Source organism: Hypanus sabinus, chromosome 10 (genome assembly GCF_030144855.1).
Source record: "Hypanus sabinus isolate sHypSab1 chromosome 10, sHypSab1.hap1, whole genome shotgun sequence".
In the NCBI taxonomy this organism is placed as follows: Eukaryota; Metazoa; Chordata; class Chondrichthyes; order Myliobatiformes; family Dasyatidae; genus Hypanus; species Hypanus sabinus.
In genome coordinates this window covers 162,789,715-162,861,803 of record NC_082715.1, presented here as the reverse complement: position 1 = coordinate 162,861,803, position 72,089 = coordinate 162,789,715, and the positions used below count along the sequence as shown (strand labels likewise).

The 72,089-nt window shown below is 43.7% G+C and overlaps 1 protein-coding gene and 1 non-coding gene across 4 annotated transcripts; one reads left to right on the top strand and one right to left on the bottom strand.

Moving 5' to 3' along the window:
• The first annotated feature begins 23,756 nt into the window (after positions 1 to 23,756).
• LOC132401295 (gastrula zinc finger protein XlCGF26.1-like) lies at positions 23,757 to 46,996 on the top strand. Of its 3 annotated transcripts, XM_059983397.1 has the most exons (3): positions 23,774 to 23,864; positions 36,631 to 39,057; positions 46,412 to 46,996. In XM_059983397.1, the coding sequence occupies exons 2-3, from the start codon at positions 37,291 to 37,293 to the stop codon at positions 46,511 to 46,513; spliced, it is 1,869 nt and encodes a 622-aa protein (XP_059839380.1). In that variant the 5' UTR covers positions 23,774 to 23,864; positions 36,631 to 37,290; the 3' UTR covers positions 46,514 to 46,996. The 3 variants fall into 3 exon arrangements, with proteins under 3 accessions (XP_059839379.1, XP_059839380.1, XP_059839378.1); XM_059983396.1 differs by having other exon boundaries at positions 23,757 to 23,849; positions 36,631 to 46,520; XM_059983395.1 differs by having other exon boundaries at positions 36,631 to 46,520.
• A 15,792-nt stretch (positions 46,997 to 62,788) lies between these two features.
• trnak-uuu (transfer RNA lysine (anticodon UUU)) lies at positions 62,789 to 62,882 on the bottom strand. The gene is made up of 2 exons: positions 62,845 to 62,882; positions 62,789 to 62,824 (listed from the first exon to the last, which is right to left on the bottom strand). It is a non-coding gene; the product is annotated as a tRNA-Lys (tRNA).
• Between the last annotated feature and the right edge of the window lie 9,207 nt (positions 62,883 to 72,089).

The window sequence follows — 72,089 nt, the reverse complement described above, 5'->3', positions numbered from 1 at the left end:
GGACGTGGGTTTAGGGTGAAAGCGGAAAGGTTTAGGGGGAACATTAGAGAGGATTTCACTCAGAGAGTGGTGGGAGTGTGGAGCCAGCTGCCATCTGACGTGGTAAATGTGGGATCACTCTTATGTTTTAAGAATAAGTTGGATAGATACATGGATGGGAGAGGTCTGGATGGTATGGACTGGGTGCAGATCAATGAGACGAGTGGAATAAAGTTTCGGCGCAGACTACAAGGACCGACTGGCCTGTTTTCTGTGCTGTGGTGTTCTATGTTTCCAACAGAGTCGTGTAAAGGGATTGTTAATTCAGAGGGATTTGATGAAAGACTTGATCAACCATGTGTCAGAAAGAAATTGGAAGGTGATTGGTGGTAGAGGATTCACTCAGAACATTTGGAAATGTAACACTGGATAGTCGATTTGAGAAGGTTACCAAGTATGAGGAAGGCAACTTGCATTCACTTCTGGATCATGACAGTTATGACAAGCGTGGCTTATATTTTAAAGGGATCCGTTATTTCTCCTAAATTAAGAGGCCGCGGATCTTAGAAGCTAATCACTAAATATATTAAAAAATTAGAACTACAATGGTTTAATATCAGTGGCATATGTCGAGAAATATGTCATTATGCGGCAGCAGTATGTTGCAATACTTAACAATAGAAATGTCAATCACAGCAAGAAGTTAACATTAGTTTAAAAAAGTTAAATAAAATTAAGGCATAAAGAGAACAAAATGTAGTAAGGGATGGTTTCTGGGTTCTATGCGATTCATAAATTCAGTGGCTGAGGGAAAGAAGCTATTACTATATTACCATTGCAGATCCAGACACATCCCTGAGCAGACTGATAATTTCACTGCATACCCAATCCCATCACTGCCTCAACGCAGAAATAAAAAGTGTGACCAGTTCCATAATATTCCGCACTAGTGATGTCGCTGCTACCCCAACACCACCACTGACTATGGCAATGGCTGTCTTTAAACATGTCACTCGGCAGAACTATACGACTAAAGATGATGGCCAATTATCATTGATCGTAGTGTCGAGAGTTCGGAAGGGCAAGTGTGACAACATTCGTAATATATTGAATTGTTATCGGCCGCTGACATGCCTGCAAATACAAATCTTTGTTCAGCAAGGTACACACTACACCGTCAATGCCTCAGTATTGGAACCGTCATGTGATTTCTAGAACTATAAACGTGAACACCATATGCTGTTTTTCGCAAGAGGATCAGTAAACACTCAAGTTTTTTGTTGAGATGAATTCGCTCTGTTTTATTGTTGTCATTACATAAGACAGTGGTTACACTCCGACCGAGCAGAATGGAGGAAGCCAGTGTTCATCGCACCGGGTTTCACATCCTTAATGCTTAAAGGGAATTTGTTTCACTGACACTGAAGACATTTGTGATTTTTCCGTTCAAATATAAATCTTGACTCTGTTAAGTGGATTCGCAGATAAAGAGCCTAAAGTAAAATAATTAGGTTCCGCTTGTTTTCGGTGGCCTGTCTTAATAGTGCCGACAGGAGAATCTAAGAAGATATTTTCTTCGACACCTACTGTGCTTTTCTAATGTTTTGCGTGACGAAGATTTTTTAATAATAACTTTGTAATCAAACGCTTACCCGTTTTAAAATACTTTTCTGTCAAATTTATTGTCATGACCACTGTGAATAAACGTTCCTGTTTCGCTGGTTCCGCGTTTCTAAGCTTTAAGAGCAGCTTATTGCAAACCAAAATAGTGATTAATAACAGTTAAGAACCGATGTGATTCGGCCGTTTCCGTCCGACCATTGTAAGCTCACAGATATGCCATGCTATACTTCCATTTCTTTTTTTTTCTACGGAGAGAGACCGTTTTCCAAAGGTTTTGAAATAATATTTGAATGCACATACTGCTCAAGTAGGAGGAAACATTCCAATGAACCGAATAGAGTGGAAAAGGGAATAATATAATTAACCGGTTTCGGGCACTGGTGTCTAGTTGTTTTTGTGTGATCTTCAATTGAGGGTAAATTGTACACAGTTAGAGCATCCCCGATGCTTGCCAATAAATGCAAAATAATTTCATACAATATGTAATGCCCCTGGATTTAAGCCTATCCTACTACACCGACTCTTTACACCCAGCTGAACCGCATCAGCTATCACAGAGTGATATCTTCTGCATGACTGCGGCTGGACTCTTGCATGGGCTACGAGTACGGGTATGGGCAGTAAAGAGATGTATTTATTTATTTTTCCTTTGTTCCTTTCTGATTCAAAACCGAATTTCGCAAGGAAGCTAGGCACTGTACACAGACTGAAGATTATTACCATATCTACCATATCAGCATGACATGAGAAATACTGATCCGCCACTTGTAGAACCACAGAACGATGGTGTGCAAAGAATACCTCTCGACCACTCAGTAATCTGATTCCATCGTTCTCTCTCTCTCTCTCTCTCTCTCTCTCTCTCTCTCTCTCTCTCTCTCTCTCTCTCTCTCTCTCTCTCTCTCTCTCTCTCTCCCTCTCTCTCTCTCTTCCCTTCCTCCCCATGTCTGCCTTTCTTGTCTGTTTGCTATTCCTGTTTATCATGACACCACGTTTGTACAGAAGGCTGATAGTCCTTTTCTCTCTCATAAGCCGTCCTCATTCCAAGCTAATGGCGCTCTGTTTCAGATCCATTGTTTTTTGTTCCCCCATTTTATGGAAACCAAGGAGGAATCATATCTGATTTTTGAGTAACTTACCTCTTTCCTTACAGGGGATTTTTAATGAAAATACATAGAATATTTCTTATTATTTAAGAACGATTTTGTTCTATTTTAAACTACGCTAAATCCACGGAAATGTTGAGAGATTTGTTATTATGTCTGTAATTCCAAGGCATGTAACACCAACAGTGTTCGGCTGCACACTGCTTCCTCAGCTACTGGGTAAACCAAAGGTTAACTCTTCCACAACAACACACACAAAATGCTGGTCGAACACAGCAGGCCAGGCAGCATCTATAAGGAGAAGCGCTGTCGATGTTTCGGACCAAGACCCTTCGTCAGGACTAACCGAAAGGAAAGATACTAAGAGATTTGAAAGTAGAGGGGGGAGGGGGAAATGCGAAATGATAGGAGAAGACCGGAGGGGGTGGGATGAAGCTCGGAGCTGGAAAGGTGATTGGCGAAAGTGATGCAGAGCTGGAGAAGGGAAAGGATCATGGGACGAGAGGGCTCAGGAGAATGAAAGGAGGGGGAGCACCAGAGGGAGATGGAGAACAGGCAAACAACTAAATATGCCAGGGATGGGGTAAGAACGGGAGGAGGAACATTAACGGAAGTTAGAGAAGTCAATGTTCATGCCATCAGGTTGGAGGCTACCCTGCCGGTATATAAGGTGTTGTTCCTCCAACCTGAGTTTGGATTCATTTTGACAATAGAGGAGGCCATGGATAGACATATCAGAATGGGAATGGGACATGGAATTAAAATGTGTGGCCACTGGGAGATCCTGCTTTCTCTGGCGGACCGAGCGTTGGTGTTCCACGAAACGGTCTCCCATAGTTTCATGGAAAACAATTCGCATCAATTCCAGGTAGACGGCTGAATTCACCGGAGGATTTCTCTCTCTTATTAATAAGAGTCACTTTCACTCAATTCCCCCAATTACAGCGAGAGCAGCCTCTCCTACCAGGGACAGAGATCCGGAGCAGCACCGATGTGGAGAGTCAGGCCGTTCTCTCATGGATCAGAATCCGGGAAGAACAGATTGGAATATAGCAGGAAATTGGAAAAATATTTTCTGGATGGTTCCAAATATTGTTGCAGATAGTGTTTGGATAACATTAGATGCGCGAGTCGCCTATGCTTTATAAACCATTCAAGTGATTTTCTTCCCCGTCCTCGCTATCATTGCTTTTCCCGGTGAGTGTCTTTCCAAAGATAACTGTACCGTTTCCTTCTCACATGTGCCTCTCGTAATAATAATTAATGGTGTTCTCGCACATACAGCAGGTAATTATGCAAATTTTAGCCCTATGCACTTTGATAATTTACTGTTCCGAGGACCCGTGTTTACTAAAATATGTGTTGGCATTGCGCCGGCTCAATCCTTGTTCCACACAGAACTCCGAAGCACCACTTACATACAGAGGTCCCTCACACAGCCTCAGTTCGTTATCTTCATTCGCCAGCTTGTCTTCCTATTTCTGCTCCAACAGAACACCCTGCAATTTTAAAGTGCATTGTGCTCCACAGTTCCAACGTGGGGTCCTATTGCCCGCCTGCGTACTTCGGTGCAGTTACGGGACTATAGTCCTGAGCCTGTGCTCCCGAGCCCATCCGTTCAACCCCTACATTGACCACTAAATTGGTGCTGCTTCTTGCACCGACGCTGAGCTCGTCAATTTCATCTGAGACGCCGACAAATTCCCCCACCGCCTTCAGATGTGTGTGGTCCCATTCTGACACCTGCCGCCAGTGTATACCTCTCCTTCCAAACTTCCAAACTCCAACATATTGTCTACCAACATCGTTTGCAGTGCCACTGATCCTCCCAGCTATCTTGTTGTACCTCCTGCATCAGTGACTCGTGCGAAAGCGCAGTTACACTTTGTAATTTCTTTGGATGAGCAGTTCCTCTTTGGACATTGGGCGTGGGTTGCAGAGGGTAGGGGAGAGTCCGATATTTTACAACAAACTGAAATGCATCTTCCACCATGATCTGCGATGACATCAGCTTTATCTGGTCTATTTCCATCAAGTGCAATCCCACCGCAAGTAATAAAGGACATTGGGTCTCCTTGCCCTCAGGTAACGGACCACGAGCCTCCGCATGCAAAATAGTAACGCAGCCTCCGTCACTTTCAGAGCGACTGGACCACCAGGTACGTCTTCCCTTCCCACATCTCCCGCTTCGCAGATCGTGTTCTGCGCGACTTATTGTTTGCTCGTCGCTCCTCACCGGTCTCCCGTATGCCTCCAACCCTTGCTCAATACTACCTCTGCCCATCGCTACCTCTGCACCGGCAATTAGACCCGAAGCCGTCCTTTCAGGTGAGGAGACACTTTCTCCTGCAAATCATTCCGGGTCATCGTTTGAAACCGTGCTCCCAGTGCGGCCTCTTCCACCTTAGCAGGACCCGACGTGGATTGAAGGAAAGCTTCAAGGGCTCACTTGCTCAATCTGCCGCCGTACAAAGGATTTCTATGTGTCCATCTATTTCAGTCACACTTCACATCCCGGCACCAACATATCGGTCCATAGCTTCCAATTCTGCCACGGTAAGTCCAACACAGGTAGAAGGTCTAACACCTCATAATGCCTCTGGTAGTGCCTCTTGACGTGCACATCCATTTCTCTTCCCGACGAGAAACAATCCCGTTTGTTTTCACACCGCCTCCCCATTTCCTTTTAAGGTATCAGTTGCGCCTTTCGCGCATGCTTTGCCACCACGCCCTCATGACCTGTCTATCACCATCCTCTAGTTTCCCTCTGTCCATTATTCCATGTCTACTGTCCTATCAAATTCGTCTTCCTCAGATCATTAATCTTCCTCTTATCAACTCCCGGCTTGATTTATGATTCCCTTTCAACCCGCCTTCCCACGCACCAACCTTCCAATCAGCCGAACTCACGTTTCTCCCTCGAGCCTCTGCTGCGCCCCTTCACCATCCTTTTGCTTTTCCCCTGGCTTCTGCCCATATCACTTCCAACCCTAATGGAGTGTCTCGGCCCGAAATGTCGACATCCCATTTCCATCTAACCATGCTGCCGGATATGCTGAGTTCCTCCAACAATTTGTTCGTTTTGGTCATGATTTCCATCATCTGCATTTTTTGTCTGTCCCATACAACGGCCAATTAACTCACTTCCCTGAATTAGCCTGGACATTATGGACTGTGCCGCCTATCGGTGACAAGATGTCAAATATTGTAGATGCTCTTTGCAGCCAAAAATTACCACTATTTTGATTAATCTTGAGTAATTTAAGTTCCTGTCGTGATTTTGGGGATGACTCCAGCGGAAAATGATGGGAAGTTATTCAAATTTGTTCAACGCGTACAAACAAGCTGGCGGAACTCAGCAGGTCGGGCAGCATCCGTGGAAACGAGCAGTCAACGTTTCTGGCCGAGACCCTTCTTCAGGATTCTAATTTGTTCATAGCCGATCAAATTGGTGGAGGGGAAGTCCAAGAATAGATATGTCAGCGTGGGAAAGGGAAGGGGAATTAAATTGTCCTGGGGTCTGTTGCTTCAGGCGAGCACAAGGACAGATCTAAAGATGTAGATGATGTGGTTACTCAGCCAGCGTCCGCTCTCACCAGTGGGATGGAGATCTCACAATTGATGCACCAATGTATTCACTTAACGCCCAATGGTTTGCATGTGAAATATTGCCCCAGAGGCACGGCTGTTTCGGCTGTTTAGACCCCTGGAGAGTAACATGGGAATTGGCATTGTGGCAGAGGTTGTATTTTTACTGACTTTCTTGCTGAAACTTCTTTTTGCGTTCTGTGTTGCGGAACCTGAATGATGCCTACAGCATTTGCGTTTCCACGTTTTAACCGACACGAAGGTGCTTACAGTGAGTTGACTCCTCTGGGTCGTCTCTATTGCTGGTGCTGTAGGAGAGCCGATATGGTTCACCCTTGACCTCACAATGCGTCTCGGTATTGCATTGTGCACTTATTGTTCAACTTTAGCTGTTACAACTTATTCTGCATCGCTGTTGTTTTACTTCAACGCGCTGCTTAAGGATTTGTTCTCTTTGAATACTATACATGAAACGGTTTTTTTAATGAACATCCAATTCATTGTCACAATAATTAAATAAATCCGATTACAATCCGCCCGCGGGGAGACACGGATCATATTTGTATCAGGGTGACCACTACAGGGACTCGGCCTTCAACTGGCGGCCCTGAGTGAGTTATCTAGTCTACAGCGCGCCCCTTTCTCTTGTCGCTGGTAAGCTGTCTCGCCGATGTCCTTAGGGCTCTCCCTTTTCTTTCCCCTCAGTCAGGTGAGATTCGCGCGCGTTCTCGCGTTCTGACCGTCAGGCACATTGTTGAGGTCAGTCAGTTTGTTAATTTATCATTTTCTGTCAGTCATTAGATGTTCTGTTACTGCCGCAACCAGCCTCTGTTTAACCGTGTGCAATTACCATGATGAAGAACAATTAATGTCCGAAAGGCACAAACGATACAATGGTTGGCGGCATTGTAGTACCTTTATGTATCAGTGTTTCTGAGACTAGATTATGCAGTGAAGATAATTGAACTAAATTCAAATCAACGCTCCTATGGGATCTTTAAACTTACATCACTGGGTCATTATTCCTTGAGCGGTGATATTCAACAATTTCACAGTAAGCAGGAAAATGTGTGGCCGAATTGCTTTCAATTTGCTTGTCCAGTGAAGTCAGTGACGGGATAGTAGTGGCTGGAGTGGGCTATGGTGGACGGGTGATATCAGAGACCAAACCACAGAACACCGAAAAAAACTAGTGCATGAATATAAAGGGACATTCAGACATAACATAACGTTTACGGTTCTCAGCTTACTGCAGTTCAAACACATCTATCGCGGCAATTTACAGAGATGACAAAATACAGCTATCAACAAAGATCATTGTTTAAAATGCAGAATATGGCAGAAGTATGGGTACAAGGTCAGTCATCTGAGCAGTCTTGGTAAAATTCACCATGGGGTCAACTATTTTTGCAAGGGGGTGGCGTGTGGGCAGAAATGCTCCGGACACGAGAAAAATGAAATTCCCACTGCCGACTGAAGGGTGGCCGGCACCCTGTTCGGCAGATATATCAAGTTATTTGCGTTCTTACTTTACCAGCTGAGGGTGAACCCCCTTTGTGATAGAAGAAACGAAATAGGATTCCGCTGCTGGCATGTTGCCTTCATCTTCAGTCACCAATACGTGGAGATACCAGTGTGAGGCTTCGGATGCAAAGGAGCAATTACTGCCCTCAAGTGAACTAACGCATATCGCTGAAGTAAAAACCCCAGGTCGGACATGTGGAGATGAGATCGGGGCAAGGAACCAGGCCAGCGTAGACTACTTTCCCATGTTTTACATCCTTTGGCTGTTCATTGATGGGAGGAGGGGGTGCCTGGGAAATGACTGTGTTCACTCAGGTTTTCGGTTGTGTACATTTTCTTGGATTTTCGTTGATACAATAAATACAGAATCTACCTGGGCCTAACTGATCAATATTACTGGGGGTAATCCTTCACTCAGCATAAAATGGTGTCAACTTCTGCAAAACATCCTGAACAAAATCCCCTTCTTTAAAAATCACATCAAAGTCTTCAACCATTACAACTTGATAGCTCTGTCCACAATGATTCAACGTCATAAGTCGCTGTATCACCTCTTTCCAATGATTTGATTTCATTTTTAACCAACAGTGCAACACCGCCCCTTCTACATTCTTGCCTGGCCTTTTGCTGCAACGTGTATCATTCATATTAAACTCCTAGCTATAATCTTCTTTCAACTATAAGTCGGTTGTTCTCTCCGCAGCTTACACATGCATGCCAATATGTAGCTCTGCTAGGTCTTTTCTACAATATCCAGTAAACAACGCTCATTCAACTATAACACTTCCCGTCACTATTCACGCATCTTGTCTGCTTTTTTAACTTGCAACTATTCTTCTTGACTGCGATTTTACTCTATCATCAGCCTTTCTTTTCTAGAAACACATTGCCTCTGTTTCTCAAATAACTATCCCATCTTCAACACTATCCCGCACTTTCCCTGCCCATGCCGAATTAAGAGAACTTGGGCAGAAAAACTCGAGTAATGCTGCCCGCACGGACATTTGACACAACGGGTTCAGATGTAACTTTTCCCTGGTACAGATCGTACCTTCCCCAGAATCTTTTCCACAATCTCAAATACAATCTTGTTTTAATCGTTAACGTGAATGTGAAAAAGAGCAACAAATCGCCCCTGAGTTCGAGGGCCCCTACGATAATCAACACCCTTCAAAGATAGTCTGTCTGGTGTCATTGGTCGCATAACCAGGAGCTGTATTATGCACCAGCTGCTCATTTGACCACGCACCAGCAAATCCCGTGGCTGCAAGTGACGCAGATCGGTGGGGTGGAGAGGGAGTAATGGGCAAGCAGGTGGGTTAACCACAATCAGGTCTTTAATTTGGTCTATCTGCACAAAAATAATTCCGGACATTGGTCAGAAGAGAAGTGAATAAAGAACCTAAAGTAGGAAAGGAGGTGCTGCTTGTATTCGGTGGTGAAGATAGTGGAACACACGGGAGAATATAATAATATCGAGTCTACATCAGTTACCGCTCTATACAGCAGCTTCTTGTTCTGATCTCGCATACTGTTAATAACATAGAATAATTTGCTGAAATATCATGTATGCATATAAACACACGTTCAACATAGTTAACATTTAAAAGTATTAAGAATGTTTCTCTGGTTCTCAGCTCACTGAGCTGAAATGTTCTCACTGCAGGGCAAGCTGCATTACTATTTCAGGCCCATCGTTAACCATGATGATAATGTTATCTCTTGAGCCATAATACTAACTACAGTGATAACGTTGCAGCGTGTCCTGGTCATTCACTGGAATGCATTCCTAAGACATCCATATTTTAAATTCTTTCCCTCTGCATAGAATTCAACTGGAGATCTATCCAACTCCTTGAGTGTTCCCTGCAGTCAGCTGATCGCGATTAGTTTGATCAGGGGTACCAAAAAGGCAGCACTGTATTTTGTATATTACTGTCTCATATGACAGCGTAACTAGCAGGACAGGTGGACAATGATTCCAGGTGCTACTGTCCTGCTTCACCGCTAACCTCAAATGCAGGATCCCCGCCTAATACATATATCGACTTTTACCTTAAAATTACAACTGCAGTGTTGGTATTCTAATACCAATAGATTGCAATTTGTCAAAATGCATCTGGTATGGTTTCCATATAGATAAATCTGTGCACACCAGTTTGGGAATGATATGAAATGATCACCAAGAGACATAACTTGATTTATAGCTTGGACGACGGAGCGAAGTGATTGAACAACGCAGTAATGTAACTTATTGGCACAAACGTTGACTATTTTATCTTTAGTTTTTGCGTAGCCGTTTCAGTATCCACGTGTGTAGCACAAACATATACATAGCATAAATCATAATCAGCATCTTCTTCATTACACCTGGTGGTGGAAATAATCAAAATGGGAGCGCTTTCTTACCCTGCGAGCCGGGAAAGATTTAGACAATAGAGGCGTGCAAAGGGTATTGAAATATAGAGGGATCTGAGGGAAAAAAAACTCTTCCAAACATACGTCTAAAGGAATGTGAAAAGCACTGTGTAAAGTGGTTGGTGGTAGAGGGTAATACTGCACAGTAGATTGAGAAGGTTACCAGATACAAAACACATAGTTTGATCTTCTGGAACGTAACAACTACTACAGCTGCAGTTGATTTCCAAAATGGACCCTACGCAGCACGAAATAAAGCATCCACGAATCTTAGAAGCGAATCACTGACTTCACACAATCAGAACCAGAAAGAGGTTTAATATTGCAGGCGTATGCCGTGAAATGAGTCGTTATGGGTCAGCAGTACATTGCAATACAGAATAATAAAAATCTGTAAATCACAGTTAGAGATAACATATAACAGACCTCAATTAAAATGCTGCACAACCAGGACAACATGTCGTGAAGGAGAGTTTATGGCTTTAATATCCATTCAGATACCTGATGGCTGAGGGAAAGAAGCTATTCCTATATCATCATTGCAGATCCGGACGCATCACCGACCAGACTGACAGAGCCCCTACAGATCGAATCACACATCCCTAACCACAGTGATAATTTCACTGCATATCCTGTCCCATCTCTGTCCACGTGGATAACAAAGCTCCTTTCCCAGTTGCAGTATGTTCGAGGGTAGTAATGTCGCTGCTCCTCCAACGTCATCACTGACAATGTAAACTTTTGTCTTTAAACACGTCACTCGGCAGAACTACTCGACCAAAGATGATGTCCAACTATCATTGTCACGGGTTACGAAGGGCAAGTGCGACGACATTCCTAATGTACTGAATTGTTAATGCAGCAAAGATAACGGTTCACTGCGCAGTCAATACTTCAATATCTGTTTCATTGATGGAACTTCTAGCAAAGAAACATCAAGATCATGTGATTTTTCTTTCGCACAATGATATTAGTAAACACTCAAGGTGTTGGGGAACAACGCCTGTTGTCTGTTATTGCTATCATTACACTCTGAGCAGACCAGAGAAAGCTGGTGTTTTCACAATCCTGACCATTAATCCCCTATTTTCACCTAATTCTCTTTAATGACGGCCCACCTGGTTTCCATCAAGACCTGCAGCATAAAAACCTCGGCTTTACGACCACTAGTTGCCAGATCGTTGGTATTGCCTGTGTGGTAATTAACGTTTCCCGGCTGCTTCGGACTGTGTGTTTTTAGTTTTGCTCCAGTACCGAGAATTAGCTGTGAAACTCATTCTCTTCATGTCAAGATAAGTCTTCTAAAGTTTTACTTCAGCACCGAGGTTTGCCTGCGAAACTCCGTCTCTCTGCATTAAGACGAATTCTATCTGACGTTTCCTTTCTACGCTCCGTGACAAAACAATTCTGCCTGTCCACTGCCTTCCTGCTCTCACTCCTGTTTGGCGTTCACGTATGAATTCTAACTGAGTCTCCATGCCTGTTTCCTGCACTTGGGTCCGCCTCATTCGTTGCAACAGAACGATCTGGCCACCATGGACCCAGCTGACACAAATACCCTGCAACAGGTCCTCGCCAGCCAGGGCTCCCTACTTGGTCTCCAGGGCCAAATCCTCCGGGAGGTCGTGGAGAACCTCCGTTCCCTGTTTGCTGACGTAACGAACATTGGTGACAAGGTGGAACGTGCATCCACTAATTTTATCCCATCCAGTCCTGGAACCCTGTCTAACCAGCCAAACTGCCTGGAGTGGCAACCCCCTACGTGTCAGCAATTCCCCTGCCAAGAGAGCCTCATGTATCTGAACCGGAGAACTACGCTGGGGATTTGGGGAAGTGTCCGGTCTTTCTTCTTCAGTACTCCTTGGTATTCGAACAGCAATCGCCCACGTACTCTACAGATAAGAAAAAGATTGCTTACATCATCGGGTTGTTGCGGGGAAGTACCTTACCGTGGGCCACAGCTGTTTCAACCATAGTAAACCAACAGCACAATACATGCACTTCGGCCCACAAAATTGTGCGGAACACGTCCCTACTTTAACAAATTACTAGGCTTATCTATAAGGCTTGGGATAATCAAACGGATATCTGCTCTTCTTTCGCCACCCTTATCGCGGAAATAAGAAAGATCTTTGACCAACCCGTCCGTGGTAAAGACGACGCCAAGCGTCTGCTCACTCTTAGTCAGGGCTCACGCAGTGTTGCCGTATATTCCGTGGAGTTCTGGGCATTAGCGGCCGACACAGGGTGGACGATGAGGCACTACAAGGGGTATTTCGGAATGGTCTCAGTGACATTGTGACAGACGAGTTGGCGGCAAGAGATGACGCCGACAGCCTGGATTCCTTGATCTCCCTAGCCACCAGCTTGGACAAACGTCTCGAAGAACGCCAGAGTGAAAGTTTACCACCTGTGGCCACCCCGCGGTACTCATTACCGCCTCCCGCCAGAAAAAGCCTCTCTCTCCTCCTGTAGCTCCCAGCCCCGGCAGACGAACCCTTGCAGCTGGGAAGGAACCGCCTTTCCCCCACAGATCGTCTCCGGAGATTGGGAGCGGGTGAGTGTCTATATTGCAGCCAGTCCGGCCACTTCCGCGCTACCTGATCCCTTCGGCCAAAAAGGGAAGGTTCACCAGTAGAAAGGGGGCCCTGGTGAGCCAGACAACATTTCCTTCCGTCACCCGACCCCGGATGCAGCTGCAAGCTAGTTTACGTTACAAACCACAATCCCTGTCTCTGTCCGCACTAGTGGAATCTGACTCTGAGGAAAACCTTTTGGATGAAAACATAGCTTCCCGGGCCGGAATTCCTTTTCAACTACTGGGTACACCCCTGGAAGCCTGGGCTCTGGACGGTAGACTACTGGCCCGAGTCACTCACTGCACACCACACCTGTCTTTTTACTCTTCCGAAACCATCGTGAACTGGTACGATTCAGTTTAATTTCCTCCCCTCAAGCTCCGATAGCTCTTGGTTACCCTTGATTAAGCCGCGATAATCCCCACATTGACTGGTCCACCGGGAGGATAGTCAGCTGGAGTTCGTTCTGTCACTCCACTTGTCTACAATCGGCCTTTCCCCCAGTGAAAGTCACGGCGCCCTCGTGAGTCTCTGAAACCTCCGAGTTATCCATTGTTCCAGCAGAGTATTACGATCTGGGACAAATGTTTAGCAAACATCGGGCTCCTTCCATACCTCCACACTGCCCTTACGATTGCGCAATTGACCTTCTCCCCGGAGCCCCTCTATCAACCAGTCGGCTATATAAACTGTCCCGGCCAGAAAGGGAAGCAATGGAGGCTTACCTAAACTACTCTCTCGCAGTTGGCATTATCCGACCCTCATCTTCCTCTGTAGGGGAGGAATTTTTCTTTGTGTGATGAAAGACCGCTCACTGCGCCCTTGCATTGACTACCGTGGTCTAAACAGCATCACCAAGAAGAATAAGTATCCACTGCTCCTTATCAGTTCTGCTTTCGATCCCCTTCACGGAGCCACCATTTTCTCTAAGTTGGACCTGCGGAGTGCCTTCGACCTGTTCAGGAGGGAGAGGAGTGGAAAACAGCTTTTAACATCCCTCGTGGTCATTCCGAATAGCTAGTCAAGCCGTTTGGTCTCACCAAAGCCCTGGCCGCCTTTCAGGCACTGATAAACGATGTCCTTAGAGACTTTATTAACCCTTTCGTTTTCGTATATTTGAACGACATCTTAATCTTCTCCTGCAGTCTTCTGGAACACAACCACCATGTCCATCAGGTTCTGCAGTGGCTTTTGGAGAACATGTTATTTGTTAAGGCAGAGAGCTGCGACTTCTATGCCCTTTCTGTCAGTTCTGTCATTGAGAGCGGACAAGTGAGGGCTGATCACGAAAAGATTAGGGTGGTGGCGGAGTGGCCAAAGGACACGTCCCTCAAGTAACTCCAGCGATTTCTGGGGTTCACAAACTTCTACCATCGCTTCATCAGGGACTACAGCCGGGTGGCAGCGCCCCTCACTGGGCTCACCTCTCCTGCGACCCCTATTCACTGGATCCCCGAAGCGGACTCAGCCTTCTTGGGGCTGGAGGCGTTTCACCTCCACTTACATCCTGGTTCAACCTGATCCCTCTCGCCAACTCATTGTGGAAGTCGATGCGTCCTCTCCCAACGCTCCGGCCCAGACCAAAAGCTCCATCCCCGCGCCTTCTTCTCTCGCCGTCTATCCCCCGCCGAAAGGAACTACGATTATTGGCCGTAAAACTGCCTTTGGAGGAGTGGAGGCACTGGCTGGAGGGATCGGAACATCCATTCAATGTCTGGGCAGACCATAAGAACCTCACGTACATCCAAAATGCCAAACGCCTAAAATACCGCCAAACCCGTTGGGCATTATTTTTTGGCAGTTTCAGATTCATACTGACCTATCGTCCTGGTTCCAAGAAGGGAAAGCCCGATGCTCTCTCTCGTCAATACGTCTCCAAGGAGGGCCATCCCAACCCTGATACCATCCTTACACCATCCTGTGTTGTGGCTGCCCTCACCCGGGAGATCGAGGCCATAGTCAGGGAGGCCCAACGGACTCAGCCAGACCCAGGCAATAGACCGTCAAATCCGCTCTTTGTGCCCGAATCTGTTCAATCTCAGGTTCTCCAGTGGGGCACACTTCTCGTTTTGCCTGCCATTCCGGAATCGACTGGACTCTGAACCTTCTGAAGGAACATTACTGGTGGCCCTCCATGGACGCTGACATCCGTTCCTTTGTCTCTGCCTGATCTGTGTGTGCCCGATGAAAAAGCCTCCCACCGAGAACCCACAGGGTTGCTTCGCCCTCTACCTGTCTCTAACTGCCCTTGGTCCCACATTGCTCTGGATTTCGTCACTGGCCTACCGCCTTCACATGGGAGCATTGCCGTACTCACCGTGGTGGACCGCTTCTCCAAAGCCGTGCAGTTCGTAGCCCTTCCCAAACTCCCTACAGCCCGAGAAGCAGCCGACCTTCTCGTACATCACGTCTACCGCCTTCATGGAATTCGCTAAGACATTATTTCTGACCGGGGCCCCAAATTTATCTCTCATGTCTAGGATCCTTTTGTCAAGCCCTGTGAGCATCAGTAAGTTTGTCTTCCAGCTTCCATCCGCAGACTGACGTTCAAACATAACCAGGATTTGGAAGCAGCACTGCGCTGCGTAACCGCCAACAATCTGTCAACCTGGAGCACCCATCTTGCTTTGGTAGATTATACCCGCAACTCCCTGGTCACAACAGCCACTGAAATGTCGCCCTTCGAATGCTCCCTCGGTTACCAACCCCCTCTGTCTCCTGCACGTGAAGATGACGTTTCTGTGCCTTCAGTTCAGGCCCATCTGCGCCGGTGCCGCAAGATCTAGAAGGATGCACACGCTGACCTGCGCCGGTCAGCTGACCGCAACCGGAGGGTTGCCGATCACCATCGAATTCCTGCATCCAATTATTGCCCTGGGCTGAATGTTTGGCTCTAGTCAAAAGACATCCCCCTTAAGAATGAACCCAAGAAACTCGGACCTCGCTACCTTGGACCATTCGAAACTGAGAGTATATTCAAACTCAAACTGCCCTGATCCATGCACATTCCTCCCATACTCCACGTCCCCCAGTTGAAACCTGTGTCTGTCAGTCCTTTGTGCCCTCCTGTCGTACCCCCACTACCCGCCCGGATCATTGACGACTACCGAGCTTACACCGTCCGGCGAATACTGGATATCCGCCGCTGAGACAGGGGTCTCCAGTACCTGGTCGATTGGGAAGTATACGGCCGGGAGGAACGCCCCTAGATTCCCCGCTCCTTCATCGTGAACGCTTCCCTCATCCGAGATTTCCATCGGGGCAATCTGGACAAGCCTGGAGTCTCCACAACGCCACCTATCTTAGTATCATCTGCATACTTACTAATCCAATTTACCACCCTATCATCCAGATCATTAATGTATATGACAAACAACATTGGACCCAGTACAGATCCCTGAGGCACACCACTATTCACCGGCCTGCAACCTGACAAACAGTTATCCACCACTACTGTCAGGCACCTCGCATCCAGCCACTGTTGAATCCATTTTACTACTTCAATATTAATACCTAATGATTGAACTTTCCTAATTAACCTTCTGCGTGGGACCTTGTCAAAGACCTTACTGAAGTCCATATAGACAACATCCACTGCTTTACCCTCGTCAACTTTCCTAGTAACCTCTTCAAAAAATTCAATAAGATTTGTCGAACATGACCTTCCACGCACAAATCCATGTTGACTGTTCATAATCAGACCCCGTCTATCCAGATAATTATATATACCATCTCTAAGAATACTTTCCATGAAGTTACCCTCCACTGACGTCAAACTGTCAAGCCAATAATTGCTAGGTTTACTCTTAGAACCTTTTTTAAACAATGGAACCACATGAGCAATACCCCAATCCTCCGGCACCATCCCCCTTTCTAATGGCATTTGAAATATTTCTGTCAGAGGCCCTGCTATTTCTACATTAACCTCCCTCAAGGTCCTAGGTAATGTCCTGACAGGCCTCGGAGATTTAACCACTTTTATATTCCTTAAAAGCGCCAGTACTTCCTCCTATTTAATCATCATAGCTTCCATAACTTCCCTACTTGTTTCCCTTAACTTACACAATTCAATATCCTTCTCCTTAGTGTATACGGAAGAAAATAAATTGTTCAAATTCTCCCGCATCTCTTTCAGCTCCACCGATAGCTGTCCACTCTGATTCTCTAAGGAACCAATTTTATACCTCACTGATATTTTGCTATTAATATAACTGTAGAAACCCTTCGGATTTAAATTCCCCTTACTTGCTGAAGTAAGCTCGTATCTTCTTTTAGCTTTTCTAATTTCTTCAAGATTCTTCTTACATTCTTTATATTCCTCGAGCACCTCATTTACTCCATGCTGCCTAAATTTCTTGTGGACATCTCTCTTTTTCCTAACCAAGCTTCCAATATCCTTTGAAAACCATGGCTCTCTCGAACTTTTAACCGTTCCTTTCAACCTAACAGGAACATAGAGATTCTGTACGCTCAAAATTTCACCGCCATTTCTCCATTATATCCTTCCCATAAAACAAATTGCCCCAATCCAAACGTTTTACATCCTTTCGCATCGCCTCAAAGTTAGCCTTCCTCCAATCAAAAATCCTAACCCTGAGTCCAGTACGATCCTTCTCTATAATTATATTGAAACTAATGGCATTGTGATCACTGGACCCGAAGTGCACCCCAACACATACCTCCGTCACCTGAGCTATTTCAACCCCAACAGAAGATCCAACACTGCCCCTTCTCTAGTTGGTACCTCTATGTATTGCTGCAAAATACTAATCTGCACACTTTTTACAAACTCCAAACCATCCATCCATTTATAGTGTGGGCTTCCCAGTCTATGCGTGGAAAATTAAAATCTTCCACAACCCCAACTCTGTGCTTACTACAAATATTTGCAAATTTGCTCCTTCAAAACTCGCTTCCCATTGGGTGGTCTATAAATCACCCCTATAAGTGTTACTACACCTTTCCCATTCCTCAATTTCACCCAAATATCCTCCGTAGACGAACCCTCTAACCTATCCTGCCAAAAAACCGCTGTAATATTCTCTCTGACAAGCAACACCACACCTTTCCCTCTTGTCCTTCTGATTCTATCACACCGGAAGAAAAGTAATCCAGGAATATTTAGTTGCCAACCACACCCTCCTGAAACCATGTTTCACTAAAAGCTACAACATCATATTTCCAGGTATCAGTCCATGTTCTAAGCTCATCCACCTACTTACAATGCTCCTAGCATTAAAATAAATGCATTTAATAATTTTTCAACCTCTTCCTCTCTGTTTATCTCTAACAGTACAAAGAACTTTACTGTCTTCTTTTTTTTTCCTGCTCCCATACATCTTTTCCTACACTCTAGCTCCCCACACCCCTCATATTTAGGTTAAATCCACTGGAGACTCTCTGCAAACCTACCTGCAAGAATATTTGCCCCCCTGCAGTTCAGATGTAAACTGTCCCGCTGGAACAGGTCCCACCTTCCCTGGAAAACTGCCCAATTATCTATAAATTTGAAGCCCTCCGTCCTGCACCATGTCTTCAGCCACCTGTTGATCTGCGCTATCTTACTATTTCTGAACCCACCTGCACGGGGCACTGGTAGCAATCCTGAGATTGTTATCCTGGAGGTCCTGTCCTTTAAATTGGCACCTATCTCCCTAAAATTCAGCTTTCAGGACCTCTTCACTCTTCCTACCCACATCATTGGTCCCTACATGGACCACGACATCCGACTGTTCTCTTTCTCTCTCTCTTGAGAATACTGAGAACTCGATCCAAGATATCGCAGACCCTGGCACCAGGGAGGCAACAGACCATCCGGCATTCTTGATCTTTTCCACAGAACCTCTTATCTGTCCCTCTAACTATCGAATCACCAATCACTACTGCTCTCCTCTTTTCCCTCCTCCCTTCTGAGCTGAGGGTCAAGTCTCTGTGCAGGAGAAGCAACCACTGTAACTTGTCCCTGGTAGGTCGTCCCCACCAACGGTATCCAAAACGGTGTAATTATTGTTGATGGGAATGGCCACAGGGGTGCTCTGCTGTTCCTGTCTATTTCCCTTACCTCTCCTGACAGTCACCCAACTACCTGTCTCCTGACTCCTAGAGGTGACTATCTCCCTGAAACTCCTGTCTATTTCTGCCTCTTCCTTCCGAATGATCCGAAGTTCATCCAGCTCCAGCTCCAGTTCCCTAACACGGTTTTCTCAGGAGCTGCAGCTGGATGCACCTTTTGCAGGTGTAGTCATCAGGGAGAGCTGTGCTCTCCCTGACTTCCCACATACTGCAAACGGAGCACTCAACTGCCCGAAGTGCTGCCTGCATTACCTAGTCCTAATCTAATTAGATTAATTAAAGTTTACATCTCTTTTCCTCACCTGAAGGTCATGCTGTTATTCTGAAAATTCTGGATAGAGCACGCTTGGAATATTGTGTTCAGTTCTGAGCGCCTCATTATAGGAAGCGAGGGTGCAGAGGAGGTTTAGCAAAGATGCTGCCTGTATTAGAGAGTATGTGCCCTGAATATACTTTGAGCGAGTGAGGGTGTTTCTTTTTGGAGCAAATGCAGAGCTGAGCTGACTTGATAGAGGTGTACAAAATGATCAGAGGCATATAGTAGATCGAGGGGACAGCTGGAGACTTTTCTCCAGGGCAGAAATGGTGGTTATGACTGGAAATAATTTTATGGTGAATGGAGCAAAGTATGTGGAGAATGAAAAGTACAGAGGGGAATAAGCATAGACCTTGCGGGTGAGTATTAAACTGGAGCAGGGCAAATCACGACAGATTATCAGGAAGCAGGGAGAGTTAACAGGGAACAGTTGTTTTTGGGCAAGTCCACATCCAACATGTGGAAGGTGTTTGAAGTCTAACTACACAGAGTACGGGACAGGTATGTTCCAGTCAGAAGGAAGGACAAGGAAGACAAGGTAGAAAACAAAGAATGCTGAGGGATGTCACAAATGTAGTCCTAAATAAAACAGAAAGTAGGTAAAGCTTTGGAAGGTAGAATCAATCAGATACTTGTAGGAATAATATAAAGCCAGAAGAGAGCTTCAAAAAATATAAAACAAAACAAGGAAAATCAGGAAAGCCATGATTAAAGAGAATCTAAAAGCATTCCATACATAGATCAGGGGCAAGAGGATAACAAGGGAGAGGGTGGGACTACTTAAGGACAAAGGGGGAGGGGAACATTTGGTTGGAATCAAAGGATGCTGCTGAGGTTTATAACAAGAACTTTACTTCAATATTTACCAAAGACAAGTATGTGGAGCATGTGGAGATCAAGGGAGAGAGTATTACTATGCTCGAGTATTTTGAAGTAAATGAGGAGGTAGCTTTTGGGCTTATAAATAGCATTAAGATGGATAAACCCCAGGGCCTGATGAGATACACCACAGATTACTGACAGAGGGAAGTGAAGAGATTGCTGGGACCTTGCCCAATATCTTAGTGCCCTCACTAGCCACCGGTGAGGTCCTGGCGGACTTGTGAGCAGCCGATGTTGATCTGTTATTCAAGAAGGGTACCAGGGATAATCCTGGATGATATAGACTGTCAGTGATAGGGACAGGATTTACGAGTACTTGTAAAACCACAGCTTTATTATGGGAGTAACCACGGCTGTGTTTGGAGCAAATTTTGTCTTACTAACTGGATTGATTGTATTTATGAAGTGATGAGGATGATTGATGAAGCTCGAGCTCAGGATGTTGTTTTCACACATTTTTGTGAGGCCTTTGACAATGTCCCACATGGGAGGCTCATCCAAAAGATTAAGATGTACGGGATCAATGGTGAATTGGATTCAGAACTGGGTTACACATTAAAGATGAAGGGTGGTGGTTGATGGGAGCTATTCTAACTGGAGGTCTGGGTTAGTGGTGTTCTGCCGGGATCTGTACTGGGACCTTTGCCATCTGTGATGTGTGTAAACAACCCGGATGAATATATCAATGGGTGTGGATGAAACACATGACATTCAAAGAGTACAGCAGGATATCCTGTCCATCAGTTGCACGTATGGGCAGATAAATGGCAGATGGAGCTTTAAACAGGCCAAATGTGAAGTTGTGCACCTCAGTAGGACAAATGTAAACAGACAGTACAATATTAAATGCAACACTGGTTGCCCTATTCTCGGAAGGATGTCAAAGAGTTGAAGAGGGCTCAAGTGAGGTTTATGAGGACATTGCCTGCATTGGAGGGCTTGTGGTTGAACAAAGCTGGGCTGTTTTCTCTGGAGTGTTGGAGACTGAGAGGAAATCAAATAGAGATTAATAAGATTATGAGGGGTATAGATAGAGTAGGCAGACAGTGTCTGAGTGGTTGAAATGTCTGATACCAGAGGGCAATGTGAGAAGAAGCAAGTACAAAGGAGAAAGGTAACCTCTGTGTGAAAGGCAAGTTCTTCTACTCAGATTTGTTGGTGCCTGGAATGAGCACCTGGGGTTTGGTAGAGGCAGCTGCAGTAGAGACTTTTAAGAGACTCTCAGACAATCACATTATGTGAGGAAAATTGAGGGATATGGATATTGCATCTCCAAATTGGCTTAGTTTAGTCGGCCATTTGATTATTAACTCCCTTGGCCATGTTTAGGGAGCTGAGAACATTGAGGAATGTTGGGCCTGTTCCTGTGCTGTACTGTTCTCTGTTCCAGGTCTATGTTCTATAACGTTGTTCAGTCTACAATGTCTCAATGTGATTTTCAGTTCAGTGTGTTGTTTTACCGAACCGAGCTTCAGAACTTTTTTCAGCGTTTTGTCTAACCTTGTCAACCGATTCCACATTTCCACAAAGGATTCTCACATCACTCCCTGGGACTGGGAGCCTTTTCCCGTCACCAGTCTGAGGAAGAGTGGGGAATTCTCTGTCAGGATTCCCTTGTCTGTGACTTCTGTGATTTCCTGCAAACAAAGAACTTGATGAGTGACAGACTGAGTGAAAGGGAATGGGGAAACCAATACCTGCTCAGTGATGGGACTCTAAGCACAGGAACAGTCACAGCGCAGCCTCTTCATCCATTCTGTAAATTTCTGGGGTTCAGTCATTAGCAGCAAAGCACTGACTGTGGAAGTTACAGATCAGAATAATATTGGAGTCACAGAGAACAAAACAGAAAAATAGGCCCCTCGGTCCATCCAGTCCAAGCCAAATGATTTTATGCATTGTCCCAACTGCATGCATCATATCCCTATGCACCTCACATTCTGTACTGATATGATGACATCAAACCTGCATCTAACACTTCAAATGGCAGCTCGTTGCACACTCTCACCAACCTCTGAGTGAAGAAGCTCCTCCCTCAGTCTTCCGTAAAATATTTCACCTCTCACCCTTAACCAATGACCTCTGGGGGATCGGGAAAAACCTGCATGGAGAGGGAATGTGGGTGAGGATGAGGAAGGTGTGGGACGAGGGAGAAAGCTGTGGTGGTATGCAGAGATCAAATGGGAGAGGGAAACGGGGAGTGTTCATGGAAACATAGAAAACCTACAGCACAATATAGGCCCTTCGGCCCACAATGCTGTGCCGAAAATATACTTACTTTAGAAATTCCCCAGGTTACCTACAGCCCTCTGTTTTCCAAAGCCCCATGTACTTCCACCATCATTGCCTGCAGCTCATTCCACAAACTCACCCACTCTCTGTGTAAAAAATTAACTAACCCCTGACATCTTTTCTGTACCTGCTTCCAAGCTTCTTAAAACTGTGCCCTCTGGTGTTAGGCATTTCAGCACTAGGAAAAAGCCTCTGACTATCCATATGATCAATGCCTGCCATCATCTTATACACCTCTACCAGGTAATGTCTGATCCTCCGTCATTCGAAGAAGAATAGGCCAAGTTCACTCAACATATTCTCATAAGGCATGTTCCCCAATCCAGACAACATCCTTGTAAATCTCCTCTGCACCCTTTCTACAGTTTTCACATCTTTCCTGTAGTGATGCGACCAGAACTGAGCACGATATTCCAAGTGGGGCCTGATCAGGGCCCTATATAGCTGCAACATTACATCTTGGCTCTTGAACCCAATCCCACAGTTGATGAAGGCCAATACAACATATGCCTTCTTAACCAGAGTCAACCAGCACAGCTGCTTTTAGTGTCCTATGAACTCAGACCACAAGATCCCTCTGATCCTTCACACTGCCAAGAGGGCGAAGAGGTTTAGAGGGATCTGAGGAAGAGAGGATAGTTGAAATCTGCCCAAGGTGGTGGAGGAAGCACGAGCCTTCACAACATTTACGAAGTAGATGAGCATTGAAACAGCTGGGTTGTTGCAATGCACCTCTAAAGTCTGACAGCAGTCTAGCGAGTGAATCTTCGATGGATCAGAGTCAGAAACCAGAGCTGCCAGCACAAATCAAGGCTTTGGGGCTCCAGAAAGAGATGGGGTCTGGCGTTTAGGGGGAGAAGGAGGAATCAGAGCAGCACGATGTGGCTACAAATGAAAGATCAGAAACATTTGGGGAGTGGTTGATAGAAAAAAATCTAGCTAATTTCTGCAAAATACTGGAGGAAATCAACAGATCAGGCAGTAAGTGTGAAGAGGAATAAATAGACAACGTTTAGGCCGAGCCCCGTCAGCATGCCTAGACTGTGTACTCCTCTGCTTAGTTGCTGCCTCAACTGCTGAGTTCCTTCAGCATTTTGTGTGAGTGCCTCTCTGTATTTCCAGCAACTGCAGAATCTCTTGTGTTTCATATCTGTATTTGTAAGAGGATTGTACCTTGGTATTAGATACACGGAATGCCTGTTGACATTGAGTGTATTGTTTATGGGAGCCACTTTCTGCGTTGGCTGCTGAGTTTTGTATACACAAAAAAAAAACACTGAGGTCTGGACATGTGACCGGGGCTGGCATAAACTTTAAATGACACAGTGATTACCCAGAAATCGCTGCGGGGACAAATTCCCCGCCGCTGAGGCACCGATCAAATGCGCAGGCGTCAGGGTTGCTGCAGTCGCCGAATATTGCGCATGCGCGCATAACACAAAAAAGACCTGGAAGTTTCGCTGCCGGAAGGTAAGGTTTCTCTGGGTGAGTAATTTTAACACCGATTGAGGGACAATTGTTGTAAGTTGTGGACACCGTGGCCCGCAATCCCGGGACAGTCCTGCTCTCAGCCCCACGATCCGTACACGGGCCCCGGGGAGCTTCCGGCTGCTGAGGGAATGGGAACCGATGGGTCTCTCAGACAGAGCTGAGCTCCAGCTGTCTAAACGCAAGGATTAAGAACTCGGGAAAAGGGGACAAAATCTTTTACATCACCTGTGACAAAATCACCTTTGTTCTACCTCCCATCACAAACAAGAGAAAATCTGCAGATGCTGGAAATCCAAGCAACACACACAAAATGCCGGAGGAACTCAGTATTAGCTCTATTTTCCATAGATGCTGCCTGGCCTGCTGAGTTCGCCAGCATTTTGTGTGTGTTGCTTGTTCCACCTCCTCTTGAACTGGACTTTTCTACCCGTGAGGATATGTTTTGACCCATTCTCTCGGCAGATAATGATAATGCTATTTAACCTCATTCCCCTTCCTGACTCTCACCCAGTTTCCTGTGCCCCGCACCTTGGGTGTAACTCACCTCTCTTCATGTCATATCTGTCACCCCCTCCAACTCCTGGATGATCTGGAATACATCCATTTCCAGCTCCAACTCCTTAATGTGCAGGTTTTACAAGCTGCAGCTGGATGAACATCCTATAGGTGAGGGCATCTCCATGACCTACTTTGCCCTGGGCAACAAGAAGCTTTCACATCACAAATGTGCCAGACTCCAATGAGACAGACTACTGTCCTTCCCTTCATATTCATTGGCATTGTCATCACTGAGTTCGCCACTGTCAGTCACTGGGGGAGGGTTCAGGGGAAATATTTATCTACAATACAGAAACTGGTGTTACCTGTGTGTATTGTGGTGATGCAAAAGTTGCTGGAGAATTTGCAAGTGGGAGGAAATGGAGTGATATTTGGAAATCTGACTTTTTAAAGCGACATTTAGCAAGCAAATCAGATATGGACAGTGTGCAAAAGCGCCGGTGAGAAAATCCTTCATTACCCGCTAAGGGCCTGCTACATAGGTTGTGTGAGAGTGCAGATGAACTCGATCAAACCCAGAGGAGATCAAAGTTTTTATTGACAGTGATTTGCTAGCTGTTACAATTAATACCTCGATATATAGAATTCAGTGTGCACATGTTGTCACTGGGTAAAAATTGTACAGCACAAGATATTTGCGCACACCGGTCATTACAAATTAGAGGAGACATTGGTGGGAAGGTGTGGAGGGCACCAGTGTCCCTGATGCCCTCACCTACAGGATGTGCATCCAGCTGCAACTTGTAACCCTGCACATTAAGGAGCTGGAACTTGAAATGGATGAATTGCGGATCAACCAGGAGATGGAGGGGGTGATAGATGTGACATGAAGGGAGGTGAGTAACACCCAAGGTGCAGGACACAGGAAACTGGGTGAGAGTCAGGTGAATGAGGTTAAATAGCCATCGCAGAGTACTCCTATGGCCAACCCCCACAACAACAGGTGGGCCACTTTAGAAACTGTTTGGGGGGGATTACCTGGCAGAGGAAAGTCAAAGGGGTGATAGGGGATTCATTATTTAGGGGAACAGAACAGGAAGTGGGCTAATATCCTAGTAGTAAGGCATGCTAGAGCTAATGTGTTGGGGGGGGGGAGGGGTTGATGTGGTTATAATAAGTTGTCGGGGAATGGGAGCCAGAATGACAGAACAGATAGTGGTGTGGGTGAATTGAATTGAATTGATTTTATTACATATATCCTTTATATGTGTGAGGACTAGAAATCTATATGTTATATCTCCATCTAAATGTGCAGGATAGTTTGTAAATAGGACAGGCAATATAACATAGAAATCAATCAATCAGTCTGATGGTCTGGTGGAAGATGATGTCCTGGAGCCTGTTGGTCCTTTTGTTGTGGTCCTGTTCCCTGGAAGGTAGCAGCAAAAACAGATCGTGGTTGTGGTGAATTGGGTCCCGAATATCCTTTGGTCCCTTTTTACACACCTGTTTCTGTAAATGTCCTGAATAGTGGAAATTCACATCTACAGGTACACTGGGCAGTTTCCTGCGATCGAGGGAAGTACAGCTCCCATACCAGGCAGTGATGCAGCCAGTCAGAATGCTCTCAATTGTGTCCCTGTAGAAACTTCTTAGGATTTCAGGCCCTATCCCCAACTTGTTCAACTGTCTGAGGTGAAAGAGTTGCTGCTGTACTCTTTTCGCAACACAGCTGTTATAGAAACATAGAAAACCTACGGCAAATACAGACGCTTCAGCCCACAAAGTTGTGCCAAAGAGGTCACTCCCTTAGAAATTACTAGGCTCTATACCCATGGCCCTCTATTTTTCTAAGCGCCATGTACCTATCTAAAAGCCTCTTAAAAGACCCTATCGTATCCGCCTCCACCACCGTTGCGGGCAGACCATTCCATGCACTATGCACTCTCTGGGTAAAACAACTTACCCCTGACATCTCCTCTGTACCCACTTCCCAGCACCTTAAACCCTGTGTCCTCTTGTGGCAACCATTTCAGCCTTGGGAAAAAGCCTCTGACTATCCACATGATCAATGCCTCCCATCATCTTATACACCTCTGTCAGGTCACATCTCATCCTCCTTTTCTCTAAGGAGAAAAGGCCGAGTTCACTCAACCTATTCTCATAAGGCATGCTCCCCAATCCAGGCAACATCCTTGTAAATCTCCTCTGCAGCCTTTGTATGGTTTCCATTTCCTTCCTGTAGTGAGGTGACCAGAATTGAGAACAGGACTCAAAGTGGGGTCTGACCAGGGTCCTATATAGTAGCAACATTATCTCTCGGCTCCTAAACTCAGTTCCACGATTGATGAAGGCCAATGCACCATATGCCTTCTTAATCACAGAATCAACCTGCACAGCTGCTTTGAGCGCCCTATGGACTCTGACCTCAAGATCCCTCTGATCCTCCACACTGCCAAGAGTCTTAACATTAATACTGTATTCTGTTATCATATTTGACCTACCAAACTGAACCACTTCACACTTATCTGGGTTGAAATCCATCTGCCACTTCTCAGCTCAGTTTTGCATCCTATCAATGTCCCACTGTATGCTCTGACAGCCCTCCACACTATCCACAACACCTCCAACCTTTGTGTCATCAGCAAACTTACTAAACCATCCCTCCACTTCCTCATCCAGGTTATTTATAAAAATCACGAAGAGTAAACATCCCAGACAGATCCCCGAGGCACCCCACTGGTGACCAACCTCCGTGCAGAATATGACCCGTCTACAACCACTCTTTGCCTTCTGTGGGCAAGCCAGTTCTGGCTCTACAATGCAACGTCCCCTTGGATCCCATGCCTCCTTACTTTCTCAATAAGTCTTTAATGGTGTATCTTATTAAATGTCTTGCTGGAATCCATATACACTACATCTACTTCTCTTCCTTCATCAATGTGTTTGTTCACATCCTCAAAAACTTAATCAGGGTCGTAAGGCATGACCTACCCTTGACAAAGCCGTGCTGAGTACTCCTAATCATATTATAGCTCTGCAAATGTACGTAAATCCAGCCTCTCAGGATCTTCTCCATCAACTTACCAGGCACTGAGGTAAAACTCATTGGTCTACAATTTCATGGGTTATCTGTATCCCTCTCTTGAATAAAAGAATGACATTCGCAACCCTCTAATCCTCTGGAACCTCTCCTGTCCCCATTGATGATGGAAAGATCATTGCAAGAGGCTCAGCAATCTCTCCCCTCACCTCCAACAGTAGCCTGGGGTACATCCTGTCCAGTTGCGGCGAGCTATCCAACTTTGTGCTTTCCAAAAGCTCCAGCACATCCTGTTTCTTAATATCTACATGCTCATGCTTTTCAGTCTGCTGCAAGTCATCACTACAATCAATAAGATCCTTTTCCATCGTGAAAACTGAAGGAAAGTAGTCATTTTGTACCTCTGATATTTCCTCCGGTTCCATACACACTTCCCCACTGTCACACTTTCTAGGTCCTATTCTTTCACATCTTGTCCTCTTGCTGATCACATACTTGTATGATACCTTGGTGTTTTCCTTATTCTGCATGCCAAGGCCTTCTCATGGCCCCTTCTGGTTCTCCTAATTTCCTTCTTAAGCTCCTTCCGAGTAGCTTTATGATATTCTAGCTCTCTAAAATTACCTAGCTCTGAATGTTTTGTAAGCTTTTCATTCCTTCTTGACTAGATTTATTACAGCTTTTGTACACCATGGTTCCTATACCCTGTTTCATTGGAACATACCTATACAGAACTCTACACAAATATTCCCTGAATATTTGCCTCATTTCTTCCATACTTTTCCTTGAAAACATCTTTTTCCAATTTTAGCTTCCAATTTTCTGCCTGATAGCCTCAGAATTCCCCTTACTCCAATTAAACACTTTTCTAACTTGTCTGTTCCTATCTCTCTCCAATGCTATTGTAAAGGAGATAGAATTATGATCACTAACTCCAAAATGCTCTCCCACTGCGAGATCTGACATCTGACCAGGTTCATTTCCAAAGTCCAAATCAAACACAGCCTCTCCTGTTGTAGGCTTATCTACATACTGTGTCAAGAATCCTTCCTGAACACATCTGACAAACTCCACCCCATCTAAACCCCTTGCTCTAGGGAGATGCCAATCGATATTTGGGAAATTAAAATCTCCCATTACGACTACTATTATTACACCATTCCAGGATCTATTTCCCTATCTGCTCCTCGATATCCTTGTTACTATTGGAAGGCCTATAAAAAACACCCAGGAAATTATGGACCCCTTCCTGTTCCTAACCTCCACCCACAAAGACTCTGTACGTACAGACCACTTGAGATCCTTGGTGATGTTTATGCTGAGGAACTTAAAGTTGTTCATCCTTTTTTGTGACAATGAGGGAGAGTTTGTTTTCTTTTTTTTTGTAATTTATTTTTTATTGAAGTTCATCATCAAGCAAACATTTCCATAAGATGAATTTCAGTTACTGTACATATATATCATATATTAATATTTGCCACAAATCTCCACATAATATTTATTCTATAAATATTACTTATAGAAAAGAGAGGAAAAAAAGAACAAGCAAAAGGTGAAAACTATGTACAAGTAGAGAGTGATCCTTTTTTTTATATAACATATTCATTGAATTGTGAGAATAAAATCATGTCTATGAGGTGTTATGGAGTTAAACCATTTTTCCCAGTATGAATCAAATTGTTCCAACTTATGATTTAACAGATGCTGTGATCTCCATTTTGTAAATTTCCATTGTAATTTCCATCCAAGTATTTAAGGTTTGACTCTCCTGTGATAACCAATTCCTGGTAAGAGTCTTTTTACCAGCCACCAGAAGTATACTCATTAAATATTTGTCTATTTTCAACCATTCTTGAGGTATATACCCAAAATCTATGGTCTTACTTTCTAAGGGTATCTCACATTTAAAACTGCCTTGCAGGGCATTGTGTATCCCACTCCAATAGTCTTTGATAACAGGGCAATCCCAGAAAGTAGGTAATGGTATGCATTTTGATTTCCACAATTTCTCCAGTAAATAAGGAGGTTACTATCATAATGGGATTTCTGAGAGGGTGTAGTAAAATATCAAGGTTTTGAGCTATTTAGATATTCTGAGCTAATTAGCTATCAGGTTTCATCCAAACTCCCTCCATTTCTGTGACCTGGTACACTTCTATTGATACCTCTATATTATTGTCCATTCTTCCTCAGATATAATTGTCCCTCCTTCCTTCTTTCATTTTGTTTTAATGTATGAAGTTGAATTTGTTTTAAGATTTGACAAATCCTTATACATGCTTGAATTCATTCTACTACCTTTATCTGAATTATATGGTTTTCGAAATAGCTCAAGCATGTACTTGCCTTGGTTACATCTTTAACCCTCCTTTTAAAATACTGTTGCATCTGCAAATACTGATAAAAGTCTTCTTTTTCTAATAAGTGTTTCTCTTTAAGTATTTTAAAACTGAACAGTGTTCCTTCTTCAATTATATTGCAAAGAACTGTTGTTCCTTTAGTTGTCCAGTCCCTAAATCCAGCATCCAGTTTATTCGGCATAAAATCCGAGTCATATGCACACAATTTAAGAATTGCAATACTGTATCTCCCTCTAGTTTATATTCCAAAATAATGATTTTCTATATTTTAGTTTCACCCATGGATTATCAATAGTACTTATGTAACTTTGTAGGTTGTTATCAGCCAAAATTGCCTGTATGGGGATGGGAAGTATCCCCTCCTCAATGTTTTTTCATTGACCGTCAAATGATGGGTTGCACCAACATATCACAGCTCTCAACGGTGCTGGTAGTCCCATTCCCCCATTTTCTTTGGCTAATTACAAAGCTTTGAGACAAACCCTAGTCCTTTTACCTTGCCAAATATATCTTCATAACATCTTGTTCCATTCATTGAATTCATTTTGATTAATCTCTATTGGTAGGGTCTGAAAGAGATATAACAGTCTGGGCAGTATATTCATTTTAATGGATTCAGTCTGAACTGACACCAAGAAAAGGAATTAGGTTCCATCTTGTAATAGCTTCCTTAATTTTTATATATAGGTGGATAATTGCATCTGATAATTTTGCCAAATCTTTTGGCATAATGATGCCGAAATATTTGAAAGACTCTGTTTGCCGTGCCCAGGGATATCTACTTTCAATTTCTCTTGATGGGCTATAGTTATATGAAAGCAATTGGGTTTTATCTATGTTGATCGTGTATCCTGATAATTGACCATATTGTTCAAATGATTGCATGAATTTAGGTAAAGACTATGTTGGTTGCCCTAGATAGATCAAAATGTCATCCGCATAACAAGCCAATTTATGCTCTATCCCTTTAATAGTAATTACCCTGATATCTTCATTTTGTCAGATGTATTGAGCTAATGGTTCTAGATATAATGTGAAGAGTAGCGGAGACCATGCACAACCCTGTCTCATGCCCCTTACTAGGGTAAAACTATTTGATAAATATACGTTGATTTTAATCCTGGCAGTAGGATTGTCATATAGTGTCTGTATAGTTTTAATAACTGTGTCGTGTAAACCAAATCCATGTACAACACCGTAAAGAAAATTCCAATTAACCAAACCAAATGCCTTTTCAGCGTCCATGCTGATCACTATTGCTTCAATTTAATTATTTTGTATATGGCCCATAATGTGAAGTGTCTTTCGTATATTGTCTTGTGTTTGTTGTTGTTGTATAAAACCTCTCTGATCATTATTTATTAGTGTGGATAGAAGCTCTTCAAATTGTTTGGCCATGATGTAGGTAAATAATCTATAATCTACATTAAGAACAGATATTGGTCTAAAAGACCCACATTCAGTTTTATCCTTGCCTTCTTTCGGTATAGTTGAGATTGCCACCTTCTCCCAGCTGGGTGGCATTTGCGCCTTTTTTAGGGCCCAGTTCAGTGTGGGAAGTAAAACAGGAATTAATTCTTTTTTAAATTCTTTACACCACTCTGCCGTATATCCATCTGATCCCGATGACTTGCTTAAGCCTACAAATTGCAGCTTTTAGTTCAACTTCAGTTATGTCAGCAGTCATCGTTCTGTTATGTTCTTCGCTTAAAGTGGGTAGCTCTAGAGAATTCAGGAAGATGCCAGTTTGGGTTATGCTTCCCCCGGAACTTTGGAATATAGAGTTTTGTAAAACACTTCAAAAGCTTCTTGAATTTCACTTAGCTTATTTTATTTATATTGTATCCCTAATTCTAGGATTCTGCCATTTTTTTTTTTCTGTTTCCACGCCACGCCAGTATTTTCATAGACTTAGATCCACTTTCATAGTGTGCCTGTTTCAGAAACATTAGATTTTTCCTGATTTCTTGGGTAGCTAAACTATTAATTTCATTCCTAAATTTTTTTCAATTTCCAAACTCAATTTGTGTTTTTTTTCTAATTCCTTCAAGTTATTTTGTAATTCTGCTAATGTTTTATTCCTTATTGTTTTTCTTAGATGAACATATCACTATAATTTTTCCTCTTAAGCCAGCCTTCAGAGTATTTCATAGATTGGGAGGTGAAACCTCTCCATTATCATTGAATTCTAAGTAAAGACCAATTTCTTTTTTAATTTGATCCTTAAAATAGGGATCATTGAGTAGACCTGAACTTAGTTTCATAGAAACATAGAAAACAAGTGCAGGAGTAGGCCATTCGGCCCTTCGAGCCTGCACCGCCATTCAGTATGATCATGGTCGATCATCCAACTCAGAACCCTGTACCTGCTTTCTCTCCATACCCCCGATTAGCCACAAGGGCCATATCTAAATTCCTCTTAAATAAAGCCAATGAACCGGCCTCGACTGTTTCCTGTGGCAGAGAATTCCACAGATTCACCACTCTCTGTGTGAAGAAGTTTTTCCTCATCTCAATCCTAAAAGGCTTACCCTTTATCCTTAAACTGTGACCCCTCATTCTGGACTTCCCCAACATTGGAAACAATCTTTCTGCATCTTTCCAAATAGTATTCTTTGGTTGTAGGTCAAAATCAACAGATAAAAATATAGGTGCGTGGTCACTTACATCTATTGTCCCAATCCACAGGTGTTTATATTGTTTTGATCTTTTCCAAATGTTATGAAATAGTCTATTCTTGTATATATAGAATGGGGGGCAGACAAGATCACTCCCTACTTGTAGATAATTCTTTCCTTTTGCATGTTTTTTCTTTGCACTCTTTTCTATAAGTGTATACCCCAGATAAATACTTTGTGGAGATTTGTGATATATATGATTATATGAGATATATGTACAATGTCTGAAATACATCTTATGGAAATGTTTGTTCGATGATGAACTTCAATAAAAAAATAAATTACAAAAAAGAATGGGGGGCAGAAAAATGAGTGTAATCCCTTCTGTCAGGGAAAAATTCCCTCCATATATCAATTAGACCAACATCCTCAAAGAGTGTATTAACTTTCTTATGTAAAGATTTTGTTTCATAGGTTTATCGATTAGAAGAGTCTAACTTTGGTTGTAATTGTAAATTTAAGTCTCCCCCACATATCAAGATACCTTCTGTTTCCGTTGCCATGATATTAGTAATTTCCTGGAAGAAACTAATATCATTTACTTGGGGTGCATATATATTCAGTAGAGTAACTGAATTTCAGTCCATATTTCCCCTTACCTGAATATATCTGCCTCCTTATCTCCCATTTCAAATTCTTTTTCAAAATTTAGCTTGCTTGAGATGAGAATAGCAAGTCCTCTCCTATGTTCTGATTTATATGAGGAGAAAAACAAATTAATGAAGCCCATTCTTTTTAGTTTTCCATGCTTATTATCAATTAAGTGAGTTTCCAGTAAATATACTACATGGGCTCGCTCTTTCTTCATTTTTGATAGTATTTTACTGCTTTTGATTGGATTTAACAGCCCATTGACAGTATAAGAAATGAATTTTACTTTGTCCTTAGCCATGTGTATTTATCTGTCAGTATGTCATAAAAATTAGCAAAACAGAATTTAATCGATCTACTCCTTAAACAAATAAGAACCAAGAAATGTGAATGAAAAAAAAAGGTACTGAAGGTGTGATTCCAAGGTTGAGGTCTCTAGTTCATGACCCTGGGTTGAGCTAGAGGAAACATCTAGCCGTGGGGGATAGCCTCTCCTATCTGTGAGTACCCATAAAAGTAAGTGAAAAAAATCTATGTCCATTATGCAGAAAAGACTTCCTCTCATATATATGTTCCCATTTCGGTGGGGAAAAAGAAGTGAATGAATGAATAAAAAATAAAATAATAGAGTAATTTAAAATCAACATAATTATGTGTACTTCTTGAGATAAGTATAGTACCGTCTATTTTTGCTTCTGTTTAGCTTATCAGTGTTTTTGAAATTAGTCAGACCTTATGACTGTTATGGAGGGTATAGGGCTGTCTTCTGAAAATTCATAGTCTCTTCGTGATATTCTTCTCTCGCCCTCCTCCCTTTCTCAATTCTCTCACTATTTCCCAAGGAGAGCAGGATAGCTGCTCAGCTAGGTTTTCCCTTGGTTTGAAACCTCTGGCCTTCATATCTGCAGTCGCCTGTTCCACAGTCTGATACAGCTGCGTCCAGTCTTCATAAAACACTGGCAGTTTACAGTGTCTGGAAGCTAATCCTTCTTTGCTTTAATACTGGCTTTGCTTCAGAATATTCCTTATGTTTCCGCAGGACCGCTGGGGGGTAATCTTGATCAAAATATATTAATTTACCGCTTAAAAATACCTTCTTCTTTCCCCAGGCCTTTGCAGAATCTCTGCTTTGGTTTTGTACCGAAGGAACCTGATTACTATTGACCATGGCTCATTTTCCCTGTCTGCAGAAGGCCTTGGGACGAGCGCGCGGTGTGCTCCCTCAATGTCAACTGCCATGGTCGAGGGAAGCTCTGGAATGCCCCATAGCAGGTTTCCTATAAACTCTGCCTTAGTCAACCCCTCTGTTCCTTCAGGAACATTATATATCCTGATATTCTTTGATCATGACCTTCCTTCTTGGTTGAATATTTTATTATTGATTTAACACTTTTGCAATCTTACTTAGTGTCTGTTCCACATTTGTTGCCACATGCTCATTGAAGAGAGCTGCTTGCTGCACCCCTTTCGTCCGCAGGCTCTGCAGTGATGCTTCTTTTATCTCCATTCATTTACCCCATTCTTGCCCCTCTTACCAAATTCAGATATTTTCGAGAGATATAGTATTTGGCCGATCAACGCGGCAAAATAATCATTTTTCCGGAGGAGATTATTTAAGGCCGTCATTCTGAATGATGATGTCACTGGAACTGAGTTTGTTTTGTTGACACCAGTCAGATGTTGCTCAGACCTCAGATTGAGTCAGCAATCAAATAGTTGAGCATCGTATGATGAATGTGCTGAGCTGTGCTTGAAGCATCGTAGGAAAGCCAAATGAGCTCCGGACAGGGAATTATAATATTGTAGTCATTACTGGAACTTGATTGCACCCAACAGTCTGAGAGATTTAGAGGAACAAATTTGTAGAGAGATTGCAGACCATGCCAAGAAACAAAGGTTGATTCAGTAACTGATTTTAACTTTCAATATATTGACTGGGATTCCCATACTGTACAAGGACTAGATGGAGTAGAGTTTGTCAAATGTGTCCTTAATCAATACGTAGAATTCCCGATGTAGAAGTGTGTTCGGAAATTATCCAGGGCTAGTGACAGAAATTAGTGATCATAATGCCATGAAATTCAAAGTAAATGTGGAAAAACAGAGGTCTGGACCATGGATTGAGATTCTAAATTGGGGAAAGGTTAATTTTGATGATATCTGATAGGATCTGACAAGTGTTGTTTGGGACAGGCTGTTTTCTGGCAAAGGAGTACTTGATAAGTGGGAGGCCTTCAGAAGTGAAGTTTCGAGGATGTTGAGTTTGTATGTGCCTGTCAAAATAGAAGTTGAAAGGTAAGCAGGGAACCTTGGTTTTCAATAGATATTGAGACCCCAGATATTTTGTTCCTCTAAATGCCTCATGGTGCTAAATGGTGCTACCAAGACTCGTTAATGACTACAACTACAATATCATAATTCCACACCCTGAGCTCATCTTGACATTTTTTGTCATTTTCTGTTGGTTTCAAAAAGCATCCCAATAGTTTTTGCTCTTTTCTTTGGCTTTTACATTGGCTTTGGCTTCTTATTCCAGCCACAGTTGTGTCCTCCTGCCTTTCCAATGCTTCCACTTCTTCGGGATGTATCGATCACTCGGCTCCCAAATTGCTCCCAGAAACCCCAGCCATTGCTGCTCCGTTGTCCAGCTTCTCTGTCATAGAAACATGGAGAAGTTCAGTACAGAAGCAGGCTATTTAGTCCATCTAGTCAATGCTAAAAAACACTTAGGCTGTAGAATGCAACTACCTGCACCAGGACCATTGCCCTCCATACCCCGACCATCCAGGCTCCCTTCCAAACTTCTTTTACATGGTGAAACCGAGCTCACATGCATGACTTGTGCTGACGTCTCATTCCACACTCTCACGATCATTTCAGTAAAGAGCTTTTCCAAATGTTCCCGTTAAATTTTCACCTTCCCCACTTACCCATGACCTCTGGTTGTCATCCCACCCAAGCTCACTGGAAAATGCTGCTTCCATTCACCCTATCTATACCCTCATAATTTTGTAAACTTCTAACAAATCCTCAAAACAATGTATAATTTCCTTGTTTATGTTTCGAGCCATTTTTAGGTGTATAAGATGATGAGGGGCATTGATTGTGTGGATAGCCAGAGATTTTTTCCCAGGGACGAAATGGTTAACACAAGGGGGCATAGTTTTAAGTTGCTTCGAAATAGATACCGAGGGGATGTCGGGGGTAAGTTTTTGACACAGAGAGTGGTGGGTGTGTGGAATGCACTGCGTTCTATTTGCATGGGAGTGTTTCAGTTACTGTGGGGTCAGGAACCCATGAAGCTCAGTGGGAACAGGGAATAATACCAATGGAGAGAGTCAAACTGAGCCAGGTCAGAGATTGGAGACGGCAGAAATGCCCCATTCTTATCGAGACAGGAAGAGCGTTAGAGAGTTTGATGGTCATTCCAGATTCCAGCATTGTGCCCAGTTAGAAGATGATTTCTCTTTCCAACTTGGGTTGAACTTTACTGTAACAGTGTGATACCAGATCACACCTTGACAACTCAAGTGATCTCATCTGAAATGTTGTCCGATACCCATTGATGGATTTTGTAAATCTTTTTACAGGTTAAAAATGACAAGGAATTTGCCTACGGGATTCTCGAACAGAACACGCCAGTTTTGCTGTCTCTGTCTATATATTTAAGAATTGGAGCAAGGGATTTACTCGATCTTCCTTCCTGTTCAGACTGTTTGGAGGGATTCACTGGATCATCTTACCGACTGGCATGCCCGTCATTTTACACAGGGGGGAACGCATTCATCTTCTCAGACAGTGGGAATGGATTCAGTCGATCATTTAAACTGAAGGTACATCAGCAAGTTCACACTGGGATAAGGCCATTCACCTGTTCTGTGTGTGAGAAGGGATTCAGTTGGTCTTCCCACCTGTGGACACACCAGTCAGTTCACACTGGGCAGAGGCTGGTCATCTGCTGAATTTGTGGGGAAGGATTCACTCGGTCATCTGACCTAACGGCTCACCAGCGAGTTCACACCAAGGAGCGGACATTTACCTGCTTAGACTATGGGAAGGGATTCATTTCATCATCTCAACTGAAGGTACATCAGAGAGTTCACACTGGGCAGAGGCTGATCATCCGCTGAATTTGTGTGAAGGTATTCACTTGGTCATCAAAGCTGAAGGTGCATCAGAGAGTTCACACTGCAGAGAGACCATTCACCTGCTCAGACAGTGGGAGGCGATTCTCTCAGTCATCCACGCTAATGGCTCATCAGCGAGTTCACACCAGGGAGCGGCCGTTTACCTGCTCAGACTGTGGGAAGGGATTCACATGGTCATCTCAGCTACTGAGACACCGGTCATTTCACACCGGGGAGTGGCCATTCACCTGCTCAGACTGTGGGAAGGGATTCACTTTGTCATCTCATCTACTGAACCACCAGTCAGTTCACACCGGGGAGTGGCCATTCACCTGCTCAGTCTGTGAGAAGGGATTCAGTTGCTCATCCCAACTGAAGGTACATCAGAGAGCTCACACTGGGGAGAGGCCATTCATCTGCTCAGACTGTGGGAAGGGATTCACTCAGTCATGTAAACTGAAGGTACATCAGAGAGGGCACACAGGAGAGAAGCCGTTCACCTGTTCAGTCTGTGGGAAGGGATTCACTTGCTCATCTAAGCTGAAGGTTCATCAGCGAGTTCACACCGCAGAGCGGCCGTTCACCTGCTCCGACTGTGGGAAGGGATTCACTTGCTCATCTAAGCTGAAGGTACATCAGCGAGTTCACACCGGGGAGCGGCCGTTCACCTGCTCCGACTGTGGGAAGGGATTCACTCGGTCATCCGACCTACTGGTCCACAAGTCAATTCACACTGGGGAGAGGCCGTTCATCTGCTCGGACTGTGGGAAGGGATTCGCTTGTTCATCTCAACTGAAGGTACATCAGAGAGTTCACACTGGGGAGCGGCCATTCACCTGTTCAGTCTGTGGGAAGGGGTTCACTCGGTCGTCTAAACTGAAGGTACATCAGAGAGTTCACACTGGAGAGAGGCCGTTCACCTGTTCAATCTGTGGGAAGGGATTCACTTGCTCATCTAAACTGAAGGGACATCAGAGAGTTCACACTGGAGAGAGGCCGCTCACCTGCTCAGAGTGTGGGAAGGGATTCACTCGTTCATCAGACCTACTGGTCCACAAGTCAGTTCACACGGGGAAGAGGCCGTTCACCTGCTCAGACTGTGGGAAGGGATTCACTTTCCCATCTCAGCTACTGAGACACCAGTCAGTCCACACCGGAGAGAGGCCATTCACCTGCTCAGTCTGTGGGAATGGATTCACTCGGTCTTTCCAACTGAAGATACATCAGCGAGTTCATACTGGAGAGAAGCCGTTCACTTGTTCAGACTGCGGGAAGGGATTCACTCGATCATCCACCTTAATGGCACACCGGCAAGTTCACACTGGTCAGTGGCCGTTCATTTGCTCGGACTGTGGGAAGGGATTCACTTTATCATCTCAGCTACTGAGACACCGGTCAGTTCACACCGGGGAGCGGCCATTCATCTGCTCATTCTGTGGGAAGGGATTCAGTTGCTCATCCCAACTGAAGATACATCAGCGAGTTCACACTGGGGAGAGGCCGTTCACCTGCTCAGACTGTGGGAAGGGATTTACTCAGTCATCTAAACTGAAGTTACATCAGCGAGTTCACACAGGAGAGAGGCCGTTCACCTGCTCAGAGTGTGGGAAGGGATTTACTCAAGCATCTAAACTGAAGGCACATCAGCAAGTTCACACTGGGGTGAGGCCATTCTCCTGCTCAGACTGTGGGAAAGGATTCAGTCAGTCATCTCAACTGAAGGTTCATCAGCGAGTTCACACCGGGGAGCGGCCATTCACCTGCTCGGACTGTGGGAAGGGATTCACTTGCTCATCCCAAATGAAGGTACATCAACGGATTCACTCTGGGGAGCGGCCATTCACTTGCTCAGACTGTGGGAAGGGATTCACTCGGTCATCTAAACTGAAGGTACATCAGCGAGTTCACACTGGGGAGAGGCCATTCAAATGCTCAGTGTGTGGGAAGGGATTCACTCAGTCATCTTTTCTGAAGGTACATCAGCGAGTTCACACTGGAGAGAGGCCATTCACCTGCTCAGTGTGTGGGAAGGGATTCACCCAGTCATCTCAACTACAGAGACACCAGCAAGTTCACACTGGGTAGAGGCCATTCACCTGCTCAGACTTTGGGAAGAGTTTGTCTCAGCCACATCAACCAAATGTGCATCCTTGAGTTCACATTGGGGAGAGGCTGTACACCTGCTGTGAATGTGGGTAGTGATTCGCTCAGTTATCTATCCTTTTGACACACTACCAGTTTCACACTGGGGAGAGGCCGTTCACCTGCTGTGAATGTGGGAAGTGATTCATTCAGTAATCTAACCTCGTGACACACTACCGGGTTCACACTGGGGAGAAGCTGTTCACCTGCTGTGAATGTGGGAAGTGATTCACTCAGTCATCTGACCTTATTTAACTCTTGCTTTGGCTAGCAGCATAATATAGGGCCCCAGCCCGGCCAAACTTAAGAAATCTTGTTTGGGTGGACGCTGCATGATGTGTCCCGTTATAAATCAGTATCCCGAAATAACAAGCTGTACACAATATGCAATTAAACGATTGAGCTTTATAATTTTTACTTTGACTGTAAGGTTAATGAAGTTAACAAAAAAAAAACAAAAAGGGCCCACTCTCTCCATTCGCGTCTTCTCATCTCTCCCGGCAAAGGGCTGTGAAAATCTCTCTTCCAGACTCACAAGAAAGAACATTTCTGTCATTGGATAGCCCCACTCCTCAGTTGTGAGTTTGTGCCCTCTGTTATGGCTATACCCACCATGCGAAAAATCCTCTCCTCACCACCCTATCCAGACCTTTCCACATTTGGTGGGTTTCAGTGAGATTTAACACCCCCACCACCCGCATTTATTAAACACAAGTCAGTGCAGGAGTACAGGCCCAAGGCTGGCAAATGCTCTTCATATCTTAACCCCTTCATTCCCAGAATCATCTTCTTGAACGTCCTCTGGACTCTCTAACGACAACACACCTGTGTGGCCTAAGTAGTGTCTTATAAAGTACCAGTAATATCTCCTTGCTTATAGATTCTACTTCACTTTAAATAAATGTCAGCATTGCATTTGCCGCCTTTACCACAGGCTCAACCTGTAAGTTCACCATCTGGGAGTCTTGTCCGAGGACTCATATTTCCTTCTGTATTTCTGTTGTTTGAACCTTCTCCTCAATCAGATCACTATTGTTCCTATTGTTCCTTTTGCCAAATGCATTATCGTGCATTTCCCAATATTCCATCTGCCACTTTTTGCCCGTTCTTCAAATTTGTCTGTATCCTGCTGCAATCGCATTGCTTCCTCAGCACTACCAATCCATCCACCTATCTTTGTATCATCCGCAAACCTTGCCACAAAGCCATCAGTTCCATTATCCAAATCACTGACAAAGAATGTGAAAAGTAACGGACCAATTACTGACCCCTGAAGACCACGAGTCACCGCTAGACAACCAGAAAAGGCCCCTTTTATTCCCACTCGCTGCCTCTTGGCTGTCAGCCATTCCTCTATCCATGCCAGTATCTCTTCTGATTTTTATTCTGTTAAGCAGTCTCATGTGGGACCCCTTATTAGATGCCTTCTGCAAATCCAATTAAATTATATCCACAGCTTCTTATTTGTCCACCCTGCTTATTACTTCCTTGAAGAACTCTAACAGATATGTCAGGCAAGATTTCCCCGTACAGAAGCTATGGTGGCTTTGACTGATTTTATTATTAGTCTCCTTGTACCCCAAATCCTCATCTGTTATAATAGACTCCAACACTTTCCCAGCCACTGAGGTTAGGCTAATTGGATTATAATTTGCTTTCTTTTGCCTTCCTCCCTTCTCAAAGAGTGGAGTGACATTTGCAATCTCCCTGTCCTCCGGGACCATGTCAGAATCAAGCGATTCTTTACAGGTCATGACCAATGGATCTGTTATCTCTTCAGCAACCTCTCTCAGGACTCTGGGATGTCGTCCATCTGGTCCAGGTGACTTATCCACTTTAAGAACCTGAGTTTGCCATGCATGTTTTCCTTTGTGATAGCAATGGCACTCAATCCTGCCCCCTGACACTCGCGAATCCCTGGCACACTGCTGGTGTCTTCCACAGTGAAGACTGATGCAAAGTACTTATCAAGTTCATCTGCCATCTCTTCCTAATTTCTACCCCATGAGCATCATTTTCCATTGGTTCGATATCAACTCTCGCCTCCCTTTCGCAGTTTTTATAACTGGTTTATATTAGTGACTAGTTTGCACTCTTGTTTTACCTTTCCCCTTCATATAGCTGTTTTTTTAGTTGTCTGTAGTTGGATTTTAAAAGCTACCCATTTATCTAACTTCCTACTCACTTTTGTTACCATATGTGCACTTTCTTTGGCTTTTATACATTCCTTAACTTCCATTGTGAGTCACAGTAGCCGAGCCCCGCTGTTTGAGAACTACTTCTGAGGGACATATCTATCCTGTACATTATGAACTATTCCCCAAAACGTCAGCCATTTCTGCTTTGGCATCATCCCCACCAGTATCCTTTTCCAATCCAGCTGGGGAATCACCTCTCTCATGGCTCTGTAATTCCCTTTATTTCATTGTGATACTGCACATGTGACCTATGCTTTTCCCTTGCAAATAGCAGCAGAATTCAATCATATTTTGATCACTGCTCTTTTGATGGTTCCTTTACATTACCCTCCCTAATAAGATCCTGGTTGTTACACAACACCCTATACAAGACAACAATCCCCCGAGTAGGCTCAACCATCAGCTGCTCTAAAAAGCCATTTCATAAGCATTCAATACATTCCTTCTCTTGTGATTGGACACAAATCTGTCTTTCCCAATTCTCCTGCAGATTGAAGCCACCCACTACAATTGTATCATTAAATTTATTAAATAAATGACAAACATTCAGGGGCAGAAGTGGGGATACATGCTTTTACCAAGGAGAGAAGGTGTTTTGGAAGCTGAAAGGCCTGAAGGTAGATAAGACTCCTGGACCAGAAGGTGGAGACCCCAGGGTTCAGAAAGAGGTAGTTGAAGAGATCGTGAAGGCATTAGAGTCATAGAACACTACAACACAGGAAAATGCCATTCAGCCAATCTAGTCCGTGCCAAAGCATTAATCTGCCAAGTTCCAACAACTTCCCCCTGGACCATAGCCCTCCATATCCTTATCATCCATGGACCTAAACAAACTTCTCTTAAAGGTTGAAATCGTCCCTGCCACTTGGTCTGGCAGCTCATTGTACTCTCTCCCTGCCTCTGAATGAAGAAGTTCCCGCTTTGCTTTCTCTTAAAGTAATGAGTAATGATCTATCATGAATCACTAGATTTTGGAACGGTTCTGGCGGACTAGAAAGTTGCAAATGTCACTCCACTCTTTAAGAAGAGAGGGAGGCAGAAGAAAGAAAATTATAGGACAGTTAGTCTGACCTCAATGGTTATGAAGATGTTAGAGTGCATTAAGGGTGAGTTTCTTGGGTGCTGTAAATGCAACACTTGATGAAGTATGCCAAGGTCAGCAGAATTACTTTAGAGGAAATTGTGTCTGACAAATCTCTTGGAATACTTTGAGGAAATAACAGGCAAGATAGATAAAGCAGAGGCAGTGGATGTTGTTTGCTTGGATTTTTAAATTATCTTTAATAAGGTACCCCATGCAAAGCTTATTGAGTAAGTAAGGAGGCATGGGGACGCTGCTTTGTGGATCCAGATTTGGCTTGCCCAAAGAAGGCAAAGAGTGGCTGTAGATCAGTCATATTCTGCATGGGGGTCGGTGACCAGTGTTGTACCTCAGGGATCTGACCTGGGACCCCTATTCTTCGTGGTTTTTATAAATGACCTGGATGGGGAAGTGGAGGGATGGGTTAGTAAATTTGCTGATGAAAGGATGGTGTTGTGAATCATATGGAGGGCTGTCATAGGTTACAGCGGGATATAGATAGAATGCAGAACTGGGCTGAGAAGTGGCAAATGGAGTTCAACCCAGATAAGTTTCAAGTGATTCATTTTGTTAGGTCAAGTTTGATGGCAGAATATAGCATTAATGGTAAGACTCTTGGCGTTGTGGAGAATCAAAGGGATCTTGGGGTCCGAGTCCAGAGGACACTCAAAGCTGTGCCGCAGGTTGACTCTGTGGTTAAGAAGGCATACAGTGCATTGGCCTTCTGTGGGATTGTGCTTCAGAGCTGAGAGGTAATTTTGCAGCTACATGGGACCCTGGTCAGACCCAACTTGCTAAATTCTGGTCGCCTCACTACAGGAAGGACGTGGAAACCATAGAGATGGTGCAGACACAAGGTTGTTGCCCAGCTTGGGGAGCATGCCATATAAGAATAGGTTGAGTGAACACGGCCTTTTCTCCTTGGAGTGACGGAGCATAAGAGGTGATCTGATAGAGGTGTAAAAGATGATGAGAAGCATTGATTGCATGGATAGTCAGAGGCTTTTTCCCAGGGCTAAAATGGCTAACACGAGAGAGCACAGTGTTAAGGTGCTTGGAAGTAGGTACAGAGGAGAGATCAGCTAAGTTTTTTACGCAGACAGTAGTGAGTGCATGGTTGAGGTGGTAATGATAAGGTCTTTTAAGAGTCTCCTGGATAGGTACATGGAGCTTGGAAAATAGAGGACTATGGGTAAGCCTAGGTAGTTCTGGGGTAAGGACATGTTTGGCACAGCTATGTGGGCCAAAGGGCCTGTATTTAGTTGCAGGTTTTCTGTGTTTCTTAGGTGCTGCATGTGAGGCTGCTTCACAAGATCACAGCTCATGGAATTACAGGAAAGATACTTGTATGGATCGAAGAGTGGCTGACTGACAAGGGAGAAAGAGTCAGAACAATGTGGGCAATTCTGTTTTGCTGTCGGTAACTAATGGTGTTCTGTAGGGGTCAGTATTGAGACCGCATCTTTTCATGTTAAATCCGAATGATACGGCTGATGAAATTGATACCTTGGTGGCGAACTTTGCAGTTGATACAAAGATAGGTACGGGACAGGTAGTTTAGAGCAAAGCGAGAGTCTGCAGAAGGACTTTGATAGGTTTGGAGATCAGGCATCAAAGTAGCGGATGAAATACAGTGTATGCAAGTGTCCGCTCCTGTACAATTTGACAGAATGAATAAGGGCGTAGAAAAAAAATAAATGGGAGAAAATTCAAAAATCAGAGCTGCATATGTACTTCGGCATCCTTGAGCAGGAGTCCTTAAAGGTTTGCTTGCAGATTGAGTTGATTAAGGATGGCAACTGCAAGTTAGCATATAAGAGCAAGGATGTGATACTGTAGTTTTATAATGCATTGGTTATATCACTGTTGGTGTGTTGTGAGCAGTTTCCGACCTTCTATCTGAGAAAACGATGTGCTCGTATTGGAGCAGATCCGGAGAAGCTTCACGAGAATGATTCCAGGAATGAAAGGGTTAACGTATCAGGAGCGTTAGACGGCTTTGACCCTGTAAAGAGAGGGGATCTCATTGAAACCTGTTAAATACTGAAAGGCCTCGACAGAGTGGCTATGAAGAAGATGTGCCCTACACTGTGTGAGTCTGGGACCAGAGGCCATGGCCTCAATATATAGGGCAGAGATGAGGAGGAATTTCTGTAGTCAAGGAGAGGTAAATCTTTGGAATTCATTACCGAGGATGCTAAAGAGGCCAAGTTGTGTGTACTTTAAATGGATATACAAAGACTATGGGGAGAAGGCAGAAGAATGAGGTTGAGAGAGATTATCAATTGGACATGAATGAATGACAGAGCAGACTCGATTGTATGAGCAACCTCTGTTTCATATTTCGTGGCCTGAAGAAGAGGCTAGTGAGGTTGCATTAGTGAGCTGCCTCAGTCGTTAGTTATTAGTTATTTTCATTTAGCACCCTCTGCTGGAGATTTTGTATTGCAGTCATTTAGGTCATGTGATCTGTCTCTAGTTGATGACATCATCAGTAGGTATTTTAGCAGTTCTCAATGTTGAGCTGTGGCAAACTTACGCCTTTTCATCTGATGTTATCCTGACATCCAGGCCTATGAAAGCATTGTCGGTATGTCAAAGTAACCTTTGGCTTTATCAATTATTGTGTATATGCATATTTTTACAAGTTAGAGATATTTGAATGGTATGTGTGCAGATAAAAATACAGATGGAGTATTAATGTGGGCCACATGTTCCTGCAGAACCATTTAATTTTAAATAGTATTATTTTTGTAGGCCTCTTTGGTAATGGCATCATTTTCTTTGGAGTATCATTGCCATTGTTTTAAATTTTGTTTTTAGGAATGCTTTTAAAGTTTATGGAATGCTGGGTAAGCAAGGACCCATATAAGCAATAGGCATCATTGTGATTTAATCATTTAAGGTTGAAAGGGATGATATTTGTAAAGGTTAAATTCCTCTGTGTAAATATTAAATGTTGTAGCTGTTTTTAACAAGTATTAAAGTAAAACTTTTTTGAGCACTTTCAGTAACTGTAGGTAACTGTTTGCTATGGGGGTAAATTGTGAGCATGCTTATAGCACAGAATGCATTGGTGCCTCAAGAAATAGAGGTTCATGCTGGGATATTTGCACATGAACGTTGTTAATTAGCTGCTAATTGGAGCTCAGAACAAAGTAAATGTAATTATTCACAAAATGTAGAAAGTTCCAGAGCATTTGGCAACTAATGTTTAAGATATAGCTACATATAAAGCAGTTTTCTCAATATCTGTGGGCAGCCATGGCTTACATTCTCTTGATTCCAGAATGCTATGGCAATTGTTAGTCTGTTTTGACTGCTTTAGTAACAACATACACACGTATTGCATTGAGAATGAAATCACTCGTTAAATTACTTTATTGACCATTAAGTTGAATCCTGATAATACTTAAACCTGGCTAGCTTGTAGTGAGAAAATGTGCAGAAGATACATTGTATAGGGAAACATCATGGTTACCAGTAGCCTATCTTTATGCTACATTTAGAACTTATCTGTATACCGTATCTTGTGTATTATCTTGTATCATTTGTGGTATACTTAATACTTGTACTTACCGTAATGGAATTTGGACGCTTTTTGACTCTGTTTTCCTGTCAGTTTTACCCTACCACTAGTTGCTACATTAAAAAAAGGTCAACAAAAAAAGAAAACCTTCGTCAGCGTATTAATTGGGAATGGAGATTATCTGCCTGTCAATTCACCCAAGGTGTTTGAAGAGGACAGGAAAAAAAGGGTTAGGTTATTGTTAGGGTATCCATGCCTGGATTATTGTATTCAGTTTTGGTTGTTCTGTTGTAGGAGACAGGATGTCAAGCTGGAATGAGTGCAGAGGAGATTTACAAGAATGGTGCTGGTACTTCAGGGACGGAGTTGGACCTTTTGATAGCTATAGATGCATAACACTGTTAACTTCCATTTAAGTTAGTCATTTGTTCACTTTCCTATGTGTTTGAGTAAAGGTTAATAAATGTCATTGTTTATCTATGAAGAAACACGACTTAATTTCATATCTATTGCTGCTGGTACGTAACATACCTAAGACATGCAAATACAATAGCCATAATTATTTAACTATATTTTATTAAAACTGAAAATGGCAAGAGCATTCTGGAACTCTGGGGTTTATTATATAACCATTACAACCATCAAACATTGTCCGCAGAGATTAGGATGCGAGTGTGCAGGCAGTAGCTAAAATATCCCTCTCGTGTTTGTAGATCTCATACTGGAGATGCAGAATCACGATACTCTGCCACTTCGTTTTTGGCCCACGTTGTCATGATCTCGGTCCCAACTTGACTTCTTTGGGATCTTCTTCTTCATTAACCTGGGTTCTAAAGTTTAAGTTAAAATGGTGGAGTTGTTGCTTATGGATGGTGAGTGGGGGGCTTTATAGGGACAGGGTGCTGTGATCTGGGGGTTGTGCAGTAGCTAAATGAGGGGTGTTGTGGGGAGGGACAGGTCCAGGGTAGAGTTAGGGAATGGGGATGGAGGATTCATGGCGATGGAAGGTGTGGTGTGGTGGCAACTGGCTTTGCTGGGTGGGGGAGGTTTCTGTGGGACCTTGAAGTAGGGTGGAGGGCTGAATCAAGAGCCGAACTTCTGGTCATATTGGGTGAATTTGGCCCCTTGGTGGGTTGATGACTTGGGTTTATAGGAGGGTTGGAGATGTTAGATTTTGGGGTAGGACAAAAGACTATTACATAACCTCTTTTGTGGGGTGTGGCATGGGTTATTTGTGGTGCAGTACAGTTTCGATGGGATGCGTGGTCCATTGGAAGTTAGGATTAGAATGAAGTGTAGGGTTGGGGAAGTTTGTGGCGTGGCATGGTACTGGTGATGTGGGGTGAACCTGGCTCGCTGGTGGGAAGAGGGCCCGTGTTTTACGTGGAAGTGTAGGGGAGTTGGAGGTGTTAGGATTAGGGGTATGGCTGGGAGGTGGGGCTGTGGGACATTGTGGTGGAGAGAGTGGTTGAATGTGCACCCGAGCTGATGGTGGGGTGGGGTGCGAGAGGGTAAGGTGAGGGCTGGTGTCACGTAAACCCCATTTGAGGGGTCTGGCTTGGGTTATTTGGGGTGCTGTCTGGTTTAGTTGGTACATTGGGAGTTAGGATTAGAATGAAGTGTAGGGTTGGGGATATTTGTAAGGTGGTGTTCTGGTGATATGGGGTGATACTGGCTCCCTGGTGGGGAGATGGCTGGGCTTTATGGGGGTGTGCAGGGGGTTGGAGGTGTTCGATTTAGATGTATGGCTGGGTGGTGGGGCCTCTTGACCTTGTGGTGGTGGGAGAGGTTGAAAGAGCCCCAAACTGATGGTGAAGTGGGGTGAACGGCCCCCTGGTGGAGAGAGGGCTCAGGTTTATGGGGGTGTTCAGGATGCGAGAAGGAGTTATGTTTAGGGATATGGCTGAGGAATGTGGATGAAGGCCTCCTTAATGGGGGGGGGGGGGGGGGTGGTGAGGAAGGAAAGGAGCTGGGGCCCAGTGTTCAGTAGGCCCCTTTGTGGGGTTGTGGCCTGGTTTCACTGGGGTTTTGTCCGGTTAAGTTGGCGTGTGTGGTCCCTTGGATGTTAGGATAAGGTTGGGGGTAGGGTCGAGGGAGGTGCGGTGGGAGGTAGATCAGGTGATGTGGAGTGAGCTTGGCCCCTGGCGAAAAGCGGACTTATGGTTATGGGGGTTTGAAGATGTTCGATTTCAGGGCAGGGCTGTGTGATGGGGATGTGAAGGACCGTGGAGTTCATGGCAAAGGCAAGATCTATGGTCCAAGGATTGCTGGGCGGATAACCCCCTGGACGGGCCGCATTACTTCTTATCAGGGCCTGGCCTCCCAGGCAGGAAGACGGAGGCCTGGGCAAGACGCGGAGCACCTGGGCAGGTTGCGCGGCCCAACCCGTCGGAAAGGAGGGGTAGGAAAGGGTCAGAGTCCCTCGCCGGGCGACGGCAGTTCAGCCTGCTTACCCGACGAGGGAAGGGATCGGAAGGGAGTTCGGTCCAGGGTGAATACAAGAATGGCCTTACAGAACCAGATGATTAACAGTGGGTACTCCAAGCCAGGGTCGAAACAGGATAGCCAGGCGAATGGTGCAATGGCGCGAACAAGGCAACCCTGACAGAACAGCGGGTACAAAAGGAACAGGACGACCCCCAAACTAGACTCAGTCCCAGAGCTCCTTATATCCACCATCAAGCCGATAGGTCTCAGGTGCTCCTCCTTAAGCCAAGATGATCCCTTTTGGGCTTAAGGGTGAAAGTAGTGATGGCTACAAGACCCAGAGTCCGCAGAACAGATCAATACCCGGAACAGAATATCGAATTGAGACTTTTTTTATATAAACAAATAAACAGTTATTAAACTCTGTTCAATAAAAATGAAAAGTAAACAAACAACAAGCTTAACCGGAAGTTAACTGCTGTACGGCAACTCGAACAGTTCTTAAAGCAATAAATGTGAACACAGTTCTTAAAGTGGTAAATGCTAAAGTCCAAATGATTTATACAGTCAATTAGGAGAAACTTTCCTGAAGTTACGAATTGCTCGATGACGTGATGTTAACGTTGATTCCAGCGGAAATATGCGTTGCCCAAAAGACACACGATGAAGGAAATAATAATGGCTTGAAGGAACTGACCTTTACCTTGGCGAATAACACTGCCCAACACTTTCTGCTCTTACAGCAGAGGTTATCTCAGATGCAGGTGACTATTTCCTGAACAAAGATCCAAAAAGTTCGATCCTGTATTACTGCCGACGACACCAACTTTACTCGGTCCTTTGGTTTTCCGTACTTCGATAAATTCTTCACTCTCTAACTGAAGTGCAGAGGTAGATCAAATCAAAACTGGCAGCATTTGGTGAAACTGCTGGCAATAACCTTAGAGACTCAGGATAGAAAGTAAAACTCCACTTTAAAACAAAACTGCGTCATGAAACCAAATACTCAACGTAACGGAGTAACTGACTACTTAAACGGCGTCTCAACACAACAAAAAAACTCCTGTGTTACAGCAGGCTTCCCCTTTTATACCTTTGGAACAGTCCATCACATTACCTCACAGAGGCGGGAGAATTACATCATGTGACCTCTCACTGGCGAGAAAATGCATCACCCCACCATCACAAGTCCATTACATCATGCTTACCAGATACTCAATTACATCGTGGTCATACAACAGACACAAGATACCCACAGGAGATGAAACGCCTCTCTGCAGAAAAAAAATATCGATCTGTCATGAGCAAAATTTTAACAAGTAATTAATTATATAAAAATACAAATGTATAAAATCTACAACATACACAATATACATATCCTACATCACCTTACAAATTAATATACAGTAGGTGTGTTACAAATGTTGACATACCACACCGTAAAAAAATATGTTGTACATTCAACATCTATATAAACAGTCAGCAATCACATTATCTTTGCCTTTAATATGAGTTATCAAAACATTACACATCTGTAACATCAAACTTTTGATGCTAAATTGGAGTTTGATTTACTTCCTTAACTATTTTCCTTAACCAGCCCGGACCTACAACATAACTAAGGTAAGTCACAGTGGCATGACCAAAAATAATTTTTAGCTGAGTTAATAGTTGTTAGCTTTTGAAAGCCTTTCAAATAGTTTCTCCACCGCAGCAATATGTGCTTCCCAAGTATCATTTCCTGTAACTAAGTCATCAATTATAGGCATCTGTATCTTTTAACCGACGAATCACAGAATTAATCATCTGCTGGAAAGTACCTGGGGCACTCTTCATCCCAAATGGAAGATCTTTATATTCATATAACCCAGATGGGGTTACAAATGCAGAAATCTCTCTACTTCTTTCCGTCAATGGAACACACCAATACCCGTTTAACATATCAATCTTTGTAAGTAGCTTTGCTCTTCTGACTTTATCCACATAATCGTCCACTCTAGGGATTGGATACGCATCTGTTTTTGTTAAAGCATTCACCTTCCTGTAGTCAGCACAAAATCGAATACTACCGTCTGACTTAGGCACCATAACACACAGTGAACTCCAATTCGAATTAGAAGGTCTAATAATATAATTCTGTAACATATACTTAACTTCTTTCATAGCAAGCTCACATTTTCCCATGTTCATCCGATATCGATGTTGCTTTATGGGTTTGGCATCTCCAATATCTACATCATGTGAAGCCACTGTGATTCTTTTTCGAACGTCAGGAAATATATCCCTATATTTAAAGATTAATTGCTTCAATCTGTTGCTTCTGCTCTGGCTGTAAATAAGGTAATTCCTCATCAATATTTTCCAGAATTGTTGAGTTTGGTAATCTGGCAGAAATATTGTTGGGTTTAGAATGAGAATCAGATGGATCATCCATTATGTTCCTAGTGAGAGCAGACTCATTATTATTGACCGCAACAGTCATAGTAGCAGACTGTTTCGCATAATATGGTTTTATCATATTTACATGACAAAGCTGTATTGGCCTTCTTCGATCTGGCGTTTTATCACGTAATCCACATAATTAACTTTAGACATAAATTCATAAGGACCATGGAATCTAGCTTGTAAAGGATTTGTTTGCACTGGGAAAGAAACCAACACCTTATCTCCAGGCTTAAATGTCCTCGTTCCAACTTCTTTATCGTACCAGCTTTTCATTTTCTTCTGAGCCGATTTTAAATTTTCCCTGGCCAAGCTACAAGCTTTATGTAATCGATCCTGAAATTTTAAAATATAATCCAGCAGATTAGTGTGTACCACTTTATTATTCCATTGTTCTTTTAATAAAGCCAAAGTTCCTCTAGCTCTATGCCCAAATACAATTTCAAATGAACTAGAACCTAATGAAACCTGTACCGACTCCCATATTGCAAATAGAATTAAGTATATGCCCTCATCTCAATCATTTTCATTTTCTGAACAATCCGTCCTAACCATAGTCTTGAGGGTAGAATGAAACCTCTCTAAGGTGCCTTGTCATTCTGGATGGTATGCTGACAAGGTAATCTACTAAACTCCCAGTTTATAAACTATCTGTTGAAACAATCCAGACATAAAATTACTACCTTAATCAGATTGTATTTCCTTAGGCAACCCAAAATAAGTAAAGAATTTTATAGGAGCCTTTATTACAGTTTTTGCTGTTATATTCCGAAGTGGAACTGCCTCTGGAAACCTAGACGTGGTGCACATTATTGTCAGCAAATACTGATGGCCAGTTTTAGTTTTTGGTAATGGGCCTAAACAATCTACAATAATTTTAGATAATGCTTCACCAAATGCGGAGCTAGGCTGCAGTGGTGCCACTGGAGTAACTTGGTTAGGTTTACCCACAATTTGGCAAGTATGACACGTTCTGCAAAATGTCGCCAGATCTTTTTCCAAACCATGCCAGTAAAAATGTTCAAAAAGTTGTTCAGAGTTTTCTTAACCCAAGGGCATGCTATGAGCTAAAGTTAAAATCTCATTTGGATCAACTTTAGGAACAACTACCTGGTGAACAACCTTCCATTCATCACTTGCAGAAATTGTAGGTGATCGCCACTTCCTCATTAACACTCCTTTCTCAAAATAATATCCTACTGCACCTTATCAATTTCACTATCCGGGAGAGCTTGTTCCTTTAATTCGATAATCTCAGGGTCTGTGCTCTGCTATCATCTCCTTCCGAGACAGAGACAAATTATCATGGTCAAACTTACTCCAAGAATCTTGATCAAACTGTGAACGTAAGCAAGTTTCTGACATATCCTCAAAATACGAATCCCGAGTTGAACAGTCATGGGCAACAAACTCATCAAGCATTTTAGCTATAGCTCGAGTTGCAACACAGGAGGAATCTGTGTTAGAATCCATCCATGGTTTCCCTGACTTTATTTTCAAATGCACTTCAAGAAAGACTTTCTATCTGCTAAGTCATTCCCCAACAATAGAGAAACGTCGTTAACAGGTAAGATGGTTGTAGTCCTACTTTAACCAGTCCTGGAACTAACCCTGACCTTAAATCTACTCTAAGCAAATGTACAGGTATAAGGGCACTCCCAACACCACGTATATAGTTTACAACACCAGTGTCAGACTCATCGTTAAACTTTAACACACCGTCTAACATCAGTGATTGAGAAGCTCCAGTATCCTTAAAGGATTTTTATTGGCAGCGGAGTGGATCCCTCTTTCAAGGATACAAATCCATCGCATATAAAATGATCATATCCCCCCCTTAACTTGGTCAGACTCAGACAAAGCTTCATTTATTTTTATCGGACCCTGTGGATTTACAGGTGTTTCAGTATGTTGTACACAAGCATCTGGGACTGCTTCCTTCTCCTTCTTCAATCGGAAGCAGTTAGTTATTACGTGACCAGGTCTCTTACAATAATTCCAAATGGGACCAAACTTTCTTTCCTTCACATGTTTTCCATCCTGTTTACCTTTCTCACTAACGTTTGATTTAATTTCCAATTTACCTTGACTCTCTGTGCTATTTTCCCATTTAAGAGTTCTACCCTGAGGTAATTTACTCTCATGGTTTAAAACAGACTTATTAGCTAATTTAGCAAACTCCTGCCATGTAGCATTGTCCCCTTATTCAAGTGTGTTACTACTTCAACAGGGATGCTCCTTTTAAATTCCTGCATTAAAATCAACTCTTCTAATTTATGATATTCCCCATTCACATTTTTACAGGAAACCCATCTCTCAAAACACACAGCTTTATTGTAGGGAAATTCCACGTGTTTTTTTTTCCAAGGATTTATTCAAATTTCTGAATCTTTCTCTATAAGCCTCTGGAATCAGTTCATACGCTTCCAGTGGATTCTGTTTCACAATATCATAATCAAGTGCTTCCTCAGCGGTTATATCTGTATAAACTTGTTGTGCCTTGCCATTAATTATACTCTGTAACATCACTGACCTTTTCAAGGACTTCCCAAATCTGACACCGAGCACAGAAAACTGGCCTCATACGCACATACTTCCTCTTTTCCGCAATTAACACGGGTAAACCTACTTCGCCTCGTCCCGTTACCGCCTAAGCCCTATCACTCTGCTACCCTCTAACTCCACCGCCCGCTGGATATGGCAGTTTTCTTTTTAAACTTTTCCCGCTCTACTGGCTGACGTCACGCGCATGCGCAGCTTTGCCTCACTTTACCCCGAGTAGTTAAATGCCTTCGCTCCGGAAATCCTTAGCCGTTCCATTCGCAGCCTTCTTGCCTCGAATTCTGTGGCACCAATGATTTCTGAAACATCCTTTCTACTGCCTCCTCAATTTCTAACCCGACATCTTTCAGAACCCTAGGATGCAGTTTATCTGTTCAGGGTGACTTTTGTATCTTCACGTCTTTCCATTCTTTGAGCATCTTCTGTCTTGGAATAGTATTTGCGCCTACTTGCCTTACTTCACACATTACAACATCAAGTATACTGCTCGTGTCCTCCACAATGAAGTCTGATATGAAATATTTTTCGGTTCAGTAGTGCTTTCCTTGTCCACCGGTTTAATTTATCCTGCGTCATTTTCTTACGGTCCAATATCCACTGTCATTTCTATTTTATATTTAACATACTTGAAAAAAATGTTTTACTATCCACCTTGATATTATTTTGTAGCTTGCTTTCCAATTTCATCTTTTCCCTTCTAATGTTTTAAGTATGTATTTTAAAAAAAATATCTTCCCAATCCTTTATCTTCCCAATCATTTTTTGCTGTGTTGGATGCCCTTCTTTTTGCTTTTAGAATGGCTATTAGATCCCTTGTTAGCCATAGTGGTACTATTTTACCATTTGAGTATTTCTTCACTTTTGGAATGCATGTGTCCTGCAGCTTCCTCATTTTTCCCAGAAACGCATGCCATTGCTGCTCTGCTGACAGCTGTGCTAGCAGTTCGTTCCAATTTACTTTGGCCAACGCCTCTGTCAAGCCACTGTAATTTCCCTTACTCCACTGAACTACTGCTAAATCAGACTTTATTTTTTTCCTGTCAGATTTCAAGTTCAACTCAGTCATATTGTGATCTCTGAATCCTAAGCTTTTATTTGAAGCTCTTGCATCGCTTCCTGTGCATTACATAACACCCAATCCAGTAAAGCTGCTCCCCTGGTAGGCTCAACGGAAAACTGCTCTAAAAAGCTATCTCTTAGGCATTCAGCAAACTCACTCCCTTGAGATCCATTACTAGCCTGATTTTCCCCATCGACCTGCGTATTAAAACTACCAATGACTGCCATTACATTACCCTTTTGACTTGACGTTTCTATTTGCTGTTGTAACCTGTGATTAACCTCCCAGACACTGATGAGACCCGTATATGAATGCCATCAATATCCTTTTACCCTTGTAGTTTCTTAACTCAACCCACAATGATTCAACATCTTCTGATCCAATGTCACATTTTTCGAGTGATTTAATGACATTCTTTACCAGTAGAACCACACCAATGAGATGCCGATTTGGTCTTGAAAGTCCTCGAATTTGTACCCTTTCTTGTGCTCTGACTCTCTCGGGCTCGATTTTCCGGTTTTATTGTCCCCGCTGCTAAGTTCTATAATGACGGCCAGTTCTGGACTGTCAAGATGGCACTGCAACCATCTCTGAGAAGAACTTAGATATTTTGTTTATTAGCTAGTTGAATAATTGATATGAGCGGATATTTCGCTGCGCTAATGAACTGTTCTCTGAACTTGGACTGAGTTATCGCATAAATAATCGTGTTTCTGCAGCAACTTAACATCATCAGCATGAATCCAGATTGCTCAGCTATGTATTCAGAATCGTTGTAATTATTTCGATCCAATCCAGCAGTGGTGTTATAAATGAATTCGGCAAACTTCACCGACCACAGGATGATGAAGCTTCCGGAGATGGTGAGAAGTAAGATCACAGACCTCCTCCTGCTCTCCATCTCCGGATCACTGCGGTTCTCTGCATTCCCTTGAGACATTAGCCCTTTACGGACGCGACTAGCCACTAAAATGTGTCTCACTGTCAGTCCATTGAACAGTAAAATTAACACGTGCGAGAGTAATGGGGTTAGTACGACAGAAAGCCATCTAAATCCCACCCACCCGGGATCTGTATAGTAAGCAGGCATTATAATACAGCCCCAGGGTACATCGACAATCACTTTCACTTGATGGAATATAAAGACATAGGGCATATTTTTAAAGCATTGGAGCAAGCCGGTTGTAGTCAGAATCACAGTCGCAGTTTTCCCGGTGCAATACTTTGCTTTCTGCTTCTGGCAACAGATGGCGACAAACCGATCAAAGGTAAAAGAGACGGTGAACCAGACAGAACAGCCCGTGGATGCTATACCCACGGCATTGATCACGCTGCATACGGGGGTGATGATCGGAAATGTCCCGAGGAAGTTATTAGAACAGCCCCTCCACGGAATCACCTGAAAGATGATGGTTAGTAGATCCGCCGTTGCCATGGCCACCAGGTAGCGAGTGGTGCAGGTAGAGAGGCCGCACTTTCCCCTGGAGAGGATCACAATCGCCACTAAATTCACTAGGGGAACAAAAAAAAAACAGTATTATTTATTCTCTCGCCTCTCCCTATAAATCAGGGCAGAAATAAATGGAGAACAATCAAACTTTACAGGCAAGTCATTTCTGGAGAATTAAAATGCGTAAAGCGAGAGTCGCAAACTTCCGGCGCTAAGTTTTTCACTTTTGTGTAAAGCCCAGATATATCGACACGTTTCACAGCGATGTTGATTACCACGAGCCCCCCGTCACCTATGCTCTGACAATCTCCGCACACAGCGATGCTCCGCTCCCTCCGCCTCTGTCCACTTACAAATGTCAAGCAAAGTTATTTCCCGCGCTTGCATGTCGCCATCTGCTCCTCGACTGCCAGTAGGTCACCCGAGCACGTGAGCCCCGCAAGCTGCCTTCTTTTAAATTCTTTTAAATACATCGGAAGAATTATTTCACACGATGTCAAAGTCTTCGATCAGAAAGATCGTATTTTCCTTGTTAAAGATTCTGCCTGACACACTGAGTGTTTCAGGTATTGTGCCCGTTGACGCTTAAATCATCCAAATTCTAAAGGAAAGACAACGTAGTTATTTCAAAATATTTGGGACTTTAAGGGGTTTCTCCAAGTTACTGCAAGTTACCATTCTAAATGCTTACAAACTTATTGTCCAATGTGGAATATCACAAGAACCTTACGCTGTCAAACCTCGAGCAGACACCACTGGATGGGTTCTTAACTCCCCCTTCACTTCACGGACAATAGGGACGTGGAGACAAACGCCGGTACACTGAAGAAAAAAGAACGGCTCCGATTTGAATTTTCGAAACTCCCGGTTGTTAGGAGCCTAACACGAATGATGTCTACCACTTCCGCCTGGATCTCACCGGTGTTACGCTTCCGGCATTCCCTTCAAACCTGGATCAATTTGTTTTTACACAGCGCAGTACATTTGGATTTAAAGCATTTTCCGCAGTTGATAGGGAATACTACCATTAACCCGCAAAGATGACGAGTGCACTGAATTACCTGTGTTTACTTTGAAAGTGGATTAACGGTAATAAATCAAAACTGCCTGCCATTAATTCTCAAAACGAATCCATCTCTCCGATCATCCGCTCAACATCTGTTTCATCTGCCGGTGAACGTTCAGCCGAGGCCAGGGATTAAACTGCAGTGAACGTCTGAATGAACACAGAGGGTTGTCGCAATGGCTGTATCGCATTCACTGATTCACTGGCATCACAGCGCTGTCGCTAACTGAATGCGTCCAAAGACCACGGACATAGAACAGCAAGTGCTCGTCCTCCTATGCCCTTACCAGGAATTCCAATAATGCAATGATCGTGTAATATATCTTCCTCACAAGGTAGAATGTTTCAAGCATGCTGTGTGAGATCCAGCCTGTACTCCAGCTGTCGCGATCTCGCTGGAGAAACTCTGAGCTGATGAATCTCCACGGACATTCATTTATACTCGCTCCATCACACTGAATATTCAAGAGTGCACAAGGCTGACCTGTCTTCCATAAATAAACATGATGTTACTCAAGTAAAATCCCAATTGCGATGAGGTATGGATACTTGACACTTAATTGCAAATTGAAAGACGAACAAATGACGATTCGAGAAGTCAATGAATGTTGTTGCGAAACACTGTCGGGCTCACCTCCCGATTTCAGGATAATTACTGTTGATCTTGTCCATTCCTTGGCTCTATAGACTTTGCCATCTTAGACCAATGCCATGCTATCATTGTACTGTTCTGTATAATTCAGAAAATTGTATCGGTTGTAGATATTGCAATACAAATGTTTAAAAACAGTGGTTTGTACGCTACTGTAATGCAGTGAAGAGCTTTAAGCTAACATAGCATCCATGCTGACGAAGATACGGAACGCATGCAAAACGTTAATCGAATTAATCGTAACACACAAACTACTGCAGGAACTCGACAGATCAGGCAGCATCTATGGAAGCGAATAAACTGTCCACGTTTCTGTCCGATACTTCTTCAACATCATCAACGCTTCATCGATCCCCTCAGCACCATCAACAATAAGTGGAACTTCCCAGTAGCCAGCCATTTCAATCTCTTTCCCCATTCTCGATCCGACATGCCGCTCCATGGCCTTCCTTTCTGCCACTCTCACGTTGGAGGAGTAACACCTTGTATTCTTTCCAGGTAACATCCAACATTATGGCATTATTATGGATATCTCTATTTCCCGGTATTATCCCCTCCTCTTTACCTATTGTTCATTCCCCCACTGATACACTTCTATTTACCTACCTATCGCCTCCCCTTGCCGCCCCTGCCCCTTTACTTTCCTATTGGTATTCATTCTCCAGAATTTTGCATCTTCCGCCTCACCGCCAGCAATTTATTTCATTCTCCTACCACATCGACCTGGCTCCCCCCAACATATTCTAGCTGGTCCTCCATTTCCCCAACTTTCTTATTTGGGCATCCTCCCCTTTCCTTTCCAGCCCCGGTGAAAGGTCGCGACCGGATATGTCGACCGTTTATTCATTTCCATGAATGCTGCCGAACCCGTTGGGTTCGTCCAGCGTTCTTTATGCGTATCAAACTGTTGCAGTGTCTCGCATAGCAAACAGCTCCCATCAAAGTTCAGACCAGTATGAATTCATTCACCGTTCACATTACCATCAAATTGGTACAGATGCTTAAAACGACTGAGTTTTTGCAGTCATTACATTTGAAGTCCGCCTGAAATTCATGATCCATTAGCCAGCGAGTCGGTAGAGTTTAATCTCTCAGTTAGTGTCCTAGATTTACTGGCATTGATGGTATATTGTTGGGCGGACCTTGAGTTTAAAAAGTAAGTGAAAGTTCACGTGATCTGGCTGAGAAATTGAGATCAACTCGAATAAAAATATTAGTTTACAACCCTAATGCGGTATGTGGACATCGAAGGGAATAATGTAAACTGGATGACTCGAGAGAGGATAGAGAAGAGCATCAAGTCCCCTAGAATTCACAACCAGGGAAGAGCTCCACTGTCATTGCCCAGACAGAACAACGGCTGCCATTTAAGTTTCGACATTTCAGTTCCAGTCCCCGGAGTATGTTCGGATGCCGCTGTCCCTTTAATTTTCAGACGGCTAATTATTGCCTGTCACATTCTTTCATGGAATGTCTGTACTGAAAGGTCCTTTACAGAATATGGGTGCTCAATCGTGAGAGTTCCAATTCCAGTTCTGTTTTTTGTGTTTTCTCTTTGGATTGGGTTTGATTATTTCGACTCAGACTCTCAGTTAATTACACCGGGTTTACCAACATCCGCTGTTCTCTGATTACATCGTATAAGGCTCCTCGGCACAGGATTTCTATGACGTTTGTGCTACAATTGCTACAAGCTCGGAACCAGGGGTGGCCGGCAGCAACAGCAACAGAGTCGGACAGCGCGTCGCTCTAATATCAATTGTTCTTTCTGTCCTTTCGTACGCTAACCGCATCTTTTCTGCTCTTCTGTAAGCATATTGTACGTTTGTAGTTATCTAAGCAACTGATCATTAGTCTGAAATGGAAGTTGTTTCTTATAATCATTTTAGCAAATCAATTGTAAATATATTTGCAGTTTTGTTTCAAACGTGTGTATTCCTGCTTTACGCTTCCTAGACCAGCCTACTTTTTAATTGTGTGTCACTCCGTTTGGCTAGATGGTTCGAGGTGTGCCTATGTTATTGCAAGGAGCATCATAACCAAGGCGGATGAACTTCGAACATGTATCAATGCCTGGAACTATATCGTTGTGGCCATTGCAGAGACTTGGATGTCTGAGAGGCATGAATTGCTGCTGAGTTTTCCGGGCTTTAGCTGTTTCAAAAAGGGTAGTAAGGGAGACAAAAGAGGTGGGGGAGTGGCATTGCCAATCTAGAAAAGTATCACGACTGTAGAATAGGAGGAAGTCATCGAGGGATTGTCTACTATGTCATCTGGGGTGGAAGCCAGAAACAGGGAGGGGACAATAACTCAACTTGAAGTTTTTTCGACGCCTGCAGTCAATAGTAACAAATGTCGAGGAGCAGATAGGGAGGAAGATTATGGAACAGGGCAATAATAATAGGGTTGTGGTGCTGAGTGATAATGACTTTCCTAATATTGATTGAAGTTTAGAAGGGGTGGAATTTGTTGTGTGTGTTCAAGAAGGTTTATCACGCACTATTTAGATAAGCCAACTAGAGGAAAGGCTTATCTGCGAATGCCAAATGAACCTAGTTAAGTGTCAGTTGCCTCTCTGGAACAGCACGTTTGAAGAAGTGATCAGAGCCCTATCTCGTTTACCGTAGCAATGAAGAACGTTAGAAACAGAGAATTTGGGAAAACGTTTCATTGGGCTTGTGAGAAATATGATGTTATTCAGCAGGAACTTGGTAACGGAAGTTGGGAGCAGATGTTCTCAGGGAAATGGGGTTCTGCATAGGTATGTTCAATTGAGCAAGGAAAGGATGGCATCACCTCTCTTGGTTACATGAAATGTGCAGGGGTTGGTGGGATATGTGGAATAATCACACCGAAATGGATAGGGGCATCAAAGAAACGTGACTGTTGGATTTTGTTCCATGGACAAAGAAACAGCCAAGCGTAAAATCACAGCCTCGAGCTTCTACCGGACGCAGCACACGGTGAAAATGGACGACTCAATTGTCCTAACAGGACATATACAGGAAGGAAACAATAGAGACCAGTTTCTTGAATTTGAAAATTTCAGATTTCCCTGTGTGGGAAAACACTTCTTCAGATCAGATGCGAAGAAGTAAAGACTGGGAAGGGGCTGGTGACCCGGCAGACAGTGAGAGATGTACTGGATTACGAGGAGGCCGAAACTCCGGTGGCACAGCAGGTTGTTTGTCGAGATTCTGAAGAGAATCAGAAAGAAGTAACATTATAAATAGTGCAGGTGAATTTAAGTCAGGGTTGAAACTGATAAGTGCAATACAATTGAACTGCTACGTTTTCAATATGGGAAAAGGGGTGCAAAAGTGGGGTATTGTAACAAGAACCATTCCAGGCGGGCAATGAAAAGACAGCTTCAGGCTGCAAGTGCGCTGGTTGCTGTAGTATATATTGGTACCGCCATTTAGCGGGCTGCTCCTCAATGGGACATGGGGAAGGGGCAGGTGAATGTTGGTTCAGAGGCTGAACGTGCTGAGGATCAGAAGTTGGAGGAGACGAAATTCACAGAGCCTCACTAGTGTAGAAAGCGCACATATACCGACGATCACAGTCACCAGACTCTGTTTCAGGGACTGTTGTTCGATTCTTCTATCGCGAACGCAGCCTCAATTGTTCACCAGCAAAAGCACGCCGCTTTTGTGCTGCTTTGGATTTCCACCTTCTCCTGGTTTACACTGGGAATAAGACAGCCCACTTCACTGGCTCGCGGTTCCACGCGGCAGCCTCCTTCCCCATAACCAAGATATACCACTGTATATCCCGCACTTATTTGCGATGTCTAGCTCTACTTGACGTTTAAGGGTAGAGGGAACGGGCAACAATAATGACGTATTCACAGAGCGAGGACGGTGCTCAGTGTAATTCTGGGAGTTTAGAAGATTTCGGGGTGGGTAGGGAGCGGGCTGGTGGCGTAGTAGCATCAGAGCTGGACTTCGGAGCGAAGGCTCCTGAGTTCGAATCCAGTGGCTCCAAAAAACCTGGAAAGGAATGGATTCCGGCAGCTGTCAGATGCCCAAGACACAGAGGTTAATGGAAATTTTAATGGCAGTGCAAGTAAAGGAGGGAATTTTAGAAAGTATGATGGTCAATGTCATGGCATCAGGGAGGAGATCATTGCGTCTCTGCCCAGTGGTCGCCCTTGTCACCGATGCCCAGAAAAACAATTTAAACCTGTGCGTACTGTGAATCCCGTAGAAAAATCACCGCACCCCTCAGACCCTTCCTCGAAAGCCCATCCCATAAAGTGAAATCATTTCCTATAATTCTTTTACGATGCACTGGACAAGCGAGGTCCGAGTACTAGAGGGACATTAGCCACACTCAGGTTTCATTCCAGTTCCGCCCAGTCCCGGATTCACTGAACCCCATTGAAAAGCTCTGCCTTTACGTAGAGCTTCTGACCGAGGTACGTGTCCAGTTAGATAGATCCTCTTCAAAACCGAATGGGCAAAGGCATCCGAAACCTAGTAACAGTCCGCCTCCTTTCCGCACTTCACGTTCACCGGACGCAATGCAACTTGCGGGAAATCTGCAGCACCAAGCCGCTAGATATTCAGAATCCCCAAATCCTGCCGTTGATTGGAGGAGGCAGCTATCAAGTTCAATGTCACCTAATGGGTTGTGCTCTGGGACTGCTGACCTCTTCACCAAGGGGGAATCTGGCGTGAACGCCCCCCAAAATTACAAATGCGTTCAGTGCATGTAACCGACTAATGCCCAGATAATAAGCAAGCCGCGACGATAAGTATCGGACAGATTATCCATTAAGTAAAGCAGAGGGACATATTCGCAATCCCCTCTTCAACGCCTCTCAGCAGAGAGTCAATTTAATTCAATTAATTTCAATTCGCTTTATTTTCAGTGAGGAATTTTGCTGTCAAAAATATGGGGCTTTAAAGGAGACCTGGAATTTCATTTCAATTCGGCGCATGCTAGATGATTTTCCCTAGCCCCATATTAATAATGGGTTTTAATAACACAGCCATTAAAACCACAGGTGCTCTAGGTGAGGCTCGAACTCACAACCTCGGCATTCCTCCGCCGTGCACTGACATAAAAGTGCCGCGCGCTAACCGATTACGCCACTACAGCCATGCAGAGTGAGTACGTGCTGTTAATTGTCAGAGTAGGTAGATAGGAAAATGACGTTTCTGAAGTCTCATTGCCCTACTCGTCTTTTGAGACAAGGATTCCAACTGGAATCAGTGTGATAAAGAGAAATTGAACAACGATCTCGCAAGAGAAATAAAAAAATTAACTACGTGTCTGGGAGAGTTTCCTAAAACACACACACACACACACACACACACACACACACACACACACACACTCTCGCAGAATCCACAGCTGAATGAGCCTGGCCGTCCGCACTTGGGGTATTATTTGCAGACTAAATTGAAATGTTTCCTTCATTCAGTAGCTTGCAGGTTTTCAGTTGCAATGGACTCCGATTCTCGAGTTATACCTTGCATGGGCTTTTTGCTTCGACTAAACTTAACTTCGCTGTTAGCTGAGACGCGCTTCTAGAGTTAGCTTTGTACATTCTAAATAATAAACGAACGTGATCAATTTAGATTGAAGACGAAACTCATGATTTGTGCATTCGAGGATTAGTGATGGTAAAAGACCGAAGCGGTTGGCGAGCTGCGGTCAAGAACTAATACAGATCTAATTTTAAGTAAGCAAGACCTGCTGCAGACGGATTGACCCGGTTGGAGTGGTTCAGACGGACTGACCGAAAATGTGAAGGCAGATCAGAGTGTGACAGCAAGAGCCCAGGAACAGCAAGTTGCTACTTGAGTGAAGGTAAAGCGTGTTAAATTTACAAAGCCTTTGATGAGGGTGTGAAACAAACTGACATTCTTTTCAAGAATAATAAGGAACATTTTCGTAGCCCATCTCGCACTTCATTGAGATCTGGAAATACGTGGTTCCAATGTGGACTGATGGAAGACATGTGATCTTTATGGGAACGTGACGGAATGATGGTGTCAGTGATAACATATAGGTAGTGTGTGAACAGTCGGGGCTGTTAGAGAGGTTTGCGGTGCTTGGGAAATGAATGGGCACGGGTGGGGAATGTTAGGATTGTGGTCTGGTGAGATGAGGGATCAATGGAGTTGCAGCCAGACTTAATGCACCTTAGTCACAGGTGTGCAATCTGTTGGGATCTGGTAAGATCACTGTGAAAAGCTGATGGGAAGAATGAGATCCATTAACATATGTTGAGTGGCGGGAAGCGGGTTTAGAAGGAGGGTTTAGTGATGTAATGCGTGATCTTTGGGTATGTGCAAAATTTGTGAGGCTGTCTATGATTTAATTCGAACGACCTGTGATGATGGCGTGGCTCACTTGGTTTTGTCTGGGAGGTTCCGGCTCACTAGAATGGGCTGTTGTGGAGATGCGTGGTTATTGGGGGCTGGTGGAGAAAAGGTGGGTTCAATGTGAGAACGGGGTGAGAGGGGATAGTCAGTGGTGTGGCTTGTGGTGAGACGTGTTTCAAAGGGTTCAGATGGTCCAGAAGGCGCTAGCTGACGAGGAGAGTCAAAAGGGGGAGTTATGGTTGTCTATGGGGTCCTCTCTGAACCGAAGGTGGAGTCAGACTGACTACTTGTATTCAGTTGGAGCGTGTGGTGCAAGAGGTGTATTTTATTGGGATTCAGACTATAACGCTGCTTAATCTTCAGGATTGAATTTCATGTGTCACATTTTCCGTTATTCTGCTAATCTCCCTGTGTATCACGATTATGCTCCGCCAAACTTTTCTCTCTCTTACTAGATGTTTATGTGTGTGGGAGCGGGGGCCAGCGCTCCTGCTACTGACCTCCAAGGAATTCTGTTTTCAGTTTTTCCCCAGTACAAAAATTAAAAGATTTCAAAGTTCCGCTTTGTTTCTCTCCAGTAGCAGTTTCTATTATTGCACGATACTGAATACTGAGCCCAACCCTGTTATCTAGCAGCTTTTGGAAGCCAGTAACTGTCTCGTTTCATTTACTTATTCCTCTGATAATTCATTGAATGATTCTATTGTGTTAGTAAGAGCCCATTTATATTTCACAAACCCGTAAACTTTTCATAATAAACCGAAATTGCCCAACTGACTGCAAATACTGTCCCATTTCATCACTTCTATCCTCTGTCTACAGTGTGTTTTGATTCTCGTTTTTATTTTTTGACACATCCATTTCCTTTATTTAGAGCTACAACGCAGAACAGGCCCGATGGTCACATGGTCAACGTGGTCACATGGTCACATGATCAACAATCCACATGGTCCGCCAGCCCATCTAATTAATACCAGCCTAATCACAGAACGACTTACAGTGACCAATTAGCACACAAAACGGCCCGTCTTTGGTTTGTAGGAGGAAACCGGCGCAAATCCACACACTCCTTACATTTGATTCCGTAACTGAACTCCGAAACGTCCTGAACTGTAATACCCACCGTGATGTCCGGAATGAAAGATGGATAGCGCTTATAGACAGAGAGAGAGAAAAAAACAACACCTTCTGTGGTTCCCATTTTTCTCTCAACAAATCTTCCATGACCTGCAGTAGATTTTTGTTTTGGAATGCATTGGAGGTCATACGAAAAACAAGATACTTTCACAACGGAATGATTGGCCTGTTACAAGAAACACCCCTTGCAATAATGATCAGTGAGATACAGAGAATCTGCATTTACCAACAAGTAATTTTTATTCTTTCAACTAAAAGGCACATGGTTCCACATTCATATCTACATGTGTGCTCCCTATTAGAAGCCCGGACACTCCATGAATAGTCAATGAAGAGAAAAGGTATTACCCGGGAAATCAGTGTACGCTGGTTAAGTGTCCCTAGTGGCCCCGAACTCCAGATGTTCATGGAATCGTCCTTATCGGCGATGGTTGCTCTCTGGCTGCTGGAGAGTTATGGCCCCTGCATAATTCGAGCTCCACATGTATTGAACCATTGGATCTCCATCCCATTAGCTCAAGGTCACCTCACCTACTTGGGTCACCTTCCTGGTCATTGCACAGGGCGATATGGCTCTGAACACCCCAGACATGTGTGTCTGTTTCTTTACACTCTGACTGTAACAAACTAGCTAAATGAGGTAACTCAGACAGCGTCTGACAAGATTACCGACTGCAGGTCTAGCATGTTACATGACAAGTAGCTATCTCTGAGAATGGCCTCAAGTTTACTGTTCTGATTAGATTGTTGCAGAGCAAGAATCGGTTCAGAGTCCATTCCCTTTACATAACAAATGGATACTTGTTTGAGAAGGGTCTCAGGCTTAGCGGATCTTTACTTGAACTTTCCACATTGAGTTGTTGATCAGATTATCCAGGGGCAAGACACTGTTCAGAGTTCACAAATTAGGAAGGGACAAAGACAAATGGCTAGTTTCTTGATCAGATTAGTTTCTTCTGTCCAACAGGCCTGATATTCAGTAGCCAGTGTAAAGTACCTGCCGATCTCCCGCTTCCTTTCCTCCTTCTACTCAGGCAGGATGGGGTCCAGAAATTAGTCATACTTATCCTTATAGGGAGGGTTCCGCGTTCTAGTCGGAGGCTTTAATTCGGTGCGGTGACGGGGATGAAAGCCAAAGCAGCATGTGGAGGAAATTAGGGGAATGTGGAGGTCAGGTCAATTGAGACGGATAGGAAAGACAGGCAGGATGTGTTAATGAGCATGGTGGGTTAAAGTGAAGAATCATAATCAGGCTTATTACCACCTGTATGTGTCATGAAATGTGCTACCTTGGTAGTAGCAGTACAAGGTAAAACACGATAATATAGAAACATAAATAAGATTTTATGTAGTTTTATCTGCATAACATGTTAGGTAGTATTCATGGATTCAATGTCTATTTAGGCATCGTATGGCAGAGGGAAAGAAGCTGTTGCTGAATCACTGATTGTGTGATTTCTGTACCTCTGTTTTGATATTTGCTTCTGGCACTGACGGTCCACAGTAACAGCAGCACCGTTCAATCTACTTTGACTGTGTCCTTCAAATTTCCATTAAACCCTGACAGAACCCACAGCAGCTTTCCACCTTCCAAGGATACTATAACCACCCCACCCACAATCTTTCCATGTCACTGAAGGCCAACGTTCTGGGCATTCATTTTGGGTGTTCCTCGGTTACCTGGTCGTCTGTACCGAAGACGCTGTGCCCCAGTGGCTCCAATGACTACAGACTGGTGGCATTGACCTCCCATATCATGAAGACCCTGGAGAGACTTGTTCCAGAGCAGTTCCAGCCTATGGTTAGGCCACACTTAGACCCCCTCCATTTGGCCTAACAGCCCCAACTAGGAGTTGAGGATGCCATAGTCTACATGCTGAATCATGTCTATGCCCACCTGGACAAGCCAGCGAGCACTGTGAGGGTCATGTTTTTTTACTTCTCCAGTGCGTTCAACACCGTCCGCCCTGCTCTGCTGGGTGAGAAGCTGACAGTGATGCAGGTGGATGCTTCCCTGGTGTCATGGATTATTGATTACCTGACTGGCAGACCACAGTACGTGCGCTTGCAACACTGTGTGTCAGGCAAAGTGGTCAGCAGCACTGGGGCTCCACAGGGGTCTGTCCCGTCGCCCTTTCTCTTCACCATCTACACCTCGGACTTCAACTACAACACAAAGACCTGCTATCTTCTGAAGCTTTCTGGTGACTCTCCCATAGTTGGATGCATCGGCAAGGGAGATGAGGCGGAGTACAGGGCTATGGTGAGATACTTTGTCAGATGATGTGAGCAGAATCATCTGCAGCTTAATGTGGAACAAGTCTAAGGAAGTGGTATGGACCTGAGGAGGGCTAAGGCACCCGTGACCCCTGTTTCCATCAGTGTGGACATGGTGGAGGATTACAAATACCTGGGGATAAGAGTGGACAATAAACTGGACTGGTCAAAGAACACTGAGGATGTTTACAAGAAGGGTCAGAGCCGTCTCTACTTCCTGAGGAGACTGAGGTCTTTTAACATCTGCTGGATGATGCTACGGATGTTCTACGAGTCTGTGGTGGTCAGTGCTATCATGTTTGCTGTTGTGCGCTGGGGCAGCAGGCTGAGGGTAGCAGACACCAACAGAATCAACAAACTATTTCGTAAGGCCAGTGATGTTGTGGGGGTGGAACTGGACTCTCTGATGGTAGTTTCTGAAAAGAGGATGCTGTCCAAGTTGCATGCCATCTTGGACAATGTCTCCCATCCACTCGATAATGTACTGGTTAGGCACAGGACTACATTCAGCCAGAGACTCATTCCAGCGAGATGCAACACTGAGCGTCATAGGAAGTCATTCCTGCTTGTGGCCATCAAACTTTACAACTCCTCCCTCGGAGTGTCAGACATCCAGAGCCAATAGGCTGGTCCTGGACTTATTTCCACTTGGAATAATTTACTTATTATTATTTAATAATGTATGGTTTTATATTGCCATATTTCTACACTATTCTTGGTTGGTGCGACTGTAACGAAACCCAATTTCACTTGGGGTCAATAAAGTATGTCTGTCTGTCTGTCTGTCTGTTAGTTGGCAACAGTTGAAAATTTAACAGAAATAAAAATTTATGCCATGCTTTACCTTAAAATAGAAAATTGAAACGGATACGTTAGTTCTATTAAATATAATGTCCAATACGAAAACCACTCATCTTCATATTTTTAAAAATGGCGCAAGACTTCTGCCTTCTGGAACAGTTGAATTTCGCATATTCCATTCGTCCGATTAGATGACAGTTGATCGGCACGTTGCCACTCACCATTTGTTTATTATATCCCTCAGCAGATCAGCGACACCGGCAATTATACAAAAAGTGGATCAGCTGCATGTACTTACTTCTGATGCGTTCACACTACGGAATATAAACATCAATAAATCCACATTGACCGTCTTATTCACGAAATATTGTGGCAATTTTCATTCAGCTAGCGCCCTTGAGAATTAGGGAATGCGTTCACAACCTAGCAATTTGAATTCAATTAAACGAACCATTACAATAAAAACCCTCTTACGTAGTTTGTAAAGTTGGCTCGATAGCGAAATGTAGTTGTACACATTTTGTTCGCTGGGGAAGTTCAAAAGTCCAAATCTGACCTATTCCAGGCCAGCAGCAAATGACATGTGGAAGCAATTTGTTCAGTCTATTTGCACTTGGTTTTTGTGATTGTTGTCGACTGTGTTATCAATCCCACACCCCGTACCGGGGTGACAAATCGATTAAAGTAGGGAGAAAATGGACTAAGCGGCTGAACAACGACATTGGAGGGCAACGAACCAGAGAAATAACTGCAAGAGAGCGAACAAATCAGGAATATCTGTATTTAATTTGCTTCGGCTATCTTCAGTGTTGAATATGAGATCAGTTCTCCATTGCTAATGATTATTTTATACATCCTCCATGTTTGCTCCATTTCTGACAGTTTTATTGTCGGACAATATCCTTGTGGAATGGGTTTACACTTATTGGCATCACAGTGACACTCCCTAATTCCAAATACTATCCGTGCGGATAAACTAGGAGAGAGGTTCAGCATTACCAATGATAGATAGTTTGCTCAAATGAGCATCCTTCGATAAATGACATTTACCCCCATTGGGCCATTACGCAGGGCCATGACATATGGCACCCCAGTCATCTTATCAAGTGATCATCCAAGTAGAATTCTAAAAGGCGCAGCGGCAAAATCCAGCAGCTTTCCAGTAGCTTCAGCATTTCAAAGATGTCTGCCTTATTAATATAAAAGTGAGAAACGGCTTTGTCCGCCAGAGACAGAATTCTTCTTAACTTAGGACCCGAATACGCAAAGTCATCTATCTGTATTTTAAAGCAAAAATCAAACACTGTTTGAAGCTAAAAATAGAAATGAATCCCAGACGTTGCTCTGCGTCGCGTTTTAAGCCTTTTAATGGAGATAACTAAACTGACACCAAACACACCCTTTGTGTGACCTTGCTTTAGAAACTGGTAATGTGAAACAAAGTGCCACAACATGTGGAAAAATTTTGAGACAATTCTGGTAATTCAGTGATGGGAAACGACTTGTTGATAACTTAATATTTTATAAGTCATAAATAGTTGTAAAGACTGATGCGATGTGTCTTTGAATCGGAATAAATATCCAAGGACCAGAAGTCCATACGACATAGAGCAGAATTAGACAGTTCGGCCTATCGAGTCTGCTCCACGTTTTCTTCATGGCTGATTTAATATCTCTCTCAACCCCAATCACCTGCCCTCCCCCCGAGGTCTTTGATCCCATGATTAACCAAGATCATACTGACCTCCGCTGTAACTGAACCTCATAACGTGGCCCGAAAGCCGACTGTGGCAATTATTCCGGAATTGGAAAATACTTTGTCCGTTTCATCTGAGTGGTACAGTCTTCTAAAAAAATATCAAAACTAAATGAACGGGGGAGAGAAGAACAACTTTCAACTGCTCTCGGAACCTGGTCTGGGACACACCCTAAATAAACGAATTTGTGCAGCTGGTGAAATTCAGAATCACAGAACCCCAAAGCAATGACTGAAAAAGATTAACAGATATTTCCAGGTCTGTGTAGAGGCATCGCATGAGAATGAAGACCAGAGTGTTTGTCGCCCAACAGAGAATGAAACTCGCCGACAGAGTGAAGAGCAGAATGATGGATTGTCTCCGACTCTCCATCTCCGGATCTCGCTGCTTCCCGCAATTCCCACGTACCTTTAGCCAACTGCGGACTCTGCTCGCCGACAGAATCCGTCAGACGGTCAGAGCGTTGAGGGCCAGAATGAAGAAGAATGGAAATAGCGGATTCAAGAGCCGGTCCACCCAATAAAACCCCTCAAACCCATCGGATAAAAGAAGAGCGGGTCTACCGAAACAGACCCAGTTACCCGCCACTGATAAAGTTACTGTTTCCATATATAGGAAATAAATTGGGATGTTTTCAAAACAAAAACCGATAGTCACGAAGCCAGTAACCAAATTCGTAATTTTGGAGTGGCAGCATTTTGTTTTAAATTTAGCGGAAACTGGCCACAAAGCGATCGAAGGTGAAAGCGACAGTAAACCACACGGAACAGTCAACGGCCACGTGACACAGGACGTAGTGGACAAGGCAGAACGAGCGGTGCCCAGGACGCTGTAAAGTCTGTATGCTTGACCCATCTGGCAGAAAAAGACTTCGATAATCACAACCATTAGATCCGCCATAGTCACCGCTAGCACGTAGCGCGCTATACATTTGGAGGGACCGCAGTTTCCTCGGCGCTGAATGATAATTGCCAAAATATTAACTGCAGTGAAGCAAAAAATACGATCAAAACCAAACACTAAAAAAAAACAAACAGCGTTCAATTCAAAAATACAAACATCTTTCTCTCGCTTAAAATGAAATGCATGGTTCTTCTCCAATGCACTTTATCACAGGGAATAAGAATATAACTCTGTGTGCGGTTTATTCGAAACACTTGACCACAGTCTAAAGCATTTCGCAGTCGCAACAATCATGTTATTTTTTCACGTTCTCAGAATACAGCAGCAATGAGTTGAGTCCAAGAATGACAGAGCACAGAAACGGGACCTTCGGCAAAATTGCTCCATGCAGACCAACCTGATCATCTGAGATTCTCCCGTTTATCCGTGTTTGGATCACATCTCTCCAAATCTCTCCCATTCATGTATCTGTTCAGTTACCCTTTAAATATTGTTCACCACCCTTTGTCACCCATTTCCTTTGTCGGGCTGTTTCATATACAGACCTTACTCTGTTTGATGAAATGTCCCTCCGATACCATCTACAGCACTGCTCTCTAAAATTAACCCTACTTTCTTCACGGATTGATGCCACAACATCGTGGAGAAAAATATACTGTGCACATCGACTGTCTCTGAACATCACCATGAATTTCTGAGGCTCCATAAAGTCATACGCCACATATCTGCATTAGGAAATAAAATGTCACTTGGCAGAACCTCTCTCTCTATAACTCCGGCACTAGTTTCAGTGCATCATTTTTGTAAATGCTATCTGCTCTCCTTTCAACGTAATCTGCAATTTGCTAAAAGGCGGCAAACAAAACTACACAAAACACGAAATGAAGAGACCGGCAATCTAATTAATGTGTTGCCAGAATATCTTCCTCATCAACCCGGGGTCCGGCCACCTGCGCTTTTATCTGAAAGCCCCATTGCAAGGTCAGAATCTGAAAACAGATTTTTTTCACGGCAGCAAGATTTCTTCAACATTTACTTAAGGATCGACCATTGCTCTGAGCAAGAAGTTTTTACACGTTCCAAAAGCTGCGTGGCACTTC

Bases quoted from the DNA above. Each gene is read 5' to 3' on its own strand.
- LOC132401295 (XM_059983396.1), top strand. From the start codon at position 37,291: ATGGCTCATCAGCGAGTTCACACCAGGGAGCGGCCGTTTACCTGCTCA.